Source organism: Mercurialis annua, linkage group LG3, assembly GCF_937616625.2.
Source record: "Mercurialis annua linkage group LG3, ddMerAnnu1.2, whole genome shotgun sequence".
In the NCBI taxonomy this organism is placed as follows: Eukaryota; Viridiplantae; Streptophyta; class Magnoliopsida; order Malpighiales; family Euphorbiaceae; genus Mercurialis; species Mercurialis annua.
This window is the reverse complement of record NC_065572.1, coordinates 28,540,061-28,612,149: the sequence shown is the minus strand read 5'-3', so window position 1 is coordinate 28,612,149 and position 72,089 is coordinate 28,540,061. Positions and strand designations below refer to the sequence as shown.

Genomic DNA, 72,089 nt, shown 5'->3' with positions numbered 1-72,089 from the left:
TTTCAGAAGGAAGCGAGGGTTGAGATAACGAGGTTATCCAACACGTACTTCTGAAAACCGGATTTCGCTTATATGTATAATTTCAGAAATGTGTTTGCGTTAAACGGGAAAAGTTTTAACGGTGTTTTCTGAAAACGGATCGTACGCGAGGTACGTTCCAATAACAATATTTGCGAAAAATTTCTAGAGGTTCTAGGCTTGCTACGGGTTTCGAAACAACCATTCCCATTCCCTAGCGCCGGTCGTGACTTGGATTAGGGTGGAATTCGGGTCGTGACAATTTCGTAACGTTTGTAAATGTTTGGCTTCAATCGCTAAAAAGGTGAAACGTATGGATTTGTTTCGTAACGTTTGTAAACGTTTGGCATAAATCGCTAAAAAGGTGAAATGTTTGGATTTGTTTCGTAACGTTTAAACGTTTGGCTCAAATCGCTAAAATGGGAATACAATTGGATTTGTTTCCTAACGTTTGTAAACATTTGGCATAAATCGCTAAAAAGGTTAAATGTTTGGTTTTGTTTCGTAATGTTTGTATCTGTTCGCCATAAATCGCTAAGAAGATGAAACTTTTGGATTTGTTTCGTAACGTTTGTGTATGCGTCTTTAATTGCTAAAAAGGTGAAACGCTTGGATTTGTTTCGTAATGTTTGTAAACGTTTGGCTTAAATCGCTAAAAACGTGAAACGCTTGGATTTGTTTCGGAACGTTTGTGAACGTTTGGCTAAAATTGCTAAAAAGGTCAAACGCTTGGATTTGTTTCGTAACGTTTGTAAACGTTTGGCTTAAATTGCTAAAAAGTTGAAATGCTTGGTTTTGTTTCGTAACATTTGTAAAGGTTTGGCTTAAATCGCTAAAAATGTGAAACGTTTGGATTTGTTTCGTAACGTTTTAAACTTTTGGTTTAGTTCCGTAACGTTTGTAAACGTTTGGCTTAGATCGCTAAAAAGGTGAAGCGTTTGGATTTGTTTTGTAACGTTTGTAAACGTTTGGCTTAAATTGCTAAAAAGGCAAAACGTTTGGATTTGTTTCGTAACGTTTGGCTTAAATTGCTAAAAAGGTGAAACGTTTAGATTTGTTTGGTAACGTTTGTAAATGTTTGGCTTAAATCGCTAAAAAGGTTCAACGTTTGTATTTGTTTTGTAACCTTTGTAAACGTTTAGCTTAAATCGTTAAAAAGGTAAAACGTTTGGATTTGTTTCGTAACGTTTGTAAACGTTTGGCATAAATCGCTAAAAAGTTGAAACGTTTGGTTCTGTTTTGTAACGTTTAAAACATTCGGCTTAAATCGCTAAAAAGGTGAAACGTTTAGATTTGTTTCGTAACGTTTGTAAACGTTCGGCTTAAATTACCAAAAAGGTGAAACGCTTGGATTTATTTCGTAACGTTTGTAAATGTTTGGCTTAAATTACTAAAAAGGTCAAACGCTTGGATTTGTTTCGGAACGTTTGTAAATGTTTGGCTTAAATCGCTAAAAAGGGGAAACGTTTGGATTTGTTTCGGAACGTTTGTAAACGTTTGGCTTAAATCGCTAAAAATGTGAAATGTTCGGATTTGTTTCGTAGCGTTTGTAAGCTTTTGGCTTCATTTGCTAAGAAGGTGAAACGCTTGGATTTGTTTCGTAACGTTTGTAAACGTTCTTAAATTGCTAAAAAGGTGAAACGCTTGGATTTATTTTGTAATGTTTGTAAATGTTTGGCTTAATTTGCTAAAAAGGTGAAACAGTTGGTTTTGTTTCGTAACGTTTGGCTTAATCCGCTAAAAATGTGAAACGTCTGAATTTGTTTCGTAATGTTTTAAACGTTTGGTTTTGTTTCGTAACGTTTGGTTTGGCTTAAATCGCTAAAAAGGTGAAACATTTGGATTTGTTTCGTAACGTTTGAAAACGTTTGGCTTAAATTGCTAAAAAGATAAAACGCTTGGTTTTTTTCCTAACGTTTGTAAACATTTAGCTTAAATTGTTAAATATGGGAAACGTTTGGATTTGTTTCGTAACATTATTTTGTTAAGAGGTCCATTGGAACGATCTACCTATTGGGCGGCAATAGGGTTGCGTGATCACCAACACCGATTTCTGGATGTACTTCTGTCGAGGTATAGAGGTATGCATGTCGTGTAAGTCATTGGAAAGTAAAGGCTCTGACTTCACGGGTAAACCCTGAGACGGCAGTAATACAGTTACAGTCGCGGAATAAACCGCGAAGGCATTTTCTGATTACGGTCCACGTACGAGAGATACAGAATAATACGGCAGTGATTCAGTTCATGGTCTTTATTTTGTTATCCATAAGCTCGTAAAATGAGTGTGTCTATTAGGACATTTGTGGACTAGGATTTCATATGGATCGACGTAATTGGTCATGTTTTATATATATTATGCGATGTTGGTATTTATCTGTAAACTGTTTACTCACTCAGAAATATTTATATTTCTGACCCCGTTGTTGTTTCTCCATTTGCAGGAAACGATCTTTGAGGTCAGTCGAGCTTCCACATCCCTTCTTCAGGAAAGCTCTTCTTTGGTAATGTACATAGGATTTTGTACTCTTATTATGCTGCAATAGTATAAGTGTAATGTGCCAGCAGCCGTGCCACTAGTCCTTTATTTAGATACTCTGATAGGATCTAGTGTATGTGTGTACCTTCTATGTGGCTGCTTAGTGGCATATTATATCTAGTTACCGAGTCGGCCTTGGGTGTTTTTGTGAGGGTCATAAACAGTATGTTTTATATATGCCGGCTAAGTGTAACCGGGCGGCTGTATATTTTAATATGTTTAATACCACCGTTGCGAAACGCAAAAGTGTCCGCATTATTTTATTAAACATATTAACAGTGGCGTGTGGTCTGGAATGGGGCTGCCTATGTGTTAATGTAAGCGAGATTCAAGTCCCTGGTTTTCTAGTGATCACCACGCCAGGTTTTCAAAAGGAAGCAAGGGTTGAGATAACGAGGTTATCCCACCAGTAGTTCTAAAACCATATTTCGCTTATATGTGTATTTTAAGAAATCATGTTATGTTATAAGATAAAAGTTTTAACGGTATTTTCTGAAAACGGATCGTACGCGAGGTGTGATCTTTTAATAATATGTGCGAAAAATTTCTAGACGTTCTAGGCTTGCTACGGGTTTCGGAACAACCATTCCTATTCCCTAGTGCCGGTCGTGACTTGGATTAGGGTGGAATTCGGGTCGTGACACTGCGGAATTAGGATTCATGTCTTGTCGTTTGAAACGTCATCTTTTAATTTTAAACTTTCTGCCTACACTTATAGGAATGTGTCGAGTCAGTCATTTTATATCTTGATTTGATGCTTATATTTTTGCTGTTGATGTCGTTTCACTTGGGTGATTTTTATTGCTTTCAATTTCTCGGGAAATCTTATGTTGGTAATGTGCTTTAATTCATGCCTGGGCATGATGTTATTTTTCTTATCATGTTGTTGATGGGTTTCACTGGATGATAAATTACTAGCTGTTTTATGCCTTTAATAAAATTGTGGACGTTGAATAATTTTGTGATAACTTCTAATTTTGGCCGAGAGCCTTGATTTAAAAAAAAATGATATTTTGTCAGACTTGACATTGTTTTGGGATTAAATGATTTTTAACTGAAAAATCTTTTTCACGTTTTGTGGATTACGTTGCTGACCACGTATTGTTTTAAATTTCCTTAAGAAAATTATTTTTGCCAAACTGGTGTTTTGACGCAAAAGGTCAAATGGGTAGTCTGGACACGATACCCTAAAATATTAATTTCAGTATCTTGACAGTAAAATGAAATTTTTGTATTTTAAAATTTTTCATTTGACTAAGGATTGAAAAATGGTTGTTCTTTTGAAATAAAATGAATTTCTCGTATTTTAAAAATTAAATGTTACGTCTATCTTGGTGTTTTCAAAATGATTGTTTTAAAATGATAATACTTTTTTTAGGCGATACCGATTTCATAATTTAATATTACTTTTGTAATTTTACCATATTTTAGTTTGTCAACACATTGGTGTTGTTGGTCTTATGCTCGATTTGCTAGTTTTGATTGAAGCTTGTGTCTCTGAAAAGGTTGTTAAAGAATAATTGTTTTCTTACTTGGGTGATTAGTCTGATGTTGTTATTGGGTGACGTCGAACTTCTTATTTTAAAAATATTGAGATTTATTTTTGAAATACGTTTTTCCGGATTTAAAAATGTGTTGTATACGTTTTATAAATGGTTATTGCGAGTTGACTTGGGTCACCTAAATTGGAGTTGAGTTTGGAAGTTGTAATTATTCGGCTAAATTGTTGATTTTAAATTGAGGCGTTTTGAAAATTGTAATTATTGTTTTATAAAAGAGGCTTTCCGGAAAATTAATTTTTAAAACAGTGGGGCTCGACATGAACTTGAAATCTATTTTTGTAAATTTTTTATTTTTTATTTTGAAAATTCGGTCTTAATGTGTAGTTTTTTATCAGTACCACATTTCATTGTATTCTGAATTGACGTTTTGAGCATGTTATTATATGATTTAATATTTTGAACTTTTCCGGGCTGTTTGAGTTGTTACCATGTCGGTAGGAAATCGTTGATCATAAAAGATGTTTTATGCTCAATCCTTTGAGATTTATATTATTTAACCATCCTAATGGGTAATTGTTGTACTGCGAGATGTTTAAGTGTTATTATTTTTGTCTCTCATGATTGTTTAAGTTATGCCATATAAGTTTATGTCCTCGTTGGCCTCATTGTGTGGAGTGTCACGTGAGGGTATTTCTCGCTAGTTTTCTTTGGCTTAACTCTAGCGTTGGTGTCGATGTGCGATTTGAACCTTTTGATTTGACCCTGCGATTAGTTTAGAAGTCCTAATTGGGTTAGTCGGATCTAACGCTTGAGCTCTGGAAAGTGAGGTGATTAATCTCGGTATAAGGAAGTTTGAGGAGCGATTCTTTAAAGCTGTTTGTACTTTTGAATTACGAATGAATCCTTGTCAAAGGAAGGTGTTTTGAGTTATATTACTCAGCACCGGTGGAATAATTATACTCGTTAGTGTCTGCCTGGTGCGTAGAATTTCGAGTTATGAGTTTCTAGGTCGGGCCCAATTGTGATAAATTGGAGTACCAACATTTTTTTCTCAGCTTTTGGCATTCTGGAAAAGAATGTGGAATCTGTGTTCGAGGTTGATCAGTGTAGTAATAAACTGGTGTTGTCATTAGGTAGATCGGTGAAATACCGAAATTGATAGTGGAGATGTGAAGGCGGTCTTGTTGTTTTGTTTTCCTTAGAAACTTTTCAATTTGATTTGAGGTGGAAATCCGTTGTTAGGTAGATTTTAGTTTCATTATTGATTTGGGTTATTTCGTTATGACGATTCGTTTTGGTGGACTAGGATAATGGAGATGGGCAAATATGTCAAGATGGACGAATGCACGTCTCACAGAGTGTAATGTCTAGAAAATGTTTTGAAGGAAAATTGATGTCAAACATTAACTTGTTAAAGTAATTGAAATGTTTTTATCACGTAATTGTGCCCAGATATGTCATGAACATGCATTTGAAATGCCACGAATAGGAAATTGCATTGAGCATTGAGTATGATCACTAATTAAAAGAGAAATAAGTAATTGATACATGCATTTAGTACATTTATCACGACTTTAGATGATAAGGGTTGAATGCAACTCTTTGGGGATGAGAGATGTCATCACCCTGGCGCACAATTATATAAAAATAAATTTTATCAATAAGACTTTTTAAGAAAAATGTTTTGTTATAAACTCGCGAGTTATATTGTGAAAACGGTGTTTAAAAGGTTATTAAAATTCAAACGGTTTTGAAATTTTTATTTGGTTGGAAACTAGACAAATACTATGTGATGACGGTGGTGATTTAAGAGAAATTGCAATGTAAGGTTTTGTTTTATATTGATGGAGTATCCGTATTTGATAAATAAGAGCTATGGTTATAAGGTTTCACTCGAGGTTTAGTTGTGGTAAGTGCGGGAAAAATATTGAGTTCAGATTAAAGAATTGTGTCAGCTTAGAGTATATAATCTGACGATTTTTGTTTTAAGAAAATTGGTTATACTCTGCGTGTTCATTTACACTAAAAGACTTGAAAGGAATTTTTCTTTTACAATTAGATTTTGTTTAATAAGTATTGGTACCAGTATGGGAATATTTCGTAAACCAAGGGATTCTTATTTGCAAAACTTTATTTTGTTGAGAAAGAGGTGAAATTTTGTCAGTTTTGACTAAAAGTGGATTTTAAAGATTCTATAACTGGACGATTTTATAAAATCGTGAATTTTTTTTGTGAAAGTAAGATTTCTGTATAATTTCAAATTGAGACTGTTTTATTATGTGGATGCGTTTACGAAACTAGAACAATTTTTCAACGAGTTAATTATTTTTGGTTAAAAGTGAAATCAAACTGATGACGTTAGTAATTTCAAATTAAAAGCGGATGGTATTATTATATATTTTATGGTTGCAAAAAGCATTTTCTATAATATTTTTGTATTTGATCTACATGATCTTCGGTAAGATTCGAGGTGTTAGTAATTAAAAATTGGAGGATGAAAAATTTTGTTATCAGAAGTTTGAATTATGTATTCTTTAGATTGGTCGAACCGTAACGATTTAAAAGGTGTTTAGTTTTCAGCCGTTATTTGTGAGAGCACATTTAATCAGGGTGACATTTAGATTTGCTGTTAAGTTTTCTCATATGAGGTATGTAGTGTTGTGACCACAATAAGAGATATAGGGTTTAGTAAGGAATGCAAGATTTTTTTCAGTGGAGAGTGTTTGTAGGTTTTCAGTTTGTAACATAGATGTTTGGGTTAGTAAGTTTGAATTCTGGGTTTAACTTTACACTTGTAGTGTTGGTTTTGATAGTCTTTGAGAGTTGAGTTTATTTTGTTGAATTTTTTTCTCCTCGTTTAACGTGTTGATTATTTCCCAGTTAGAAATAATTTCTAATCCGTTCGTACATGATGTTTGAGAAGTCGTTTGAGGTACCAAATTGTTGAGTTTAGAATTTTTCTCGTTTACGTGTGGTGATCTTTCGAGTTTTCATATCAGTTTTAAATTCAGGGTCGTATTTATTTAGGTTAAGGAGGATGTAACACCCCATTTATCTTTAGCGTATTTTCGGTTAAATTATGTTCGTTTTATTTGACTCTCCTAAGTCGTCATTATGGTTGGATTACACTTGGGTAAAAGTTTATTGTGATTGCGGTGATGTTTTTGCTTAGGTTGAACTAAGCAGTTTTTATTTCGTTTCCGTTGAATTGTCTCCTGATCGTAAGGTGATTTGTGGAATCGGAAATTGTTATGCGTAATTGTTCTCTTTCGTTTCGTTAAGGATGCGTTACTCCGTATTTTGAGTTACGTGTGATTTTAGGCGTGCTGTAATTGTTTTTATTTGACTTTGGTTTTATTATAAATTCGAGGACAAATTTTTAATAAGTTGGGGAGAATGTATTATCCCGTATTTTTGATTTTTTTTAATTTTTAATTTTTAATTTTTATTTTGCATTCCGTCGAGTTTAGGTAATATATTTTTACTTAATATTATTTGAATCGTTCATTAATTCAGTCGTAGTTCGATTCGTGTTCGGTTTGTATTATTAAATTTTGGCCCATGCATAATGTTTATTCAAAAATAAAAAGAAAATAGGCTAAGCCCATGCATGAAAACCCATGCAATTTCTTTATTAAGATTTCACGTATTAAATGGCACAAGGCCAAATTCATTAAGCCTTATATTAGTTTCATCAATTTAGTAGCTGTATCCTTACTCTGCAATACCTTTTTTTCCCTTATTTTGTTGGATTAAAACCGTTGTTCTACCCTAATATTTCCTCATACGTTCATCAAACCCTAGCCGTCCTTCTTACTCCAAAATCTCTGAAATTCCTTGTGTCATTCATCCTTCAAAATTCTGGTGTTATTGTTAAGTCTTTGTTCTTAACAATTTTAGTTTGCTTATAATCGACACCTCCGTATATTGAATCGTTCTCTTTCGTTTTAGCGTTATATTTGGATCCGTTTCGTCCTACTTGTAATAGACACGCGCCTCTACGATTCTCATCTTCGTTTTTGCTAATCGATACGTAAATCACTTAGCTATCGTCAGCGTTGTCTCACCGTTTTTAATTATTATTAACTACAACTATTTTGTATTATTATGCCGAATTCTTTTTTTCTTTGGCCATGATTTGTTACATAAATGATATTAGTTTCTGTTTTGGGTTGTTAATTGTTTATGCTTTCGGTTGAGATTGTCTCATCGTAAGTGGAATTCAAATTTTAGTTATGAAATTGTTATCGTTTTGAAACCTGTGTTCGGTGTTGGCTCTGCATTCTCTTTTGTTTAAATTTGTTGAAGATTGTATTGTTTATGTGTTGGCGGGCTGGGCTTAGTTCAAAGGAAAAGTCAAGTTGTTATGGGTATTTCCACCTTGGAAATAATTGTTTCAAAATAATGGTTTAATTGGACTTATTTGTTTATAACAGAAAGTGGTGACTAAAGGGCAAATGTGGTCACTTATTCTTTTTCTTTTAAACCAATTGATTCCTTAAGTTAAATATTACCTATTGATTACTGATTTTAATTTTAATTTGAGAATTTTCATTTTAAATTGAAAGTTTGACAATTTGATTATATTATTTTTTTAAATCTAAAAATAATATTTGATTCATTTATAATTAAATTAATTATTATTATCATTGTAAATGGAAAAGTGGATATTTATTATTAGTCTATAATTTATAAATTTTCGAGTGATAATTATTATTTTGAGATTTGTGCTTACCGTGCCAAATTGGCTAAATTTATAATTTAGCTTTTAATTGTTTATTTAGTTATTTTAGCGAAGTATTTTGTCCGTATTTTTCAATTACTTGGGTTTCAAGATATTGAGTTCCATTTGAATATTTGATTAATATTTTATCAAATTATAATTAGAACTATGGATTATAATTATGGATTAATGGTTGGGTCGGGTTAGACTTGGTTAGTCCGACATGTGGGTTTAGCTTGATAGTATTTTTGAAAATCGGCTAACCCACTATTTTGAGGAATTGGTTTTAATTACTATTTAAATATTATTTGAGTAATATTTTCAGATTGGATTTTAAGTGTGAACTCAATAGACTTGAATTGTTTTACAGCATTATAAATTATTTGAGAATTGTGTTTTCGTGACTCTAATATGTCTTATTTATTTTGTGCTAGTCCTATGTGGTGTCTAGTACTCTCTAGAGTTAGAGGTTGATTTTAATATTGGTTTTACTCTGTTCTTAGACTCGTCGACTATGTGTGCTTCGGAGTCAATTAAGGTTTTGTCGCTTGCAAGGTTTTCACGTGGATTAGCAAGCTGTGAGTTTTAGTGCTATTTACCGCTTTATTAATTACCGCAATTTATTTTAGTATTATAAAGTTTTCAAATTGTTTTAAGCGATTATGGATCTGGAGTGAAACGAGCTACTCGATAGGCTTGTATCAAGACTGTGTGCACCGGTAAGTACTCTGGGATTGGCAAACTAATATTTTGCTTACGCTGGTATATGACGAGGATTTTTTCCCGTACACTTTGGGTTTTTCAGTATGCTATGTCATACTTACGCTGTGATCATTTCAATACTGTTATTCCATAATCTTATATATATTAGTATAAAAGGATTTGTTTAAAGGGTTTTAAACTAAATAAATGTAAATAGTATTATGAACTCATCTCAGTATATCTAAGCCCCGTTGTTTCCCTATTTTTTAGGTTTATTATTTTGAGCGAGTCTGCTAATCTCCGAATCTTTATTCCTAGGAGGTTTATTTTCTTTTAATAAATTGTCAAACTACTTTTATTCTTAGACCGCAGTAGTAAACTAGAAGTCTATATTATTCTAGTCTGTTTGTGGGATTTGTTTGAATGACTTGATTTTATGCTTTGGGATTATTATTGTTTAACTCTGGTTATTTTATTTAATGAAAGTACTGATATTTAAACTGTTAGTTTAAGTTGGAGTCTCGGCTGCCCCCGACCATTGGATTTTCTGCAGGTTAATTTGATTGGTTGTTTTCCGCAAGGCATGCTACGGGTTTTGTTACAACCATACCCATATCCTAGCGCCGGTCGCGATCCATGAAATTGTGTCGGGACAGTAATGTTTTAAACGTTTGTTTTTGTTTCATAACGTTTAGCTTAAATTGCTAAAAGGTTGAAACATTTGGATTTTTTCGTAACGTTTGTAAACGTTTGGCATAAATTTATAAAAAGATGAAACGCTTGGTTTTGTTTCGTAATGTTTGTAAACGTTTGGCTTAAATTGCTAAATATGGGAAACGTTTGGATTTATTTCGTAACATTTGTTTGTTAACGTTTGGCTTCAATCGCAAAAAATGTGAAACGTTTAGATTTGTTTCGTAACGTTTGTAAACGTTTGGCTTAAATCACTAAAAATGTGAACCGTTTCGATTTGTTTCGTAACGTTTTAATCGTTTGGCTTAAATTGTTAAAATTGGGAAACGTTAGGATTTGATTAGTAAAGTTTGTAAATATTTGGCTTCAATCGCTAAAAAGGTGAAACGTTTGGTTTTGTTTCGTAACATTTGCCAATGTTTTGTTTAAATTGCTAAATATGTGAAACGCTTGGATTTGTTTTGTAACGTTTGTAAACGTTTAGCTTAAATTGCTAAAAAAGTGAAACGCTTGGATTTGTTTCGCAACGTTTGTAAACGTTTGGTTTTGTTTCGTAACGTTTGGATTTGTTTCGTAACGTTCGTGAAACGTTTGGATTTGTTTCGTAACGTTTTTAAAGGTTTGGCTTAAATCGCTAAAAAGGTGAAACCCTTGTATTTGTTTCGTAACGTTTATAAACTTTTGGCTTAAATTGCTAAAAAGGTGAAACGTTTGGATTTATTTCGTAACGTTTGTAAACGTTTGGCTTAAATCGATAAAAAGGCGAAACATTTGGATTAGTTTTGTAATTTTTGTAAATGTTTGGCTTAAATCGCTAGAAATGGGAAACGTTTGGTTTTTTTTCGTAACGTTTGTAAACGTTTGGCTTATATTGCTGTCACGACCCATTTTCATGAATCGCGACCGGCGCTAGGGTATGGGTAATGTAGTACCGAAACCCGTAGCTAGCCTATCATTTAACACATAAATACATAAACCTGCAGAAAACCAATGCTCGGGGGCAACCGAGACTTCAGCCTAAATCTAGCAGATATAATATTCAACAGATAGTATAACATGCTTATCCAATTCCGAGTCTAAAAATAGGCATAACATAAATAATCCGAAATAACTACATAACATGCCAGAGCAATATAACTAGTCAGATCAATCCGACAAACAACTGTAATAATAATAAAGACGTCTAGTCAACTACTGCGGTCTAAGAATAAAATAGTTTGACAGTTTATCAAAATAAATGGAACCTCCGAGGAAAAGTAAATGCGGAGATCACCAGACTCTCTCAGATCATAACCCTGGGAAAAATTGGGAAAACAATGGGGTCAGATATACTGAGATGAGTTCATACCACTATTTACATTTATTAAGTGGAAAACCTTTAAAACGTTTAAAACATTTAATAACGATATTACAGATAATAGTTGGAACCCTAATCCACAATTCTAAATAATAATCATAATCCAATAGGTCTGGTCCCGAGAGCTGAGCTACACCGAGTTACCACTGACCACACTTAAACCAGAGTCCCGAGAGCTGAGCTACACCGAGTTACTCTACCTGGTCCCGAGAGCTATGCTCACACCGAGTTACCACATTTCCATATATACCTTACCCAGATCAATACCGGTGCGCACGCAGTCCTAATGATGCCCATTAGGTAGCATGTTCCAACTAAGAGCCATAATATAAAAACAGTTCGAAATATACGTACAGTATATATATTTAATATTAAAATAACAATTTACTTAATAAAGCGGTAAATAGTAAATATAAACTCACTGCTTGCTAATCCACGTGAAATACCGGCAAGCAACTAACTCTGGTTCGCCTCTGAAGCACGAACAGTAGACGAGTCTAGACCAATAAAATAATTATTAAAATCAGACCCTAACTCTAAAGAGTACTAGACACCACATAAGACTAGCACAATTAACACGTAGTAAATAAACAATCCAAAGTAACACAAATATATCCAAAAGGTAATAAAGCTCAATTAATATAAGTCTATTGAGTTCCCGCTTAAAATCCAATATATAAATATTATTTAAAAACTTTAAATAATAAATAATTTCCAATTAGTGGGTTAGCCGAGTTATCACAAACTACCAAGCTAACCTCACTTGTCGGGTGACCCAAGTCTAACCCGATTCAAAACGTTTATCAAATATAAACCCAAGTTTATATTTATAAAATAAATTAACAAAATAATAATCCATTTTAAAAGCGGAACTCAATAACTTCAATTCTAAGTAACCCAAGTTACAATCCAAAAACTTAATAAAATAAGTCATAAAAGTTTAGGGACTAAATTGCACTTTAGCCAATTAAGGACTAAATTGTACTTTTAGCCAAATTGATATTCTTAAACAAACTAATTGCTTTTACTTATAATAAAAACCAAATATAAAGTTACTAGTCGAAAATCCATTTAATAAGGTTGTAGAATAAGTTCAGGGGCTAAATTGTAATTTAGCCAACTTTTGACAAAACGACATTTGAAGGCAAATATAATTACCCGAGTAATTATATTAAATTAATTCATAATTAATAATCATTAACAACTTATTAGTTATAAATCAAAAAGGAATCCATTCCATTAGGTATAACTAACTTAAGGTATTAAATTGATTAAGGTTTAAGTCTTTGGTGATTAAAGTGATTATTTGACCAATCATCTTCTTAAATGAAAAGAACAGAACCCGCCATGCTCAAACAACCAATTCACCATTTTTATGATTCTGAAACTAAGCTCATTCATCAATCTTATCAAGCCAAAGCAACCTAATAGCCATAAATCAATCCAAATCAACATAACACAATTTCTACACACCCATAATCATTCAACACGAAGAATCAAACCACAACGTTAACTGCCGACTCCAACTCTCAACACGAAAATGGAAAATGGTTTGATAACTCCATGAAATCATAAACTAACAAATAACCCTAGAGATCTACAAGCCAAACAATCAAATCCATGGCCAAAGGGAAACAAAATGGTTCGGCAGAAACCAAAAACCAAAACAGAAATATATAGCAAACAGAAACGATGAAACGGGATTGATTAGAACGAGATCGACGGCGTACCGTTCAGCAAAACTGAGATAGGGAGACGTAGGGAATTGAGTCCAGAACGTCTGAGATCAAGCGGAATCAATTTCGATCTAGAAACGAAAGAGAACGAACCAAATTACGTAATGTCGTTCATAAGCAAAATCTGGAAATCAAAGGAATCAGAAAACTTACCGAACAACGATCTTTGGAAGATGATAACAGCTTCGATACTCAGCAAAATGACAAGAGGAAAACGGCTAGGGTTTCAGTGATGAGTGGTGAAGATTTTCTGTTTAGAAGTCGAGCTGATATAACGAGAGGGAGTAGATCGAAAATAGGTCGGAAGTGGGCTGGGCGAAGGGGTCCAAAAGGGACATGCTGTTCTCGAACGGGAATGGCCATTTTTGGCCTGCTCCCGTTCGAGAAAGGGCCTGGTCTCGAACGAGACCAGGCCTGCAAAAGGATTCTCGTTCGAGAATCCTTGGATTCTCGAACGAGAATCAACATTTTTCTCAGGTCTCAAATGAGACCTGAGTCAAACGAAAGTGGTTCAACCACTTCGGTTGAACCACAACCCATAGAAGAAATTTTTTTTTTTAAACCGAACCAAAGATGAATCGAACCACCATTAATTTACGAAACTTAAAATACTCCTCAAAACACATCCGGAACCACGTCGGAAAATAACAAAATAAATTCAAAATTTTACGGGATATTACAATTGCTAAAAAGGTGAAACACTTGGATTTGTTTAGTAACGTTTGTTTTAAATCGCTAAAAAGGTGAAACGTTTGGATTTGTTTCCTAGCGTTTGTAAACGTTTGGCTTAAATTGCTAAAAAGGGTTTCGTAACGTTTTAAATGTTTGGATTAGTTTCGTAACGTTTGTAAACGTTTGGCTTAAATCACTAAAAAGGTGAAATATTTGGATTTCTTCGTAATTGTCACGACCCATTTTCATGAATCGTGACCGACGCTAGGGTATGGGTATGGTTGTACCAAAACCCATAGCTAACCTTGCGGATAACCAATTTATAATATTTAAATCAATATACCTGCAGAAAACCACATGCTCGGGGGCAACCGAGACTCCAACCTAGTCTAGCAGTACATTTAAGCAACATATATTCAAAGTATACTTAATTTCAAATTAAACTCCAACAACATGGAAAATCAATAAATAATACCAAAGTTACTGTAATCATGCCAAAGCTGATAAAATCATAGTTGAACTATATCAACAAACAATAGTCTAAAAAAATAAGTATAAGACTAAAACATAAATAATCCAATACTACTACTGCGGTCTAAGAGTTTAAAACAGTTCGACTCTTTTATTCTGAAAATAAATAAAGAACCTCTGGGAATGAAGAAACGGAGATTGACAAATGCTCAAATCACAAACCTGGAAAATTTGGGAAAACAACGGGGTCAGATTTACTGAGTAGAGTTTATATAACCATTTACATTTATTAAGTTAAAAACCTTTAAAAACGTTTAAATAAACATTTTCGTTATGGATTATCAATGAAACCCTAAACCACAATTCTGAATCCATTGTCGTGTCCGTGAGACGTATCTCAATAACCGATCCCCGACTATCACTTAATAAATAGTGAGCCCAGGAGACGTATCTTCCACCGGTGCCCTCACTAAGGTGAGACGTATCTCAAACCTACCTCAATACCATAATCATTACCGGTGCGCGCGCAGTCCCGATGATGCCAATCGAGTAGCACGTTCAAAATCAAATCCACAATGCCGAAAATAGTTCAAAAGCTGTTTATACATATACATATACAAAATATAATATTTGCTTAATAAAGAGGTAAATAGAGATATAAACTCACTGTTTGCTAAATCCACGTGATTCTGACAAGCACCTAACTCTGGTTCGCCTCTAAAGTACGAACAGTCGATGGGTCTAAATAAAATATTAAAATCATAATTAAAATCAGACCCTAACTCTAAAGAGTACTAGACACCACATAGAACTAGCACAACACAATATCAAGTCACATTTAATAAACACTTATATTAAATGCATTCTAAATATAATCCCAGTTATAGAGTACAAATCAAATAAGCATATTTAAATAGATTCGTAAAATAATTTAAATTAACCCAAGTTAAAATCCATATCAGTGAGTCAGTCGAGTTATTTAAAACTATCAAGCTTTTTCCCACTTGTTGGGCGACCACAGTCTCACCCAAAGCAAAACTTTATTAAATTTATAAACCCGAGTTTATAAATTAAAATAACTTAATAAAATAATTATCCATTTTAAAATAAAATTTAATATCTTGCAATTTAAGTAATCTAAGTTACAACCCAAAACTTAACCATTTTAAGTTTATAAAAATTCAGGTACTAAACTGTACTTTAGCCAATTTGATTTTTTTCGAAATCAAAATTAATTATTCGTTTTCCAATTTACTAAATTAAAGGATAAACAAAATCCAAAAAGTTATCATATAGGGAAAACTTAACTTGAATAAACTTTTAGAAACTTTAGGGGTTAAATTGTAAATTAGCCAAATTGACATTTCAATTTAAATTTAAATATAATTTCCCGAGTAATTATATTAATCTAAGTTATAAAATATTTATCGTTTACACTTAAATAGTTTATGAACCAAATTCAAAAGTTATAATATAAACCATAACATTAGATAAAACAACTTGAGGGATTATCAGGTTAAAGCGAAACAAAGATGACAACCATTATAGCCCTTTAACCATCTCTAACAATTTAAACAGCAAGTCATGTTGTTGCCATGAAACACCAACCTGCCTAACAATTTCAAGTTACAGTAGCTAATAAAATTCTCCTATCATTCATAAACTAACAATAACACCTCAAGCCATAACCTAACTACATTAACAAATCAAACCATACAACCTTAATTATAGAGGAAACAATCAAGCAACCAAGAAATACTGTCACGACAACCAAACTCAAGACCAGCGACAGTCGTGTTCGTGACGGCACAAAGCAAAGGAACTATTACACTAATCAACCCTCAAGAACAATAATATGGCAACATGAATTAAAGAGAATGGAAGCAACAGTTGGAAGGAATGGAAGCATAGAACAAGAAAATCGACAAACCATAGCGGCACTAAAAAGGATAAGATTTACGTACCAAAAACGAAACCAATGCGCAGGGATTTATGAAGTCGATGAATGAGGGTGCGAGAAGCGAATAACTTCAGTAACACGCTAGTAACACGAGACAATCCAAGTTATATACGGCGAGACGGTATCGAATATGAACAATGAAAAGAGTAATGCGTGAATACTTACCAGTTTGGTATGATGAATGGTTGATGAGGTTTCAGTATTAATAAGGGAGAGTGTGGCGGCTGAGTTTGATTTATTGTGAAAGAAATATTAGGTTTAGGAGAAATAAGAAACGTGCAGAAGTAACTATATATAAGAGGAGACGAATCCAAATCCAAGCGTTTCACCTTTTGAGCAATTTAAGGAAAATGTTTACAAACGTTTCGAAACAAATCCAAGCGTTTCACCTTTTTAGCGATTGAAGCCAAACGTTTACAAACATTACGAAACAAATCCAAACATTTCACGTTTTTAGCGATTTAAGCCAAAAGTTTACAAACATTACGAAACAAATCCAAACGTTCCCCATTTTAGCAATTTAAGCCATACGTTTAAAACGTTATGAAACAAATCCAAACATTTCACCTTTTGAGTAATTTAAGCCAAACGTTTACAAACATTACGAAACAAATCCAAACGTTACACCGTTTTAGCGATTTAAGCCAAACGTTTACAAATGTTACCAAACAAATCAAAACTTTTTTCCATTTTAGCGATTGAAGCCAAACCTTTGGGAATTAAACCAAACGTTTCCCCTTTATAGTTATTTAAGTCAAACGTTTAAAAACGTTACGGAACAAAAACAAACGTTTCACCTTTTTAGTGATTTAAGCCAAACGTTTAAAACGTTATCAAAAAAATCAAAACATTTCACCTTTTTAGCAATTTAAGCAAAATGTTTTTAAACGTTACAAAACAAATCCAAATGTTTCACCTTTTTAGCAATTTAAGCCAAACATTTACAAACGTTACGAAACAAATCCAAACGTTTCACCTTTTTAGCAATTTAAGTCAAACGTTTACAAACGTTAAGAAACAAATCAAAATGTTTCACCTTTTTATCAATTTAAGCCAAACGTTTACAAACGTTACGAAACAAATCCAAGCATTTCACCTTTTTAGAGATTGAAGCCAAACGTTTACAAACGATACGAAACAAATCCAAACATTTCACATTTTTAGCGATTTAAGCCAAAAGTTTACAAACGTTAAGAAACAAATCCAAACATTTCACCTTTTTAGCGATTTAAGCCAAACGTTTACAAAGGTTATGAAACAAATCCATACGTTTCAACTTTTTAGCAATTAAAGCCAACCGTTTTAAAGGTTAAGAAACAAATCAAAATGTTTCACCTTTTTAGCAAATTAAGCCAAATATTTACAAACGTTTCGAAACAAATCCAAGCGCTTCCCCTTTTTAGCAATTCAAGCCAAACGTTTACAAATGTTACGAAACAAATCCAAACATTTCCCTTTTTTAGCAATTCAAGCTACAAGTTAATGAACGTTACGAAACAAATCCAAACATTTCACCTTTTTAACGATTTATGCCAAATGTTCACAAAGGTTATGAAACAAATCCAAACGTTTCACGTTTTTAGCAATTTAAGCCAAACGTTTACAAAGGTTAAGAAACAAATCAAAATGTTTCACCTTTTTATCAATATAAGCCAAACGTTTACAAACGTTACGAAAAAAATCCAAGCATTTCACCTTTTTAGAGATTGAAGCCAAACGTTTACAAACGATACGAAACAAATCCAAACATTTCACGTTTTTAGCAATTTAAGCAAAACGTTTACAAACGTTACGAAACAAATCCAAACATTTCACCTTTTTAGCGATTTAAGCCAAACGTTTACAAAGGTTATGAAACAAATCCAAACGTTTCACCTTTTTAGCAATTTAAGCCAAACGTTTACAAACGTTAAGAAACAAATCAAAATGTTTCACCTTTTTATCAATATAAGCCAAACGTTTACAAACGTTACGAAACAAATCCAAGCATTTCACCTTTTTAGAGATTGAAGCCAAACGTTTACAAACGATACGAAACAAATCCAAACATTTCACATTTTTAGCGATTTAAGTCAAAAGTTTACAAACGTTACGAAACAAATCCAAACATTTCACCTTTTTAGCGATTTAAGCCAAACGTTTACAAAGGTTATGAAACAAATCCAAACGTTTCAACTTTTTAGCAATTAAAGCCAACCGTTTTAAAGGATAAGAAACAAATCAAAATGTTTCACCTTTTTAGCAAATTAAGCCAAATATTTACAAACGTTTCGAAACGAATCCAAGCGCTTCCCCTTTTTAGCGATTGAAGCCAAACGTTTACAAATGTTACGAAACAAATCCAAACATTTCACTTTTTTAGGAATTTAGGCTACAAGTTAATGAACGTCACGAAACAAATCCAAACATTTCACCTTTTTAACGATTTATGCCAAATGTTCACAAAGGTTATGAAACAAATCCAAACGTTTCACGTTTTTAGCAATTTAAGCCAAACGTTTACAAAGTTAAGAAACAAATCAAAATGTTTCACCTTTTTATCAATTTAAGCCAAACGTTTACAAACGTTACGAAAAAAATCCAAGCATTTCACCTTTTTAGAGATTGAAGCCAAACGTTTACAAACGATACGAAACAAATCCAAACATTTCACGTTTTTAGCGATTTAAGCAAAACGTTTACAAACGTTACGAAACAAATCCAAACATTTCACCTTTTTAGCGATTTAAGCCAAACGTTTACAAAGGTTATGAAACAAATCCAAGCATTTCACCTTTTTAGCAATTAAAGCCAAACGTTTATAAAGGTTAAGAAACAAATCAAAATGTTTCACCTTTTTAGCAAATTAAGCCAAATATTTACAAACATTTCGAAAAAAATCCAAGCGTTTCACCTTTTAAGCGATTGAAGCCAAACGTTTACAAATGTTACGAAACAAATCCAAACATTTCATTTTTTTAGCAATTTAAGCCACAAGTTAATGAACGTTACGAAACAAATCCAAACATTTCACCTTTTTAACGATTTAAGCCAAATGTTTACAAAGGTTATGAAACAAAACCAAAAGTTTCACCTTTTTAGCAATTTAAGCCAAACGTTTACAAAGGTTAAGAAACAAATCAAAATGTTTCACCTTTTTAGCAATTTAAGCCAAACATTTACAAAGGTTATGAAACAAATCCAAACGTTTCACCTTTTTAGCAATTTAAGCCAAACGTATACAAAGGTTAAGAAACAAATCTAAATGTTTCACCTTTTTAGCAGTTTAAGCCAAACGTTTACAAACGTTACGAAACAAATCCAAGCTTTTCACCTTTTTAGCACTTTAAGCTAAACGTTTACAAATGTTACGAAACAAATCCAAACGTTTCACCTTTTTAGTGATTTACGCCAAACGTTTACAAAGGTTATGAAACGAATCCAAACGTTTGACCTTTTTAGCAATTAAAACCAAACGTTTACAAACCTTTTTAGTGATTTATACCAAACATTTACAAACGTTACCAAAACAAATTTAAATGTTTCCCCTTTTTTAGCGATTGAAGCCAAACGTTTCACCTTTTTCGCGATTGAAGCCAAACGTTTACAAACGTTACGAAGCAAATCAAAACGTTTCACCTTTTTAGCGATTGAAGCCAAACGTTTACAAACGTTACTAAACAAATCCAAACATTTCACGTTTTTAGCGATTTAAGCCAAAAGTTTACAAACGTTACGAAACAAATCCAAACATTTCACCTTTTCAGCGATTTAAGCCAAACATTTACAAAGGTTATGAAACAAATCCAAACGTTTCACCTTTTTAGCAATTTAAGCCAAACATTTACAAAGGTTAAGAAACAAATCAAAATGTTTCACCTTTTGAGCAATTTAAGCCAAATGTTTATAAACGTTTCGAAACAAATCCAAGCGTTTCACCTTTTTAGCGATTGAAGACAAAAGTTTATAAACGTTACGAAACAAATCCAAACATTTCACGTTTTTAGCGATTTAAGCCAAAAGTTTACAAACCTTACGAAACAAATCCAAACGTTTCCCCATTTTAAAAATTTAAGTCATACGTTTAAAACGTTATGAAACAAATCCAAACGTTTCACCATTTGAGCAATTTAAGCCAAACGTTTACAAACGTTACGAAACAAATCCAAACGTTACACCTTTTCCGCGATTTAAGCCAAACGTTTACAAACGTTACCAAACAAATCCAAACTTTTTTCCATTTCAGCGATTGAAGCCAAACCTTTGGAAATTAAACCAAACGTTTCCCCTTTATAGTGATTTAAGTCAAACGTTTACAAACGTTACAGAACAAAAACAAACGTTTCACCTTTTTAGTGATTTAAGCCAAACGTTTAAAACGTTATGAAACAAATCAAAGCATTTCACCATTTTAGCAATTTAAGCCAAACATTTTTAAACGTTACAAAACAAATCCAACCGTTTCACCTTTTTAGCGATTTAAGCCAAACATTTACAAACGTTACGAAACAAATCCAAACGTTTCACCTTTTTAGCGATTTAAGCCAAACGTTTACAAAGGTTAAGAAAGAAATCAAAATGTTTCACCTTTTTATCAATTTAAGCCAAACGTTTACAAACGTTGTGAAACAAATCCAAGCATTTTACCTTTTTAGAATTGAAGCCAAACGTTTACAAACGATACGAAACAAATCCAAACATTTAACGTTTTTAGCGATTTAAGCCAAAAGTTTACAAACGTTACGAAACAAATCCAAACATTTCACCTTTTTAGCGATTTAAGCCAAACGTTTACAGAGGTTATGAAGCAAATCTAAACGTTTCAACTTTTTAGCAATAAAAGCCAAATGTTTATAAAGTTTAAGAAACAAATCAAAATTTTTCACCTTTTTATCAAATTAACCCAAATATTTACAAACGTTTAGAAACAAATCCAAGCATTTCCCCTTTTTAGCGATTGAAGCCAAACGTTTACAAATGTTACGAAACAAATCCAAACATTTCACATTTTTAGCAATTTAAGCCACAAGTTAATGAACGTTACGAAACAAATCCAAACATTTCACCTTTTTAACGATATAAGCCAAATGTTTACAAAGGTTATGAAACAAATCCAAACGTTTCACCTTTTTAGCAATTTAAGCCAAACGTTTACAATGGTTAAGAAACAAATCTAAATGTTTCACCTTTTTATAAATTTAAGCCAAACGTTTACAAACGTTACGAAACAAATCCAAGCATTTCACCTTTTTAGAGATTGAAGCCAAACGTTTACAAACGATACCAAACAAATCCAAACATTTCAGGTTTTTAGCGATTTAAGCCAAAAGTTTACAAACGTTACGAAATAAATCCAAACATTTCACCTTTTTAGCGATTTAAGCCTAACGTTTACAAAGGTTATGAAACAAATCTAAACGTTTCAACTTTTTAGCAATCTAAGCCAAACGTTTATAAAGGTTAAGAAACAAATCAAAATGTTTCACCTTTTTAGCAAATTAAGCCAAATATTTACAAAGGTTTCGAAACAAATCCAAGCGTTTCCGCTTTTTAGCGATTGAAGCCAAACGTTTAGAAATGTTACAAAACAAATCCAAACATTTCACATTTTTAGCAATTTAAGCCACAAGTTAATGAACGTTACGAAACAAATCCAAACATTTCACCTTTTTAACGATTTAAGCCAAATGTTTACAAAGGTTATGAAACAAATCCAAACGTTTCCCCTTTTTAGCAATTTAAGCCAAACGTTTACAAAGGTTAAGAAACAAATTAAAATGTTTCACCTTTTTAGCAATTTAAGCCAAACGTTTACAAACGTTACGAAACAAATCCAAACATTTCACCTTTTTAGCGAATTTAAACCAAAAGTTTACAAACGTTACTTAACGTTTGCAAACATTTCACCTTTTTAGCGATTTCAGCCAAACGTTTACAAAGGTTATGAAACAAATCCAAACGTTTCACCTTTTTAGCAATTTAAGCCAAACATATACAAACGTTACGAAACAAATCCAAGCGTTTCACCTTTTTAGCACTTTAAGCCAAACGTTTACGAAACAAATACAAACGTTTCACCTTTTTAGTGATTTACGCCAAACGTTTACAAAGGTTATGAAACGAATCCAAACGTGTTACCTTTTTAGCAATTAAAGCCTAACGTTTACAAACCTTTTTAGTGATTTATGCCAAAGGTTTACAAACGTTACGAAAACAAATTTAAACGTTTCCCCTTTTTTAGCGATTGAAGCCAAACGTTTCACCTTTTTAGCGATTTAAGCCAAAAGTTTACAAACGTTACGAAACAAATCCAAATAGTGCACCTTTTCAGCAATTTAAGCCAAACGTTTACAAAGGTTATGAAACAAATCCAAACGTTTCACCTTTTTAGCAATTCAAGCCAAGCATTTACAAAGGTTAAGAAACAAGTCAAAATGTTTCACCTTTTGAGCAATTTAAGCCAAATGTTTACAAACGTTTCGCAACAAATCCAAGCGTTTCACCTTTTTAGCGATTGAAGCCAAACGTTTATAAACGTTACGAAACAAATCCAAACATTTCACGTTTTTAGAGATTTAAGCCAAAAGTTTACAAACCTTACGAAATAAATCCAAACGTTTCCCCATTTTAGCAATTTAAGTCACACGTTTAAAACGTTATGAAACAAATCCAAACGTTTCACCTTTTGAGCAATTAAAGCCAAACGTTTACAAACGTTACGAAACAAATCCAAACGTTACACCTTTTTAGTGATATAAGCCAAACGTTTACAAACGTTACCAAACAAATCCAAACGTTTTTCCATTTTAGCGATTGAAGCCAAACCTTTGGAAATTAAACCAAACGTTTCCCCTTTATAGTGATTTAAGTCAAACGTTTACAAACGTTACGGAACAAAAACAAACGTTTCACGATTTAAGCCAAACGTTTACAAAGGTTAAGAAACAAATCAGAATGTTTCACCTTTTTAGCTATTCAAGCCAAACGTTTACAAACGTTACGAAACAAATCCAAGCATTTCACCTTTTTAGAGATTGAAGCCAAACGTTTACGAACGATACGAAACAAATGCAAACATTTCCCGTTTTTAGCGATTTAAGCCAAAAGTTTACAAACGTTACGAAACAAATCCAAACATTTCACCTTTTGAGCGATTTAAGCCAAACGTTTACAAAGGTTATGCAACAAATCCAAACGTTTTAACTTTTTAGCAATTAAAGCCAAACGTATATAAAGGTTAAGAAACAAATCAAAATGTTTCACCTTTTTAGAAAATTAAGCCAAATGTTTACAAACGTTTCGAAACAAATCCAAGCGTTTCACCTTTTTAGCGATTGAAGCTAAACGTTTACAAACGCTACGAAACAAATCCAAACATTTCACATTTTTAGCGATTTAAGGCAAAAGTTTACGAACGTTACGAAACAAATCCAAACATTTCACATTTTTAGCGATTTAAGCCAAACGTTTACAAAGGTTATGAAACAAATCCAAGCATTTCACCTTTTTAGCAATTAAAGCCAAACGTTTATAAAGGTTAAGAAAGAAATCAAAATGTTTCACCTTTTTAGCAAATTAAGCCAAATATTTACAAACGTTTCGAAAAAAATCCAAGCGTTTCACCTTTTTAGCGATTGAAGCCAAACGTTTACAAATGTTACGAAACAAATCCAAAAGTTTCACCTTTTTAGCAATTTAAGCCAAACGTTTACAAAGGTTAAGAAACAAATCAAAATGTTTCACCTTTTTAGCAATTTAAGCCAAACATTTACAAACGTTACGAAACAAATCCAAACATTTCACCTTTTTAGCTATTTAAACCAAAAGTTTACAAACGTTACTTAACATTTGCAAACATTTCACCTTTTTAGCAATTTAAGCCAAACCTTTTCAAAGGTTATGAAACAAATCCAAACGTTCTACCTTTTTAGCAATTTAAGCCAAACGTATACAAAGGTTAAGAAACAAATCTAAATTTTTCACCTTTTTAGCAGTTTAAGCCAAACGTTTACAAACGTTACGAAACAAATCCAAGCGTTTCACCTTTTTAGCACTTTAAGCCAAACGTTTACAAATGTTACGAAACAAATCCAAACGTTTCACCTTTTTAGTGATTTACGCCAAACGTTTACAAAGGTTATGAAACGAATCCAAACGTTTTACCTTTTTAGCAATTAAAGCCAAATGTTTACAAACCTTTTTAGTGATTTATGCCAAACGTTTACAAACGTTACGAAAACAAATTTAAACGTTTCCCCTTTTTTAGCGATTGAAGCCAAACGTTTACAAACGTTACGAAGCAAATCCAAACGTTTCACCTTTTTAGCGATTGAAGCCAAACGTTTACAAACGTTACTAAACAAATCCAAACATTTCACGTTTTTAGCAATTTAAGCCAAACGTTTACAAATGTTACGAAACAAATCCAAACATTTCACCTTTTCAGCGATTTAAGCCAAACATTTACAAAGGTTATGAAACAAATCCAAATGTTTCACCTTTTTAGCAATTTAAGCCAAACATTTACAAAGGTTAAGAAACAAATCAAAATGTTTCACCTTTTGAGCAATTTAAGCCAAATGTTTACAAACGTTTCGAAACAAATCCAAGCGTTTCACCTTTTTAGCGATTTAAGCCAAAAGTTTATAAACGTTACGAAACAAATCCAAACATTTCACGTTTTTAGCGATTTAAGCCAAAAGTCTACAAATCTTACGAAACAAATCCAAACGTTTCCCCATTTTAGCAATTTAATTCATACGTTTAAAACGTTATGAAACAAATCCAAACATTTCACCTTTTGAGCAATTTAAGCCAAACGTTTACAAACGTTACGAAACAAATCCGAACGTTACACCTTTTCAGCGATTTAAGCTTAACGTTTTCAAACGTTACCAAACAAATCCAAACTTTTTTCCATTTCAGCGATTGAAGCCAAACCTTTGGAAACTAAACCAAACGTTTCCCCTTTATAGTGATTTAAGTCAAACGTTTGCAAACGTTACGGAACAAAAACAAACGTTTCACCTTTTTAGTGATTTAAGCCAAACGTTTAAAACGTTATGAAACAAATCAAAGCATTTCACCATTTTAGCAATTTAAGCCAAACGTTTTTAAATGTTACAAAACAAATCCAACCGTTTCACCTTTTTAGAGATTTAAGCCAAACGTTTACAAACGTTATGAAACAAATCCAAACGTTTCGCCTTTTTAGCAATTTAAGCTAAACGTTTACAAAGGTTAAGAAACAAATCAAAATGTTTCACGTTTTTAGCTATTCAAGCCAAACGTTTACAAACGTTACGAAACAAATCCAAGCATTTCACCTTTTTAGAGATTGAAGCCAAACGTTTACAAACGATGCGAAACAAATGCAAACATTTCACGTTTTTAGCAATTTAAGCGAAAAGTTTACAAACGTTACGAAACAAATCCAAACATTCCACCTTTTCAGCAATTTAAGCCAAACGTTTACAAAGGTTATGAAACAAATCCAAACGTTTCACCTTTTTAGAAATTTAAGCCAAACGTTTACAAAGGTTAAGAAACAAATCAAAATGTTTCACCTTTTTATCAATTTAAGCCAAACGTTTACAAAAGTTACGAAACAAATCCAAGCATTTCACCTTTTTAGAATTGAAGCCAAACGTTTACAAACGATACGAAACAAATCCAAACATTTCACGTTTTTAGCGATTTAAGCCAAAAGTTTACAAACGTTACGAAACAAATCCAAACATTTCACCTTTTTAGCGATTTAAGCCAAAAGTTTACGAACGTTACGAAACAAATCCAAACATTTCACCTTTTTAACGAGTTAAGCCAAACGTTTACAAAGGTTATGAAACAAATCCAAACGTTTCACCTTTTTATCAATTTAAGTCAAACGTTTACAAAGGTTAAGAAACAAATCAAAATGTTTCACCTTTTTAGCAATTTAAGCCAAACGTTTACAAACGTTACGAAACAAATCCAAACATTTCACCTTTTTAGCGATTTAAGCCAAATGTTTACAAACCTTACTTAACGTTTGCAAACATTTCACCTTTTTAGCGATTTAAGCTAAACGTTTACAAAGGTTGTGAAACAAATCCAAACGTTTCACCTTTTTAGCAATTTAAGCCAAACGTATACAAAGGTTAAGAAACAAATCCAAATGTTTCACCTTTCTAGCAGTTTATGCCAAACGTTTACAAATGTTATGAAACAAATCCAAGCGTTTTACCTTTTTAGAAATTTAAGCCAAACGTTTACAAACGTTACGAATCAAATCCAAACGTTTTACCTTTTTAGCAATTTACGGCAAACGTTTACAAAGGTTATGAAACGAATCCAAACGTTTCACCTTTTTAGCAATTAATGCCAAACGTTTACAAACCTTTTTAGCGATTTATGCCAAACGTTTACAAACGTTGCGAAAACAAATTTAAGCGGTTCCCCTTTTTTTAGCGTAACGTTTCACCTTTTTCGCGATTGAAGCCAAACGTTTATAAATGTTACGAAGCAAATCCAAACATTTCACCTTTTTAGCGATTGAAGCCAAACGTTTACAAACGTTAGGAAACAAATCCAAACATTTCACGTTTTAAGCGATTTAAGCCAAAAGATTACAAACATTACGAAACAAATCCAAACATTTCACCTTTTCAGCGATTTAAGCCAAACGTTTACAAAGGTTATTAAACAAATCAAAACGTTTCATCTTTTTAGCAATTTAAGCCAAACGTTTACAAAGGGTAAGAAACAAATCAAAATGTTTCACCTTTAGAGCAATTTAAGCCAAATGTTTAAAAACGTTTTGAAACAAGTCCAAGCGTTTCACCTTTTTAGCAATTGAATCCAAACGTTTACAAATGTTACGAAACAAATCCAAATATTTCCCGTTTTTAGCGATTTAAGCCAAAAGTTTACAAACCTTATGAAACAAATCCAAATGTTTCCCCATTTTCGCAATTTAAGCCATACGTTTAAAACGTTACGAAACAAATCCAAATGTTTCACTTTTTGAGCTATTTAAGCCAAACGTTTACAAACAATAGGAAACAAATCCAAACGTTACACCTTTTTAGCGATTTAAGCCAAATGTTTACAAATGTTACCAAACAAATCCAAACTCTTTTCCATTTTAGCGATTGAAGCCAAACCTTTGGAAATGAAACTAAATGTTTCACCTTTTTAGTGATTTAAGTCAAATGTTTACAAGCGTTACGGAACAAAAACAAACGTTTCACCTTTTTAGTGATTTAAGCCAAACGTTTATAATGCTATGAAACAAATCAAAGCATTTCACCTTTTTAGCAATTTAAGACAAATGTTTTGAAACGTTACAAAACAAATGCAACCGTTTCACCTTTTTAGCAATTTAAACCAAACGTTTACAAACGTTACGAAACAAATCCAAACGTTTCACCTTTTTAGCAATTTAAGCCAAACGTTTACAAAGGTTAAGAAACAAATCAAAATATTTCACCATTTTAGCAATTTAAGCCAAACGTTTACAAACGATACGAAACAAATCCAAGCATTTCACCTTTTTAGCGATTGAAGCCAAACGTTTACAAATGATACGAAACAAACCCAAACATTTCACGTTTTTAGCGATTTAAGCTAAAAGTTTACAAACGTTACAAAACAAATCCAAACATTTCACATTTTTAGCGATTTAAGCCAAACATTTACAAAGGTTATGAAACAAATCCAAACGTTTCAACTTTTTAGCAATTAAAGCCAAAGGTTTAGAAAGGTTAAGAAACAAATCAAAATGTTTCACCTTTTTAGCAATTTAAGCCAAATGTTTACAAACGTTTCGAAATAAATCCAAGCGTTTCACCTTTTTAGCGATTGAAGCCAAACGTTTACAAACGTTACGAAATAAATCCAAATATTTCACATTTTTAGCGATTTAAGCCAAAGGTTTACGAACGTTATGAAACAAATCCAAACATTTCACCTTTCTAACGATTTAAGCCAAACGTTTACAAAGGTTATGAATCAAATCCAAACGTTTCATCTTTTTAGCAATTTAAGCCAAACGTTAAAGGTTAAGAAACAAATCAATATGTTTCACCTTTTTAGCAATTTAAGCCAAACGTTTACAAACGTTACAAAACAAATCCAAACATTTCACCTTTTTAGCGATTTAAGCCAAAAGTTTACAAACGTTACTTAACGTTTGCAAACATTTCACCTTTTTAGCGATTTAAGCCAAACGTTTACAAAGGTTATGAAACAAATCCAAACGTTTCACCTTTTTAAAAATTTAAGCCAAACGTATACAAAGGTTAAGAAACAAATCCAAATGTTTCACCTTTTTAGCAGTTTAAGCCAAACGTTATGAAACAAATGCAAACGTTTCACCTTTTTAGCGATTTAAGCCAAACGTTTACAAAGGTTATGAAACGAATCCAAACGTTTCCCTTTTAAGCAATAAAGCCAAACTTTTACAAACTTTTTTAGCGATTTATGCCAAACGTATACAAACGTTATGAAACAAATTTAAACGTTTACCCTTTTTTAGCGATTTAAGCCAAACGTTTCATCTTTTTCGCGATTGAAGCCAAACGTTTACAAACGTTACGAAGCAAATCCAAACATTTCACCTTTTTAGCGATTGAAGCCAAACGTTTACAAACGTTACGAAACAAATCCAAACATTTCACGTTTTTAGCGATTTAAGCCAAATGTTTACAAACGTTATGAAACAAATCCAAACATTTCACCTTTTTAGCAATTTAAGCCAAACGTTTACAAAGGTTAAGAAACAAATCAAAATGTTTCACCTTTTGAGCAATTTAAGCCAAATGTTTACAAATGTTTCGAAACAAATCAAGGCGTTTCACCTTTTTAGCGATTGGAGCCAAACGTTTACAAACGTTACGAAACAAATCCAAACATTTTACGTTTTTAGCGATTTAAGCCAAAAGTTTACAAACCTTACGAAATAAATATAAACGTTTCCTCATTTTAGCAATTTAAGCCATACGTCTAAAACGTTACGAAACAAATCCAAACGTTTCACCTTTTGAGCAATTTAAGCCAAACGTTTACAAACGTTACGAAACAAATCCAAACATTTCACGTTTTTAGCGATTTAAGCCAAAAGTTTACAAACCTTACGAAACAAATCCAAACGTTTCCCCATTTTAGAAATTTAAGTCATACGTTTAAAACGTTATGAAACAAATCCAAACGTTTCACCTTTTGAGCAATTTAAGCCAAACGTTTACAAACGTTACGAAACAAATCCAAACGCTACACCTTTTCAGCGATTTAAGCCAAACGTTTACAAACGTTACCAAACAAATCCAAACTTTTTTCCATTTCAGCGATTGAAGCCAAACCTTTGGAAATTAAACCAAACGTTTCCCCTTTATAGTGATTTAAGTCAAACGTTTACAAACGTTACAGAACAAAAACAAACGTTTCACCTTTTTAGTGATTTAAGACAAACGTTTAAAACGTTATGAAACAAATCAAAGCATTTCACCATTTTAGCAATTTAAGCCAAACGTTTTTAAACATTACAAAACAAATCCAATTGTTTCACCTTTTTAGCGATTTAAGCCAAACATTTACAAACGTTACGAAAAAAATCTAAACGTTTCACCTTTTTAGCGATTTAAGCCAAATGTTTACAAAGGTTAAGAAAGAAATCAAAATGTTTCACCTTTTTATCAATTTAAGCCAAACGTTTATAAAGTTTAAGAAACAAATCAAAATGTTTCACCTTTTTATCAAATTAACCCAAATATTTACAAACATTTCGAAACAAATCCAAGCATTTCCCCTTTTTAGCGATTGAAGCCAAACGTTTACAAATGTTACAAAACAAATCCAAACATTTCCCATTTTTAGAAATTTAAGCCACAAGTTAATGAACGTTACGAAACATATCCAAACATTTCACCTTTTTAACGATATAAGCCAAATGTTTACAAACGATACGAAACAAATGCAAACGTTTCACCTTTTTAGCAATTTAAGCCAAACGTTTCTAAAGGTTAAGAAACAAATCCAAATGTTTCACCTTTTTATCAATTTAAGCCAAATGTTTACAAACGTTACGAAACAAATCCAAACGTTTCACCTTTTTAGAGATTGAAGCCAAACGTTTATAAAGGTTAAGAAACAAATCCAAACATTTCAGGTTTTTAGCGATTTAAGCCAAAAGTTTACAAACGTTACGAAATAAATCCAAACATTTCACCTTTTTAGCGATTTAAGCCTAACGTTTACAAAGGTTATGAAACAAATCCAAACGTTTCAACTTTTTAGCAATCAAAGCCAAACGTTTATAAAGGTTAAGAAACAAATCAAAATGTTTCACCTTTTTAGCAAATTAAGCCAAATATTTACAAACGTTTCGAAACAAATCCAAGCGTTTCCCCTTTTTAGCGATTGAAGCCAAACGTTTAGAAATGTTACGAAACAAATCCAAACATTTCACATTTTTAGCAATTTAAGCCACAAATTAATGAACGTTACGAAACAAATCCAAACATTTCACCTTTTTAACGATTTAAGCCAAATGTTAACAAAGGTTATGAAACAAATCCAAACGTTTCACCTTTTTAGCAATTTAAGAAAAACGTTTACAAAGGTTAAGAAACAAATTAAAATGTTTCACCTTTTTAGCAATTTAAGCCAAACATTTACAAACGTTACGAAACAAATCCAAATATTTCACCTTTTTAGCGAATTTAAACCAAACGTTTACAAACGTTACTTAACGTTTGCAAACATTTCACCTTTTTAGCGATTTCACCCAAACGTTTACAAAGGTTATGAAACAAATACAAACGTTTCACCTTTTTAGCAATTTAAGCCAAACGTATACAAACGTTACGAAACAAATCCAACCGTTTCACCTTTTTAGCACTTTAAGCCAAACGTTTTACGAAACAAATACAAACGTTTCACCTTTTTAGTGATTTACGCCAAACGTTTACAAAGGTTATGAAACGAATCCAAACGTGTTAGCTTTTTAGCAATTAAAGCCAAACGTTTACAAACCTTTTTAGTGATTTATGCCAAACGTTTACAAACGTTACGAAAACAAATTTAAACGTTTCCCCCTTTTTAGCGATTGAAGCCAAACGTTTCACCTTTTTCGCGATTGATGCCAAACGATTACAAACGTTACGAAGCAAATCCAAACGTTTCACCTTTTTAGCGATTGAAGCCAAACGTTTACAAACGTTACGAAAGAAATCCAAACATTTCACGTTTTCAGCGATTTAAGCCAAAAGTTTACAAACGTTACGAAACAAATCCAAACATTTCACCTTTTCAGCAATTTAAGCCAAACGTTTACAAAGGTTATGAAACAAATCCAAACGTTTCCCCTTTTTAGCAATTCAAGCCAAGCATTTGCAAAGGTTAAGAAACAAGTCAAAATGTTTCACCTTTTGAGCAATTTAAGCCAAATGTTTACAAATGTTTCGAAACCAATCCAAGCGTTTCACCTTTTTAGCGATTGAAGCCAAACGTTTATAAACGTTACGAAACAAATCCAAACATTTCACGTTTTTAGAGATTTAAGCCAAAAGTTTACAAACCTTACGAAACAAATCCAAACGTTTCCCCATTTTAGCAATTTAAGTCACACGTTTAAAACGTTATGAAACAAATCCAAACGTTTCACCTTTTGAGAAATTTAAGCCAAACGTTTACAAACGTTACGAAACAAATCCAAACGTTACACCTTTTTAGCGATTTAAGCCAAAAGTTTACAAACGTTACCAAACAAATCCAAACGTTTTTCCATTTTAGCGATTGAAGCCAAACCTTTGGAAATTAAACCAAACGTTTCCCCTTTATAGTGATTTAAGTCAAACGTTTACAAACGTTACGGAACAAAAACAAACGTTTCACGATTTAAGCCAAACGTTTACAAAGGTTAAGAAACAAATCTAAATGTTTCACCTTTTTAGCTATTTAAGCAAAACGTTTACAAACGTTACGAAACAAATCCAAGCATTTCACCTTTTTAGAGATTGAAGCCAAACGTTTACGAACGATACAAACTAAATGCAAACATTTCACGTTTTTAGCGATTTAAGCCAAAAGTTTACAAACGTTACGAAACAAATCCAAACATTTCACCTTTTGAGCGATTTAAGCCAAACGTTTACAAAGGTTATGCAACAAATCCAAACGTTTCAACTTTTTAGCAATTAAAGCCAAACGTTTATAAAGGTTAAGAAACAAATCAAAATGTTTCACCTTTTTAGAAAATTAAGCCAAATGTTTACAAACGTTTCAAAACAAATCCAAGCGTTTCACCTTTTTAGCGATTGAAGCTAAACGTTTACAAACGCTACGAAACAAATCCAAACATTTCACATTTTTAGCGATTTAAGGCAAAAGTTTACGAACGTTACGAAACAAATCCAAACATTTCACATTTTTAGCGATTTAAGCCAAACGTTTACAAAGGTTATGAAACAAATCCAAGCATTTCACCTTTTTAGCAATTAAAGCCAAACGTTTATAAAGGTTAAGAAACAAATCAAAATATTTCACCTTTTTAGCAAATTAAGCCAAATATTTACAAACGTTTCGAAAAAAATCCAAGCGTTTCACATTTTTAGCGATTGAAGCCAAACGTTTACAAATGTTACGAAACAAATTCAAAAGTTTCACCTTTTTAGCAATTTAAGCCAAACGTTTACAAAGGTTAAGAAACAAATCAAAATGTTTCACCTTTTTAGCAATTTAAGCCAAGCATTTAAAAAACGTTACGAACAAATCCAAACATTTCACCTTTTTAGCTATTTAAACCAAACGTTTACAAACGTTACTTAACATTTGCAAACATTTCACCTTTTTAGCAATTTAAGCAAAACCTTTTCAAAGGTTATGAAACAAAGCCAAACGTTTCACCTTTTTAGCAATTTAAGCCAAACGTATACAAAGGTTAAGAAACAAACCTAAATTTTTCACCTTTTTAGCAGTTTAAGCCAAACGTTTACAAACGCTACGAAACAAATCCAAGCGTTTCACCTTTTTAGCACTTTAAGACAAACGTTTACAAATGTTACGAAACAAATCCAAACGTTTCACCTTTCTAGTGATTTACGCCAAACGTCTACAAAGGTTATGAAATGAATCCAAACGTTTTACCTTTTTAGCAATTAAAGCCAAATGTTTACAAACCTTTTTAGTGATTTATGCCAAATGTTTACAAACGTTACGAAAACAAATTTAAACGTTTCCCCTTTTTTAGCGATTGAAGCCAAACGTTTACAAACGTTACGAAGCAAATCCAAACGTTTCACCTTTTTAGCGATTGAAGCCAAACGTTTACAAACGTTACTAAACAAATCCAAACATTTCACGTTTTTAGCAATTTAAGCCAAACGTTTACAAACGTTACAAAACAAATCCAAACATTTCACCTTTTCAGCGATATAAGCCAAACATTTACAAAGGTTATGAAACAAATCCAAACGTTTCACCTTTTTAGCAATTTAAGCCAAACATTTACAAAGGTTACGAAACAAATAAAAATGTTTCACCTTTTGAGCAATTTAAGCCAAATGTTTACAAACGTTTCGAAACAAATCCAAGCGTTTCACCTTTTTAGCGATTTAAGCCAAAAGTTTACAAACGTTGCGAAACAAATCCAAACATTTCACGTTTTTAGTGATTTAAGCTAAAAGTTTACAAATCTTACGAAACAAATCCAAACGTTTCCCCATTTTAGCAATTTAAGTCATACGTTTAAAACGTTATGAAACAAATCCAAACGTTTCACCTTTTGAGAAATTTAAGCCAAACGTTTACAAACGTTACGAAACAAATCCAAACGTTACACCTTTTCAGCGATTTAAGCTTAACGTTTTCAAACGTTACCAAACAAATCCAAACTTTTTTCCATTTTAGCGATTGAAGCCAAACCTTTGGAAATTAAACCAAACGTTTCCCCTTTATAGTGATTTAAGTCAAACGTTTGCAAACGTTACGGAACAAAAACAAACGTTTCTACTTTTTAGTGATTTAAGCCAAACGTTTAAAACATTATGAAACAAATCAATGCATTTCACCATTTTAGCAATTTAAGTCAAACGTTTTTAAATATTACAAAACAAATCCAACCGTTTCACCTTTTTAGAGATTTAAGCCAAACGTTTACAAACGTTACGAAACAAATCCAAACGTTTCGCCTTTTTAGCAATTTAAGCCAAACGTTTACAAAGGTTAAGAAGTTTTGAATGTTTGAAACATCAATGTGCATTTTGAATATGGGGAATCTTGCCACAGTTTGACTTTTACGAGAAAAGTATAAACTATTTAAAAAGTGTTTTAAAAAGTTTGAATTAAAGAGAATATAAATTTTGTCAGTTGAACTGATTTACAGATTTGCAAATGTATTAGAAAATAAGAAGAAATTTCGGATTTAAAATGTGAATATTTTGAAAATTTTCAAGGGTTTGCAAAACCGATGGTTTTTCAACGTAAAGGTATTTCGATTTTGAATGAAAAAGGAGGTGTAAGACGTAGACTCTTTTAAACATGGTGGAAAATTTTGTATATAAAATATTTTATACCCACAGGGGTTGGTTTTGAGCATAGCTGACAATCCGGTCGTAGTAAAATGGTCGTATTGATCTTTCGTTGTATACGAGATTATAGTCAATTGATTGAATAATTCTGAGAGTTTGAGTTCGATTTGGTTATGTGACATAATTGATTCAGAATCGGGAATCGCGGTTAATAGATTTCGACAACCATGATCGGTTGATCGATTTTGTTAATTAATGGTATTATTGTAATGTTTGTATATTGTTTTGAGCATGGTTGAACACTTGTTGTAAGAGACAAATTTTTTTTAAGTTGTCTGATGCAGTCAATGTTCAGTGTAGTCATGGCGTTATGTTTTTGAGTGATTGGGAGAATCATTTTGATGGATATTGTTTGTCACTAATATAGAAATTTTTGTTATCACAAAAGAGGTCCGCTTTTCTTTGAATTGCGATATGAGTTATTATGTTTTATGATTCACAAGTTAATTGCATTATCGACTTGGTACTAAATCGTTTGGATTAAAGGATTATTATAATGTTGATTTTGGAACTGAAACATTATCAGAAGTTTATTGGGTTTTGTAATCGATAATTTTGATGTAGAGATGCTATAAGTGGAAGTAAGTAAGTGTTTTTAGAACGATAGATTTTATCAGCTATGTTTACAGTGTTATTGTTTTGTCCGAGGCAAAAGATTTTGGAATTATAGAATTAGAGTTGAGCTTAGCACTTAATCTTGTATTTGACATTGAGGATTTTATAATAGATGAGTTTCGAGGTGGTTCTGGAAGCCACTTTGGTATAGAGTAATTGTGACTCTCAGTTGAATAATTGTTTATTATTCACATTGTGTTGATCGAGTGATTGTTGAAGCACTGAGTTGATAGAATAGAAATTTGTGCATATGTGTGTTGTGACCATTTGAGTTGTTGATTTATATGAGTGGTGGTTTTGAGTTATCATTCGAGGAGCAACCTGTTAAGTTTGTGGTTACGCAAGTGCGTCGGTTGATGAATAACAGAATTCCTATGATTACAGTTTCAATTGGTTACTTGGTGGAGGAATGTTCTTGAGAGATAAAGTTTGTTATGCAAATTTGTTATTATGCTTTCCTTAATTCCTTTGGGTATCATGATTATGTGATCTTACGTTGGTCATGTACGTTTTGTATGGCTTGCTATGTAGTTTTATGTTATGTTTTACGTCGGTTGTTTTTGTGTTAAAATCGAGGACGATTTTGTTTTTAAGTTGGGGAGAATGTAATAACCCGTATTTTTTTATAACTTGTTTTGGTGGTTGGTTGTCCGTTTAAAGTTTGGTTTGTGATGGACTTTGGTTGTGTTTTAACTTCGACTTGTTCTCGTTGTGCTTCCGACTTGTTTTCGGATTGATTTATGTGCGAATTAGCATATGTGGTACCTTTGTTGTGTCATGTTGAATGACTTATGTGTACCCCTTGAACCTTTAAGTATTTGATGTTGAATTGATTTATTTCCGGATTGTTATCGAAACAATGTTTGCATGTTTTCCAAATCTGCTATGCTCTAGTAAAACGTCCATATTTTCCAATTTAACCGTCGGATCGGGCTGCCCTTTGGATATGTTGTAACTAAGAGGATTATCTTTCATTCGACCGTTCGGATCGTCGTTTTGACCTCTTTTCGGGTCAACCGGACCTATAACCGGACCTGCTGGGTTGAACCGGTCGTAGGTCCGGTCCACTCTGATTTCTGCATTGGCAGTGAGTCAACCGGTTCAATAACCAGTTCTGCTGGACAGAACCGGCCGTAGAACCGGTTCATTACGGGTTTGCTTATAAAAACTTCGTTTCTCGACCAAATCAGCCCCCACTTGTTCCCACAAACCCTAAACTGATTTCTGAACATTTATAGACAATTCCCAATCACATTTTGGTGCCTCAAGACACTTGGTAAGTGTTCTAACATCCTTTCTATCATTCAATTCATAGTTTACGTAATCGAATTGTTTGGGTATTCATTGGTCCTTCGGTTTTTCATTGTTGTAGCCATTATTCCACTATTTTTCTGAGTTTTCCTTGCTCTTTTGGATTGCTAAGGTAATTAATCCTTCCTTTACCCTTTTAATTCGAATCGTTGGTGTGATGGTTGTTAGATTTCAATTTTAAATGTTAGTTTTGTGGCATGTAATTGTATGCGCTGTTTTGATTTGGTTTTCTTTATTATTGTATCAAATTCATTGTCAGTACTTGTTGGGCATTTGTTGTAGTCGTTTATGCTCTCTAGAATTCGGTTCGTTCATGCGTTGTATGGATTTCTTAAAAGGGGAATGTTAGGGCTGTCCGTAATTTCATTGCCATGATGTTGTTGTTTAAAGAATTAGATTGCTATAAATTGTTTTAGTTTGATTTTGTTATAGGGCTGTAAATAATTGAATTAACCTGTGTTTGGTGATTAAAAATCAAATTGACAGAGTTGGATTAGTTTGGTTTGAGCATATCAAATTGTTTGTTATTTGGCTTGATAATCATGATCAATTGATATGTTTTGGTTAGAGGTTTTGAAACTGAAAATGTAATTGGTTTAAGCTTTTGAGATGAATTGGATTCATTAAAGTGTCATGGCATGGTTGTTTTGAGGTTGGCTTGTTTTGCCGATTTTGGCTAAATGTTGAATTTGTTGTCATGTAATGTTTTAATTGTTTAAATAAGTTAGTTGGGTTGTTTAACATTATTGATTAATATTGGATTGTTGTTAACATGTTAGTATGATGTATAAATTATTGTAAATCTTGATTGGGCATGTTTAATGTTAGAGGGCATGCTAAGGTGATTGTATATTTTATGTTGGCCGTTTGAACATGTTTTCCCATTGAGGACTTTTGTCGAGAACCTTATGAGCGTTATGATATTTTGGTTATTGAGTTCTTATTGAGTTCCTTGTTTTCAAAATGGATTTCATAGTTTATCAAAAGATGACCTAAATATTAAACTCTGGTTTTACTCTGGTTGGATTTTGGTTCGGGTTAGACTTGGGTCGCCCGATTTGTGAGAAGACGCCTTGCAATTGTTGTAACTTGGCTGACTCACCATGTTGGTTTTAAACTTGGTTTATGGATTTAACTAAGTTATCTGAAATGGATTTTCGGATCATGTTTTCAAAGTGGGAACTCAATTTGACTTAACTGATTGTATGACTTTGGTGACAGTCCGAGTAAGTATGATTATTCCACGTTAGTTTATGCTTTGGCATTTTGACTATATATGTATAATGGCGTTATGATGGTTTATACGTTGGCTTGATTGATATATGTGCTAGTCGTATGTGGTGTCTAGTACTCTCTAGAGTTAGGAGATGATATTAATTATTATATATATTTTCTTAGACCCGTCGACTGCTCGTGCTTCGGAGTCGGATCAGGTTTAGTTGCTTGTCAAGTTTTCACGTGGATTTGCAAGCAGTGAGTTTGTACTTACTATTTACCGCTTTATTAAGTAAATTGTTATTTTAATAATAAATATATATACTGTACGTATATTTCGAACTGGTTTTATATTATGGCTTCTAGTTGGAACATGCTACCTAATGGGCATCATTAGGACTGCGTGCGCACCGGTAATGATCTGGGAAAGGTATTTATGGTAATGTGGTAACTCGGTGTGAGCATAGCTCTCGGGACCAAGTAGAGTAACTCGGTGTAGCTCAGCTCTCGGGACTCTGGTATAAGTGTGGTCAGTGGTAACTCGGTGTAGCTCAGCTCTCGGGACCAGACCTATTGGATTATGTTTATTATTTAGAATTGTGGATTAGGGTTCCAACTATTATCCGTAATATCGTTATTAAATGTTTTAAACGGTTTTAAAAGGTTTTCCACTTAATAAATGTAGATAGTGGTATAAACTCATCTCAGTATATCTGACCCCGTTGTTTTCCCAATTTTCCCAGGGTTATGATCTGAGAGAGTCTGGTGATCTCCGCATTTACTTTTCTTCGGAGGTTCCATTTATTTTTGATAAACTGTAAAACTGTTTTATTCTTAGACCGCAGTAGTAACTAGACGTCTTTATTATTACTGTATATTTTGTCGGATTGGTTCGACTGGTTATATTGCTTTGGCATGATTATAATACTTACATTGATTTATGATAAATCTATATTAGTCTCGGAATTGGCTAAGCATGTTATTTTAATTGTGGAATATTATAACTGCTAGATTTAGGTTGAAGTCTCGGTTGCCCCCGAGCATTGGTTTTCTGCAGGTTTATGTGTTTATATGTTAATTGAAAGGCTAGCTACGGGTTTTGGTACTACATTACCCATACCCTAGCGCCGGTTGCGATTCATGAAAATGGGTCGTGACAAACTTGGTATCAGAGCTTTGGTTTCAAACCAAGGCCTTATGCATGTTATGTATTATGTGTTTTGGCATGATAAGTTGATGTCGTGTCATAGGAACTACTGCGGAATTAGGATTCGTGTCTTGTCTTTTAAAATGTCATCTTTTATTTTCAAACTTTCAGCCTACATCCTATAGGTGATGTCTGTCAGTCTTTATTTGGTGTTGATGTTATGATTGACAATTAATTTCACTTGGATGTTACTTGCTGTGTTTTATCATGTTGAGATTATTTAACTTGGGTAATTATAATTGCTTTCAATTTCTCGGGAAATCATAGGCTGGTAAATTTTTCTAAACTCATACTTGGGTATGATGTTGTTTGATAAATTTTGGCGTTTATGCCTGATGCGATTTAAAAAAAAATGGTACGGATACGTTTATTTTGCATGATGTGTTGCACTGCTTTTGCCTTATTAATAAAGTACATCTTTTCTTTGGCCTCGATTGTTAATTTTAAATGTGATCGTATGTTGGGCGTTAGCCTTGTTTTTTTTTTCTATTAAAGAGATAAAACGTGTTTGATGGTCATGCATTGTTTGACCACATGTTGATTTAAAGATTTTTATTGACAATATTGTTTTATCCAATTTGTGTTTCAACACAAAATCATAAGAGAAGTTTGATTTTAAATTCTTAAAAAGTTTGATTTTTGGTTGAGCTACCAGTAAAAAGAAATTCCTGTATTTTAAAATATTATGTTTGGTTTGGTGTTAATAAGGGATGATTTCAAAAATGATATTTTATGAGATGAACCATTGTTTTAAGAATTTAACGTTGAAGTTATTTTATCATGTTGTAGTATGTCAACATTCTAATTTTTTTTTTTGGATTTACGGAATAGATGTTTGAAATCAAAGATTTCTCATTTGAGTTTTAAATTACCGTTTAGCGGTTGGTTTAAGTTGAGCTCCCAAATTTGAAAGGATGGAAATTTTATTAATATATTTTTCCGGATTTACAAATATTTTAAATACGTCTTATAAACGATTGTTTTGGGTTCGACTTGGGTCACCCTAATTTAGGAGTTGAGCTCGGCAGTTGTAATGACTCGGCCAACTCGATGATTTTATTGTTTGAGATACTTGGGTATCCATTTTAAAGCAACTGATTAATAAGAAGAGACTTTTACAAATTGTGATTCTGTTCTAACCTTGGGGCTCAGCAAAATTTGGAAGTTTTCGTATTTGATTTTAATTTCAAAACGAATTTTGGAACGTACTATTAAAGGATGATATAATTACATGGTAATGAGATTTCAAAAAAAAATGTGTTGTGGCATGTCCTGATTTGTCTTTTAAGTATGTTTAGGGTTAATTGTGTTCAATGGCATGCTTGGGTGAATTACGGTTCATAGAATTTGTAATATGTTGGTAATAAAAATTAGTTGTATAACTCGCTTGTCTGTTGGACTAAGTTGATCGTGTTTGTTGTCTCTACGAGTGGAGTAGCACGTGAGATGATTTACTCACGTGGTCAAGGTTGGTTTACCTTGATGTATGATTCTAAGATCGAAATCTTTGGGTTTCGATATCGAGGAAGACCAGGGAAATACTCCCTTGGATTGGCTGATGATTTCTGGTTATCCTAGAACGGATATTGGAAACTCTGAACCGAGAAGATAGACCATTGTATTAATACACTGGTGTTTCCATCAAGTCTGAAGATGCGATGCAGGAGCTGGCGGTAAATTTTATAGGAACGTATTTTATGTGCTATTTTCTTTGGATATGCTCAGTCATGATTGAGATTAGTTAGATACTTTTTCTAGTAGAGGTGTAATGAAGTTATGAGGAGGAGTTGTTGTATGGCATCGAATTTTGGTAGGTTGCAAGTACGGAGTTTAAGAAATATTTTGAGGTTATCAAAGTGCACATCTCACAGAGTGTAACGTCTAGCAAATGTTTTATTGTGAAATGAATTTCACAGGTTTATTTTTTAAAATATTTGAAATATTTTTAACACGTAATTGTGCCCAGACATATCATGAACGTGCATTTTAAAGGTCACGAACAGGATTGCATTAAGCATTGAGTATGTTCACTAAATAAAAGATAAATTAATAATTGATACATGCATAATAGTACATGCATCACGTGCATAGAAATGATTAGGGTTGGATGCAACTCTTTGGGGATGAGAGATGTCATCACCCTGGCGCACAGTTATGTAAAATGGATTTTGTCAATAAAGTGTTTTGAGGAAAGTATTTTGAATCAAACTCGCGAGTCCCTTTGGGGTAAATGTATCTTATAAAGTTATGGAATTTCAAATGATTTTGAACTGTTGCCGAGAGAAAGCTAGGCAAATACTCTGTGATGATGGTGTTAAATTATGGACGATTACATTGTTAGGGATCGGTCGGTGTTTTCAGAATCTTGTGCTTCATAGAAAGTAAGAATGATTTTGAGGTTGCGCTCGAGATATAGTTATGCTAAGTGCGGTATAGTGTAGTTTAGAATAGAAAGCTTTCGTGATAATTAAGGATTTTTGGATTAAGGATGTTGGTTATGCTCCATGTGTGCGTATACACTATATTTTTGTTTTAAACGAAACTTTATTTTTCCAGATTTGAATTGTCCAAAGTATTTTGGTGTATTGATATAAAGGTATGTTTATAAACAAGAGATTTACATTGCTGATTTTACCTTTCTGAGGAAAGGAAGAAATTTTGTTAAATTGATTGAAAAGGGATAATAAATTTTTCGCTTGAGCGATTTCTTCAAATTGTGTTTTTGTTTGAGAAAATATAAAAGCGACTTAAATTTTGAATGTTTGAAACATCAATGTGCATTTTGAATATGGGGAATCTTGCCACAGTTTGACTTTTACGAGAAAAGTATAAACTATTTAAAAAGTGTTTTAAAAAGTTTGAATTAAAGAGAATATAAATTTTGTCAGTTGAACTGATTTACAGATTTGCAAATGTATTAGAAAATAAGAAGAAATTTCGGATTTAAAATGTGAATATTTTGAAAATTTTCAAGGGTTTGCAAAACCGATGGTTTTTCAACGTAAAGGTATTTCGATTTTGAATGAAAAAGGAGGTGTAAGACGTAGACTCTTTTAAACATGGTGGAAAATTTTGTATATAAAATATTTTATACCCACAGGGGTTGGTTTTGAGCATAGCTGACAATCCGGTCGTAGTAAAATGGTCGTATTGATCTTTCGTTGTATACGAGATTATAGTCAATTGATTGAATAATTCTGAGAGTTTGAGTTCGATTTGGTTATGTGACATAATTGATTCAGAATCGGGAATCGCGGTTAATAGATTTCGACAACCATGATCGGTTGATCGATTTTGTTAATTAATGGTATTATTGTAATGTTTGTATATTGTTTTGAGCATGGTTGAACACTTGTTGTAAGAGACAAATTTTTTTTAAATTGTCTGATGCAGTCAATGTTCAGTGTAGTCATGGCGTTATGTTTTTGAGTGATTGGGAGAATCATTTTGATGGATATTGTTTGTCACTAATATAGAAATTTTTGTTATCACAAAAGAGGTCCGCTTTTCTTTGAATTGCGATATGAGTTATTATGTTTTATGATTCACAAGTTAATTGCATTATCGACTTGGTACTAAATCGTTTGGATTAAAGGATTATTATAATGTTGATTTTGGAACTGAAACATTATCAGAAGTTTATTGGGTTTTGTAATCGATAATTTTGATGTAGAGATGCTATAAGTGGAAGTAAGTAAGTGTTTTTAGAACGATAGATTTTATCAGCTATGTTTACAGTGTTATTGTTTTGTCCGAGGCAAAAGATTTTGGAATTATAGAATTAGAGTTGAGCTTAGCACTTAATCTTGTATTTGACATTGAGGATTTTATAATAGATGAGTTTCGAGGTGGTTCTGGAAGCCACTTTGGTATAGAGTAATTGTGACTCTCAGTTGAATAATTGTTTATTATTCACATTGTGTTGATCGAGTGATTGTTGAAGCACTGAGTTGATAGAATAGAAATTTGTGCATATGTGTGTTGTGACCATTTGAGTTGTTGATTTATATGAGTGGTGGTTTTGAGTTATCATTCGAGGAGCAACCTGTTAAGTTTGTGGTTACGCAAGTGCGTCGGTTGATGAATAACAGAATTCCTATGATTACAGTTTCAATTGGTTACTTGGTGGAGGAATGTTCTTGAGAGATAAAGTTTGTTATGCAAATTTGTTATTATGCTTTCCTTAATTCCTTTGGGTATCATGATTATGTGATCTTACGTTGGTCATGTACGTTTTGTATGGCTTGCTATGTAGTTTTATGTTATGTTTTACGTCGGTTGTTTTTGTGTTAAAATCGAGGACGATTTTGTTTTTAAGTTGGGGAGAATGTAATAACCCGTATTTTTTTATAACTTGTTTTGGTGGTTGGTTGTCCGTTTAAAGTTTGGTTTGTGATGGACTTTGGTTGTGTTTTAACTTCGACTTGTTCTCGTTGTGCTTCCGACTTGTTTTCGGATTGATTTATGTGCGAATTAGCATATGTGGTACCTTTGTTGTGTCATGTTGAATGACTTATGTGTACCCCTTGAACCTTTAAGTATTTGATGTTGAATTGATTTATTTCCGGATTGTTATCGAAACAATGTTTGCATGTTTTCCAAATCTGCTATGCTCTAGTAAAACGTCCATATTTTCCAATTTAACCGTCGGATCGGGCTGCCCTTTGGATATGTTGTAACTAAGAGGATTATCTTTCATTCGACCGTTCGGATCGTCGTTTTGACCTCTTTTCGGGTCAACCGGACCTATAACCGGACCTGCTGGGTTGAACCGGTCGTAGGTCCGGTCCACTCTGATTTCTGCATTGGCAGTGAGTCAACCGGTTCAATAACCAGTTCTGCTGGACAGAACCGGCCGTAGAACCGGTTCATTACGGGTTTGCTTATAAAAACTTCGTTTCTCGACCAAATCAGCCCCCACTTGTTCCCACAAACCCTAAACTGATTTCTGAACATTTATAGACAATTCCCAATCACATTTTGGTGCCTCAAGACACTTGGTAAGTGTTCTAACATCCTTTCTATCATTCAATTCATAGTTTACGTAATCGAATTGTTTGGGTATTCATTGGTCCTTCGGTTTTTCATTGTTGTAGCCATTATTCCACTATTTTTCTGAGTTTTCCTTGCTCTTTTGGATTGCTAAGGTAATTAATCCTTCCTTTACCCTTTTAATTCGAATCGTTGGTGTGATGGTTGTTAGATTTCAATTTTAAATGTTAGTTTTGTGGCATGTAATTGTATGCGCTGTTTTGATTTGGTTTTCTTTATTATTGTATCAAATTCATTGTCAGTACTTGTTGGGCATTTGTTGTAGTCGTTTATGCTCTCTAGAATTCGGTTCGTTCATGCGTTGTATGGATTTCTTAAAAGGGGAATGTTAGGGCTGTCCGTAATTTCATTGCCATGATGTTGTTGTTTAAAGAATTAGATTGCTATAAATTGTTTTAGTTTGATTTTGTTATAGGGCTGTAAATAATTGAATTAACCTGTGTTTGGTGATTAAAAATCAAATTGACAGAGTTGGATTAGTTTGGTTTGAGCATATCAAATTGTTTGTTATTTGGCTTGATAATCATGATCAATTGATATGTTTTGGTTAGAGGTTTTGAAACTGAAAATGTAATTGGTTTAAGCTTTTGAGATGAATTGGATTCATTAAAGTGTCATGGCATGGTTGTTTTGAGGTTGGCTTGTTTTGCCGATTTTGGCTAAATGTTGAATTTGTTGTCATGTAATGTTTTAATTGTTTAAATAAGTTAGTTGGGTTGTTTAACATTATTGATTAATATTGGATTGTTGTTAACATGTTAGTATGATGTATAAATTATTGTAAATCTTGATTGGGCATGTTTAATGTTAGAGGGCATGCTAAGGTGATTGTATATTTTATGTTGGCCGTTTGAACATGTTTTCCCATTGAGGACTTTTGTCGAGAACCTTATGAGCGTTATGATATTTTGGTTATTGAGTTCTTATTGAGTTCCTTGTTTTCAAAATGGATTTCATAGTTTATCAAAAGATGACCTAAATATTAAACTCTGGTTTTACTCTGGTTGGATTTTGGTTCGGGTTAGACTTGGGTCGCCCGATTTGTGAGAAGACGCCTTGCAATTGTTGTAACTTGGCTGACTCACCATGTTGGTTTTAAACTTGGTTTATGGATTTAACTAAGTTATCTGAAATGGATTTTCGGATCATGTTTTCAAAGTGGGAACTCAATTTGACTTAACTGATTGTATGACTTTGGTGACAGTCCGAGTAAGTATGATTATTCCACGTTAGTTTATGCTTTGGCATTTTGACTATATATGTATAATGGCGTTATGATGGTTTATACGTTGGCTTGATTGATATATGTGCTAGTCGTATGTGGTGTCTAGTACTCTCTAGAGTTAGGAGATGATATTAATTATTATATATATTTTCTTAGACCCGTCGACTGCTCGTGCTTCGGAGTCGGATCAGGTTTAGTTGCTTGTCAAGTTTTCACGTGGATTTGCAAGCAGTGAGTTTGTACTTACTATTTACCGCTTTATTAAGTAAATTGTTATTTTAATAATAAATATATATACTGTACGTATATTTCGAACTGGTTTTATATTATGGCTTCTAGTTGGAACATGCTACCTAATGGGCATCATTAGGACTGCGTGCGCACCGGTAATGATCTGGGAAAGGTATTTATGGTAATGTGGTAACTCGGTGTGAGCATAGCTCTCGGGACCAAGTAGAGTAACTCGGTGTAGCTCAGCTCTCGGGACTCTGGTATAAGTGTGGTCAGTGGTAACTCGGTGTAGCTCAGCTCTCGGGACCAGACCTATTGGATTATGTTTATTATTTAGAATTGTGGATTAGGGTTCCAACTATTATCCGTAATATCGTTATTAAATGTTTTAAACGGTTTTAAAAGGTTTTCCACTTAATAAATGTAGATAGTGGTATAAACTCATCTCAGTATATCTGACCCCGTTGTTTTCCCAATTTTCCCAGGGTTATGATCTGAGAGAGTCTGGTGATCTCCGCATTTACTTTTCTTCGGAGGTTCCATTTATTTTTGATAAACTGTAAAACTGTTTTATTCTTAGACCGCAGTAGTAACTAGACGTCTTTATTATTACTGTATATTTTGTCGGATTGGTTCGACTGATTATATTGCTTTGGCATGATTATAATACTTACATTGATTTATGATAAATCTATATTAGTCTCGGAATTGGCTAAGCATGTTATCTTAATTGTGGAATATTATAACTGCTAGATTTAGGTTGAAGTCTCGGTTGCCCCCGAGCATTGGTTTTCTGCAGGTTTATGTGTTTATATGTTAATTGAAAGGCTAGCTACGGGTTTTGGTACTACATTACCCATACCATAGCGCCGGTCGCGATTCATGAAAATGGGTCGTGACAGTTAAGAAACAAATCAAAATGTTTCACCTTTTGAGCAATTTAAGCCAAATGTTTACAAATGTTTCGAAACAAATCCAAGCGTTTCACCTTTTTAGCGATTGAAGCCAAAAGTTTATACACGTTACGAAACAAATCCAAACTTTTCACGTTTTTAGCGATTTAAGCCAAAAGTTTACAAACCTTACGAAACAAATCCAAACGTTTTCCCATTTTAGCAATTTAAGTCATACATTTAAAACGTTATGAAACAAATCCAAACGTTTCACCTTTTGAGCAATTTAAGGCAAACGTTTACAAACGTTACGAAACAAATGCAAACGTTACACCTTTTCAGCGATTTAAGCCAAACGTTTACAAACGTTACCAAACAAATACAAACTTTTTTCCATTTCAGCGATTGAAGCCAAACTTTTGGAAATTAAACCAAACGTTTCCCCTTTATAGGGATTTAAGTCAAACGTTTACAAACGCTACAGAACAAAAACAAACATTTCACCTTTTTAGTGATTTAAGCCAAACGTTTAAAACATTATGAAAAAAATCAATGCATTTCACCTTTTTAGCAATTTAAGCCAAACGTTTTTAAACGTTACAAAAAAAATCCAACCGTTTCACCTTTTTAGCGATATAAGCCAAACATTTACAAACGTTACGAAACAAATTCAAACGTTTCACCTTTTTAGCAATTTAAGCCAAACGTTTACAAAGGTTAAGAAACAAATCAAAATGTTTCACCGTTTTATCAATTTAAGCCAAACGTTTACAAACGTTACGAAACAAATCCAAGCATTTTACCTTTTTAGAATTGAAGCCAAACGTTTACAAACGATACGAAACAAATCCAAACATTTCACGTTTTTAGCGATTTAAGCCAAAAGTTTACAAACGTTACGAAACAAATCCAAACATTTCACCTTTTTAGCGATTTAAGCCAAAAGTTTACGAACGTTACGAAACAAATCCAAAAATTTCACCTTTTTAACGAGTTAAGCCAAACGTTTACAAAGGTTATGAAACAAATCCAAACGTTTCACCTTTTTATCAATTTAAGCAAAACGTTTAAAAAGATTAAGAAAAAAATCAAAATGTTTCACCTTTTTAGCAATTTAAGCCAAACGTTTACAAACGTTACGAAACAAATCCAAACATTTCACCTTTTTAGTGATTTAAGCCAAAAGTTTACAAACCTTACTTAACGTTTGCAAACATTTCACCTTTTTAGCGATTTAAGCTAAACGTTTACAAAGGTTGTGAAACACATCCAAACGTTTCACCTTTTTAGCAATTTAAGCCAAACGTATACAAAGGTTAAGAAACAAATCCAAATGTTTCACCTTTCTAGCAGTTTAAGCCAAACGTTTACAAATGTTATGAAACAAATCCAAGCGTTTTACCTTTTTAGAAATTTGAGCCAAACGTTTACAAACGCTACGAATCAAATCCAAACGTTTTACCTTTTTAGCAATTTACGGCAAACGTTTACAAAGGTTATGAAACGAATCCAAACGTTTCACCTTTTTAACAATTAAAGCCAAACGTTTACAAACCTTTTTAGCGATTTATGTGAAACGTTTACAAACGTTACGAAAACAAATTTAAGCGGTTCCCCTTTTTTTAGCGATTGAAGCCAAACGTTTACAAACGTTATGAAGCAAATCCAAACGTTTCACCTTTTTAGCGATTGAAGCCAAACGTTTACAAACGTTACTAAACAAATCCAAACATTTCACGTTTTTACCGATTTAAGCCAAAAGTTTACAAACGTTACGAAACAAATCCAAACATTTCACCTTTTCAGCTATTTAAGCCAAACATTTACAAAGGTTATGAAACAAATCCAAACGTTTCACCTTTTTAGCAATTTAAGCCAAACATTTACAAAGGTTACGAAACAAATAAAAATGTTTCACCTTTTGAGCAATTTAAGCCAAATGTTTACAAACGTTTCGAAACAAATCCAAGCGTTTCACCTTTTTAGCGATTTAAGCCAAAAGTTTACAAACGTTGCGAAACAAATCCAAACATTTCACGTTTTTAGCAATTTAAGCTAAAAGTTTACAAATCTTACGAAACAAATCCAAACGTTTCCCCATTTTAGCAATTTAAGTCATACGTTTAAAACGTTATGAAACAAATCCAAACGTTTCACCTTTTGAGCAATTTAAGCCAAACGTTTACAAACGTTACGAAACAAATCCAAACGTTACACCTTTTCAGCGATTTAAGCTTAACGTTTTCAAACGTTACCAAACAAATCCAAACTTTTTTCCATTTTAGCGATTGAAGCCAAACCTTTGGAAATTAAACCAAACGTTTCCCCTTTATAGTGATTTAAGTCAAACGTTTGCAAACGTTACGAAACAAAAACAAACGTTTCTACTTTTTAGTGATTTAAGCCAAACGTTTAAAACGTTATGAAACAAATCAATGCATTTCACCATTTTAGCAATTTAAGTCAAACGTTTTTAAATGTTACAAAACAAATCCAACCGTTTCACCTTTTTAGAGATTTAAGCCAAACGTTTACAAACGTTACGAAACAAATCCAAACGTTTCGCCTTTTTAGCAATTTAAGCCAAACGTTTACAAAGGTTAAGAAACAAATCAAAATGTTTCACGTTTTTAGCTATTCAAGCCAAACGTTTACAAACGTTACGAAACAAATCCAAGCATTTCACCTTTTTAGAGATTGAAGACAAACGTTTACAAACGATACGAAACAAATGCAAACATTTCACGTTTTTAGCAATTTAAGCGAAAAGTTTACAAACGTTACGAAACAAATCCAAACATTCCACCTTTTCAGCAATTTAAGCCAAACGTTTACAAAGGTTATGAAACAAATCCAAACGTTTCACCTTTTTAGAAATTTAAGCCAAACGTTTACAAAGGTTAAGAAGCAAATCAAAATGTTTCACCTTTTGAGCAATTTAAGGCAAATGTTTACAAACGTTTCGAAACAAATCCAAGCGTTTCACCTTTTTAGCGATTTACGCCAAACGTTTACAAAGGTTATGAAACGAATCCAAACGTTTTACCTTTTTAGCAATTAAAGCCAAATGTTTACAAACCTTTTTAGTGATTTATGCCAAACGTTTACAAATGTTACGAAAACAAATTTAAACGTTTCCCCTTTTTTAGCGATTAAAGCCAAAAGTTTACAAACGTTACGAAGCAAATCCAAACGTTTCACCTTTTTAGCGATTGAAGCCAAATGTTTACAAACGTTACTAATCAAATCCAAACATTTCACGTTTTTACCGATTTAAGCCAAAAGTTTACAAACGTTACGAAACAAATCCAAACATTTCACCTTTTCAGCTATTTAAGCCAAACATTTACAAAGGTTATGAAACAAATCCAAACGTTTCACCTTTTTAGCAATTTAAGCCAAACATTTACAAAGGTTAAGAAACAAATCAAAATGTTTCACCTTTTGAGCAATTTAAGCCAAATGTTTACAAATGTTTCGAAACAAATCCAAGCGTTTCACCTTTTTAGCGATTGAAGCCAAAAGTATATACACGTTACGAAACAAATCCAAACGTTTCACGTTTTTAGCGATTTAAGCCAAAAGTTTACAAACCTTACGAAACAAATCCAAACGTTTTCCCATTTTAGCAATTTAAGTCATACATTTAAAACGTTATGAAACAAATCCAAACGTTTCACCTTTTGAGCAATTTAAGGCAAACGTTTACAAACGTTACGAAACAAATGCAAACGTTACACCTTTTCAGCGATTTAAGCCAAACGTTTACAAACGTTACCAAACAAATACAAACTTTTTTCCATTTCAGCGACTGAAGCCAAACCTTTGGAAATTAAACCAAACGTTTCCCCTTTATAGGGATTTAAGTCAAACGTTTACAAACGCTACAGAACAAAAACAAACATTTCACCTTTTTAGTGATTTAAGCCAAACGTTTAAAACATTATGAAAAAAATCAATGCATTTCACCTTTTTAGCAATTTAAGCCAAACGTTTTTAAACATTACAAAAAAAATCCAACCGTTTCACCTTTTTAGCGATTTAAGCCAAACATTTACAAACGTTACGAAACAAATTCAAATGTTTCACCTTTTTAGCAATTTAAGCCAAACGTTTACAAAGGTTAAGAAACAAATCAAAATGTTTCACCGTTTTATCAATTTAAGCCAAACGTTTACAAACGTTACGAAACAAATCCAAGCATTTTACCTTTTTGGAATTGAAGCCAAACGTTTACAAACGATACGAAACAAATCCAAACATTTCACGTTTTTAGCGATTTAAGCCAAAAGTTTACAAACGTTACGAAACAAATCCAAACATTTCACATTTTTAGCGATTTAAGCCAAAAGTTTACGAACGTTACGAAACAAATCCAAAAATTTCACCTTTTTAACGAGTTAAGCCAAACGTTTACAAAGGTTATGAAACAAATCCAAACGTTTCACCTTTTTATCAATATCAGCAAAACGTTTAAAAAGATTAAGAAAAAAATCAAAATGTTTCACCTTTTTAGCAATTTAAGCCAAACGTTTACAAACGTTACGAAACAAATCCAAACATTTCACCTTTTTAGTGATTTAAGCCAAAAGTTTACAAACCTTACTTAACGTTTGCAAACATTTCACCTTTTTAGCGATTTAAGCTAAACGTTTACAAAGGTTGTGAAACACATCCAAACGTTTCACCTTTTTAGCAATTTAAGCCAAACGTATACAAAGGTTAAGAAACAAATCCAAATGTTTCACCTTTCTAGCAGTTTAAGCCAAACGTTTACAAATGTTATGAAACAAATCCAAGCGTTTTACCTTTTTAGAAATTTGAGCCAAACGTTTACAAACGTTACGAATCAAATCCAAACGTTTTACCTTTTTAGCAATTTACGGCAAACGTTTACAAAGGTTATGAAACGAATCCAAACGTTTCACCTTTTTAACAATTAAAGCCAAACGTTTACAAACCTTTTTAGCGATTTATGTGAAACGTTTACAAACGTTACGAAAACAAATTTAGTCGGTTCCCCTTTTTTTAGCGATTGAAGCCAAACGTTTACAAACGTTACGAAGCAAATCCAAACGTTTCACCTTTTTAGCGATTGAAGCCAAACGTTTACAAACGTTACTAAACAAATCCAAACATTTCACGTTTTTAGCAATTTAAGCCAAACGTTTACAAACGTTACAAAACAAATCCAAACATTTCACCTTTTCAGCGATATAAGCCAAACATTTACAAAGGTTATGAAACAAATCCAAACGTTTCACCTTTTTAGCAATTTAAGCCAAACATTTACAAAGGTTACGAAACAAATAAAAATGTTTCACCTTTTGAGCAATTTAAGCCAAATGTTTACAAACGTTTCGAAACAAATCCAAGCGTTTCACCTTTTTAGCGATTTAAGCCAAAAGTTTACAAACGTTGCGAAACAAATCCAAACATTTCACGTTTTTAGCAATTTAAGCTAAAAGTTTACAAATCTTACGAAACAAATCCAAACGTTTCCCCATTTTAGCAATTTAAGTCATACGTTTAAAACGTTATGAAACAAATCCAAATGTTTCACCTTTTGAGCAATTTAAGCCAAACGTTTACAAACGTTACGAAACAAATCCAAACGTTACACCTTTTCAGCGATTTAAGCTTAACGTTTTCAAACGTTACCAAACAAATCCAAACTTTTTTCCATTTTAGCGATTGAAGCCAAACCTTTGGAAATTAAACCAAACGTTTCCCCTTTATAGTGATTTAAGTCAAACGTTTGCAAACGTTACGAAACAAAAACAAACGTTTCTACTTTTTAGTGATTTAAGCCAAACGTTTAAAACGTTATGAAACAAATCAATGCATTTCACCATTTTAGCAATTTAAGTCAAACGTTTTTAAATGTTACAAAACAAATCCAACCGTTTCACCTTTTTAGAGATTTAAGCCAAACGTTTACAAACGTTACGAAACAAATCCAAACGTTTCGCCTTTTTAGCAATTTAAGCCAAACGTTTACAAAGGTTAAGAAACAAATCAAAATGTTTCACGTTTTTAGCTATTCAAGCCAAACGTTTACAAACGTTACGAAACAAATCCAAGCATTTCACCTTTTTAGAGATTGAAGACAAACGTTTACAAACGATACGAAACAAATGCAAACATTTCACGTTTTTAGCAATTTAAGCGAAAAGTTTACAAACGTTACGAAACAAATTCAAACATTCCACCTTTTCAGCAATTTAAGCCAAACGTTTACAAAGGTTATGAAACAAATCCAAACGTTTCACCTTTTTAGAAATTTAAGCCAAACGTTTACAAAGGTTAAGAAGCAAATCAAAATGTTTCACCTTTTGAGCAATTTAAGGCAAATGTTTACAAACGTTTCGAAACAAATCCAAGCGTTTCACCTTTTTAGCGATTTACGCCAAACGTTTACAAAGGTTATGAAACGAATCCAAACGTTTTACCTTTTTAGCAATTAAAGCCAAATGTTTACAAACCTTTTTAGTGATTTATGCCAAACGTTTACAAATGTTACGAAAACAAATTTAAACGTTTCCCCTTTTTTAGCGATTAAAGCCAAAAGTTTACAAACGTTACGAAGCAAATCCAAACGTTTCACCTTTTTAGCGATTGAAGCCAAATGTTTACAAACGTTACTAATCAAATCCAAACATTTCACGTTTTTACCGATTTAAGCCAAAAGTTTACAAACGTTACGAAACAAATCCAAACATTTCACCTTTTCAGCGATTTAAGCCAAACATTTACAAAGGTTATGAAACAAATCCAAACGTTTCACCTTTTTAGCAATTTAAGCCAAACATTTACAAAGGTTAAGAAACAAATCAAAATGTTTCACCTTTTGAGCAATTTAAGCCAAATGTTTACAAATGTTTCGAAACAAATCCAAGCGTTTCACCTTTTTAGCGATTGAAGCCAAAAGTATATACACGTTACGAAACAAATCCAAACGTTTCACGTTTTTAGCGATTTAAGCCAAAAGTTTACAAACCTTACGAAACAAATCCAAACGTTTTCCCATTTTAGCAATTTAAGTCATACATTTAAAATGTTATGAAACAAATCCAAACGTTTCACCTTTTGAGCAATTTAAGGCAAACGTTTACAAACGTTACGAAACAAATGCAAACGTTACACCTTTTCAGCGATTTAAGCCAAACGTTTACAAACGTTACCAAACAAATACAAACTTTTTTCCATTTCAGCGATTGAAGCCAAACCTTTGGAAATTAAACCAAACGTTTCCCCTTTATAGGGATTTAAGTCAAACGTTTACAAACGCTACAGAACAAAAACAAACATTTCACCTTTTTAGTGATTTAAGCCAAACGTTTAAAACATTATGAAAAAAATCAATGCATTTCACCTTTTTAGCAATTTAAGCCAAACGTTTTTAAACGTTACAAAAAAAATCCAACCGTTTCACCTTTTTAGCGATTTAAGCCAAACATTTACAAACGTTACGAAACAAATTCAAATGTTTCACCTTTTTAGCAATTTAAGCCAAACGTTTACAAAGGTTAAGAAACAAATCAAAATGTTTCACCGTTTTATCAATTTAAGCCAAACGTTTACAAACGTTACGAAACAAATCCAAGCATTTTACCTTTTTAGAATTGAAGCCAAACGTTTACAAACGATACGAAACAAATCCAAACATTTCACGTTTTTAGCGATTTAAGCCAAAAGTTTACAAACGTTACGAAACAAATCCAAACATTTCACCTTTTTAGCGATTTAAGCCAAATGTTTACGAACGTTACGAAACAAATCCAAAAATTTCACCTTTTTAACGAGTTAAGCCAAACGTTTACAAAGGTTATGAAACAAATCCAAACGTTTCACCTTTTTATCAATTTCAGCAAAACGTTTAAAAAGATTAAGAAAAAAATCAAAATGTTTCACCTTTTTAGCAATTTAAGCCAAACGTTTACAAACGTTACGAAACAAATCCAAACATTTCACCTTTTTAGTGATTTAAGCCAAAAGTTTACAAACCTTACTTAACGTTTGCAAACATTTCCCCTTTTTAGCGATTTAAGCTAAACGTTTACAAAGGTTGTGAAACACATCCAAACGTTTCACCTTTTTAGCAATTTAAGCCAAACGTATACAAAGGTTATGAAACAAATCCAAATGTTTCACCTTTCTAGCAGTTTAAGCCAAACGTTTACAAATGTTATGAAACAAATCCAAGCGTTTTACCTTTTTAGAAATTTGAGCCAAACGTTTACAAACGTTACGAATCAAATCCAAACGTTTTACCTTTTTAGCAATTTACGGCAAACGTTTACAAAGGTTATGAAACGAATCCAAACGTTTCACCTTTTTAACAATTAAAGCCAAACGTTTACAAACCTTTTTAGCGATTTATGTGAAACGTTTACAAACGTTACGAAAACAAATTTAAGCGGTTCCCCTTTTTTTAGCGATTGAAGCCAAACGTTTACAAACGTTACGAAGCAAATCCAAACGTTTCACCTTTTTAGCGATTGAAGCCAAACGTTTACAAACGTTACTAAACAAATCCAAACATTTCACGTTTTTAGCAATTTAAGCCAAACGTTTACAAACGTTACAAAACAAATCCAAACATTTCACCTTTTCAGCGATATAAGCCAAACATTTACAAAGGTTATGAAACAAATCCAAACGTTTCACCTTTTTAGCAATTTAAGCCAAACATTTACAAAGGTTACGAAACAAATAAAAATGTTTCACCTTTTGAGCAATTTAAGCCAAATGTTTACAAACGTTTCGAAACAAATCCAAGCGTTTCACCTTTTTAGCGATTTAAGCCAAAAGTTTACAAACGTTGCGAAACAAATCCAAACATTTCACGTTTTTAGCAATTTAAGCTAAAAGTTTACAAATCTTACGAAACAAATCCAAACGTTTCCCCATTTTAGCAATTTAAGTCATACGTTTAAAACGTTATGAAACAAATCCAAATGTTTCACCTTTTGAGCAATTTAAGCCAAACGTTTACAAACGTTACGAAACAAATCCAAACGTTACACCTTTTCAGCGATTTAAGCTTAACGTTTTCAAACGTTACCAAACAAATCCAAACTTTTTTCCATTTTAGCGATTGAAGCCAAACCTTTGGAAATTAAACCAAACGTTTCCCCTTTATAGTGATTTAAGTCAAACGTTTGCAAACGTTACGAAACAAAAACAAACGTTTCTACTTTTTAGTGATTTAAGCCAAACGTTTAAAACGTTATGAAACAAATCAATGCATTTCACCATTTTAGCAATTTAAGTCAAACGTTTTTAAATGTTACAAAACAAATCCAACCGTTTCACCTTTTTAGAGATTTAAGCCAAACGTTTACAAACGTTACGAAACAAATCCAAACGTTTCGCCTTTTTAGCAATTTAAGCCAAACGTTTACAAAGGTTAAGAAACAAATCAAAATGTTTCACGTTTTTAGCTATTCAAGCCAAACGTTTACAAACGTTACGAAACAAATCCAAGCATTTCACCTTTTTAGAGATTGAAGACAAACGTTTACAAACGATACGAAACAAATGCAAACATTTCACGTTTTTAGCAATTTAAGCGAAAAGTTTACAAACGTTACGAAACAAATTCAAACATTCCACCTTTTCAGCAATTTAAGCCAAACGTTTACAAAGGTTATGAAACAAATCCAAACGTTTCACCTTTTTAGAAATTTAAGCCAAACGTTTACAAAGGTTAAGAAGCAAATCAAAATGTTTCACCTTTTGAGCAATTTAAGGCAAATGTTTACAAACGTTTCGAAACAAATCCAAGCGTTTCACCTTTTTAGCGATTTACGCCAAACGTTTACAAAGGTTATGAAACGAATCCAAACGTTTTACCTTTTTAGCAATTAAAGCCAAATGTTTACAAACCTTTTTAGTGATTTATGCCAAAAGTTTACAAATGTTACGAAAACAAATTTAAACGTTTCCCCTTTTTTAGCGATTAAAGCCAAAAGTTTACAAACGTTACGAAGCAAATCCAAACGTTTCACCTTTTTAGCGATTGAAGCCAAATGTTTACAAACGTTACTAATCAAATCCAAACATTTCACGTTTTTACCGATTTAAGCCAAAAGTTTACAAACGTTACGAAACAAATCCAAACATTTCACCTTTTCAGCGATTTAAGCCAAACATTTACAAAGGTTATGAAACAAATCCAAACGTTTCACCTTTTTAGCAATTTAAGCCAAACATTTACAAAGGTTAAGAAACAAATCAAAATGTTTCACCTTTTGAGCAATTTAAGCCAAATGTTTACAAATGTTTCGAAACAAATCCAAGCGTTTCACCTTTTTAGCGATTGAAGCCAAAAGTATATACACGTTACGAAACAAATCCAAACGTTTCACGTTTTTAGCGATTTAAGCCAAAAGTTTACAAACCTTACGAAACAAATCCAAACGTTTTCCCATTTTAGCAATTTAAGTCATACATTTAAAATGTTATGAAACAAATCCAAACGTTTCACCTTTTGAGCAATTTAAGGCAAACGTTTACAAACGTTACGAAACAAATGCAAACGTTACACCTTTTCAGCGATTTAAGCCAAACGTTTACAAACGTTACCAAACAAATACAAACTTTTTTCCATTTCAGCGATTGAAGCCAAACCTTTGGAAATTAAACCAAACGTTTCCCCTTTATAGGGATTTAAGTCAAACGTTTACAAACGCTACAGAACAAAAACAAACATTTCACCTTTTTAGTGATTTAAGCCAAACGTTTAAAACATTATGAAAAAAATCAATGCATTTCACCTTTTTAGCAATTTAAGCCAAACGTTTTTAAACGTTACAAAAAAAATCCAACCGTTTCACCTTTTTAGCGATTTAAGCCAAACATTTACAAACGTTACGAAACAAATTCAAATGTTTCACCTTTTTAGCAATTTAAGCCAAACGTTTACAAAGGTTAAGAAACAAATCAAAATGTTTCACCGTTTTATCAATTTAAGCCAAACGTTTACAAACGTTACGAAACAAATCCAAGCATTTTACCTTTTTAGAATTGAAGCCAAACGTTTACAAACGATACGAAACAAATCCAAACATTTCACGTTTTTAGCGATTTAAGCCAAAAGTTTACAAACGTTACGAAACAAATCCAAACATTTCACCTTTTTAGCGATTTAAGCCAAATGTTTACGAACGTTACGAAACAAATCCAAAAATTTCACCTTTTTAACGAGTTAAGCCAAACGTTTACAAAGGTTATGAAACAAATCCAAACGTTTCACCTTTTTATCAATTTCAGCAAAACGTTTAAAAAGATTAAGAAAAAAATCAAAATGTTTCACCTTTTTAGCAATTTAAGCCAAACGTTTACAAACGTTACGAAACAAATCCAAACATTTCACCTTTTTAGTGATTTAAGCCAAAAGTTTACAAACCTTACTTAACGTTTGCAAACATTTCCCCTTTTTAGCGATTTAAGCTAAACGTTTACAAAGGTTGTGAAACACATCCAAACGTTTCACCTTTTTAGCAATTTAAGCCAAACGTATACAAAGGTTATGAAACAAATCCAAATGTTTCACCTTTCTAGCAGTTTAAGCCAAACGTTTACAAATGTTATGAAACAAATCCAAGCGTTTTACCTTTTTAGAAATTTGAGCCAAACGTTTACAAACGTTACGAATCAAATCCAAACGTTTTACCTTTTTAGCAATTTACGGCAAACGTTTACAAAGGTTATGAAACGAATCCAAACGTTTCACCTTTTTAACAATTAAAGCCAAACGTTTACAAACCTTTTTAGCGATTTATGTGAAACGTTTACAAACGTTACGAAAACAAATTTAAGCGGTTCCCCTTTTTTTAGCGATTGAAGCCAAACGTTTCACCTTTTTCGCGATTCAAGCCAAACGTTTACAAACGTTACGAAGCAAATCCAAACGTTTCCCCTTTTTAGCGATTGAAGCCAAACGTTTACAAACGTTAGGAAACAAATCCAAAAATTTCACGTTTTAGCGATTTAGGCCAAAAGATTACAAACGTTACGAAACAAATCCAAACATTTCACCTTTTCAGCGATTTAAGCCAAACGTTTACAAAGGTTATTAAACAAATCAAAACGTTTCACCTTTTTAGCAATTTAAGCCAAACGTTTACAAAGGGTAAGCAACAAATCAAAATGTTTCACCTTTTGAGCAATTTAAGTCAAATGTTTACAAACGTTTCGAAACAAGTCCAAGCGTTTCACCTTTTTAGCGATTGAAGGCAAACGTTTACAAATGTTACGAAACAAATCCAAATATTTCCCGTTTTTAGCGATTTAAGCCAAAAGTTTACAAACCTTATGAAACAAATTCAAATGTTTCCCCATTTTAGCAATTTAAGCCATACGTTTAAAACGTTACAAAACAAATCCAAACGTTTCACCTTTTGAGCAATTTAAGCCAAACGTTTACAAACAATACGAAACAAATCCAAACGTTACACCTTTTTAGCGATTTAAGCCAAACGTTTACAAATGTTACCAAACAAATCCAAACTCTTTTCCATTTTAGCGATTGAAGCCAAACCTTTGGAAATTAAACTAAATGTTTCACCTTTTTAGTGATTTAAGTCAAACGTTTACAAGCGTTACGGAACAAAAACAAACGTTTCACCTTTTTAGTGATTTAAGCCAAACGTTTATAATGCTATGAAACAAATCAAAGCATTTCACCTTTTTAGCAATTTAAGACAAATGTTTTTAAACGTTACAAAACAAATGCAACCTTTTCACCTTTTTAGCGATTTAAACCAAACGTTTACAAACGTTACGAAACAAATCCAAACGTTTCACCTTTTTAGCAATTTAAGCCAAACGTTTACAAAGGTTAAGAAACAAATCAAAATATTTCACCATTTTAGCAATTTAAGCCAAACGTTTACAAACGTTACGAAACAAATCCAAGCATTTCACCTTTTTAGCGATTGAAGCCAAACGTTTACAAATGATACGAAACAAACCCAAACATTTCACGTTTTTAGTGATTTAAGCTAAAAGTTTACAAACGTTACAAAACAAATCCAAACATTTCACCTTTTTAGCGATTTAAGCCAAACGTTTACAAAGGTTATGAAACAAATCCAAACGTTTCAACTTTTTAGCAATTAAAGCCAAAGGTTTAGAAAGGTTAAGAAACAAATCAAAATGTTTCACCTTTTTAGCAATTTAAGCCAAATGTTTACAAACGTTTCGAAACAAATCCAAGCGTTTCACCTTTTTAGCGATTGAAGCCAAACGTTTACAAACGTTACGAAATAAATCCAAACATTTCACATTTTTAGCGATTTAAGCCAAAGCTTTACGAACGTTATGAAACAAATCCAAACATTTCACCTTTCTAACGATTTAAGCCAAACGTTTACAAAGGTTATGAATCAAATCCAAACGTTTCACCTTTTTAGCAATTTAAGCCAAACGTTAAAGGTTAAGAAACAAATCAAAATGTTTCACCTTTTTAGCAATTTAAGCCAAACGTTTACAAACGTTACAAAACAAATCCAAATATTTCACCTTTTTAGCGATTTAAGCCAAAAGTTTGCAAACGTTACTTAACGTTTGCAAACATTTCACCTTTTTAGCGATTTAAGCCAAACGTTTACAAAGGTTATGATACAAATCCAAATGTTTCACCTTTTTAACAATTTAAGCCAAACGTATACAAAGGTTAAGAAACAAATCCAAATGTTTGACCTTTTTAAAAATTTAAGCCAAACGTATACAAAGGTTAAGAAACAAATTCAAATGTTTCACCTTTTTAGCAGTTTAAGCCAAACGTTATGAAACAAATCCAAACGTTTCACCTTTTTAGTGATTTAAGCCAAACGTTTACAAAGGTTATGAAATGAATCCAAACGTTTCATCCTTTAAGCAATAAAGCCAAACTTTTACAAACTTTTTTAACGATTTATGCCAAATGTATACAAACGTTATGAAACAAATTTAAACGTTTACCCTTTTTTAGCGATTTAAGCCAAACGTTTCATCTTTTTCGCGATTGAAGCCAAACGTTTACAAACGTTACGAAGCAAATCCAAACGTTTCACCTTTTTAGCGATTGAAGCCAAACGTTTACAAACGTTACGAAACAAATCCAAACATTTCACGTTTTTAGCGATTTAAGCCAAAAGTTTACAAACGTTACGAAACAAATCCAAACGTTTTCCCTTTTCAGCGATTTAAGCAAAACGTTTACAAAGGTTATGAAACAAATCCAAACATTCCACCTTTTTAGCAATTTAAGCCAAACGTTTACAAAGGTTAAGAAACAAATCAAAATGTTTCACCTTTTGAGCAATTTAAGCCAAATGTTTACAAATGTTTCGAAACAAATCAAGGCATTTCACCTTTTTAGCGATTGAAGCCAAACGTTTACAAACGTTACGAAACAAATCTAAACATTTCACGTTTATAGCGATTTAAGCCAAAAGTTTACAAACCTTACGAAACAAATACAAACGTTTCCCCATTTTAGCAATTTAAGCCATACGTTTAAAACGTTACGAAACAAATCCAAACGTTTCACCTTTTGAGCAATTTAAGCCAAACGTTTACAAACGTTACGAAACAAATCCAAACATTTCACGTTTTTAGCTATTTAACCCAAAAGTTTACAAACGTTACGAAACAAATCCAAACATTTCACCTTTTCAGCGATTTAAGCCAAACGTTTACAAAGGTTATGAAACAAATCAAAACGTTTCACCTTTTTAGCAATTTAAGCCAAAAGTTTATAAAGGTTAAGAAACAAATCAAAATGTTTCACATTTTGAGCAATTTAAGCCAAATGTTTACAAACGTTTCGAAACAAGTCCAAGCGTTTCACCTTTTTAGCGATCGAAGCCAAACGTTTACAAACGTTACGAAACAAATCCAAATATTTCCCGTTTTTAGCGATTTAAGCCAAAAGTTTACAAACCTTATGAAACAAATCCAAATGTTTCCCCATTTTAGCAATTTAAGCCATACGTTTAAAACGTTACGAAACAAATCCAAACGTTTCACCTTTTGAGCAATTTAAGTCAAACATTTACAAACATTACGAAACAAATCCAAACGTTACACCTTTTTAGCAATTTAAGCCAAACGTTTACAAACGTTACCAAACAAATCCAAACTCTTTTCCATTTTAGCGATTGAACCCAAACCTTTGGAAATTAAACTAAACGTTTCACCTTTTTAGTTATTTAAGTCAAACGTTTACAAGCGTTATGGAACAAAAACAAACGTTTCACCTTTTTAGTGATTTAAGCCAAACGTTTATAACGTTATGAAATAAATCAAAGCATTTCACCTTTTTAGCAATTTAAGCCAAATGTTTTAAAACGTTACAAAACAAATCCAACAGTTTCACCTTTTTAGTGATTTAAACCAAATGTTTACAAACGTTACGAAACAAATCCAAACGTTTCACCTTTTTAGCAATTTAAGCCAAACGTTTACAAAGGTTAAGAAACAAATCAAAATATTTCACCATTTTAGCAATTTAAGCCAAACGTTTACAAACGTTACGAAACAAATCCAAGCATTTCACCTTTTTAGCGATTGAAGCCAAACCTTTACAAATGTTACGAAACAAATCCAAACATTTCACGTTTTTAGCGATTCAAGCCAAAAGTTTACAAACTTTACAAAACAAATCCAAACATTTCACCTTTTTAGTGATTTAAGCCAAACGTTTACAAAGGTTATGAAACAAATCCACACGTTTCAACTTTTTAGCAATTAAAGCCAAACGTTTACAAAGGTTCAGAAACAAATCAAATATTTTACCTTTTTAGCAATTTAAGCCAAATGTTTACAAATGTTTCGAAACAAATCCAAGCGTTTCCCCTTTTTTGCGATTGAAGCCAAACGTTTACAAACGTTACGAAATAAATGCAAACATTTCACATTTTTAGCGATTTAAGCCAAAGGTTTACGAACGTTATGAAACAAATCCAAACATTTCACCTTTTTAACGATTTAAGCCAAACGTTTACAAAGGTTATGAAACAAATCCAAATGTTTCACCTTTTTAGCAATTTAAGCCAAACGTTTACAAAGGTTATGAAACAAATCAAAACGTTTCACCTTTTTAGCAATTTAAGCCAAACGTTACAAAACAAATCCAAACATTTCACCTTTTTAGCGATTTAAGCCAAAAGATTACAAAACTTACTTAACGTTTGCAAACATTTCACGTTTTTAGCGATTTGAGCCAAACGTTTACAAAGGTTATGAAACAAATCCAAACGTTTCACCTTTTTAACAATTTAAGCCAAACAGATACAAAGGTTAAGAAACAAATCCAAATGTTTCACCTTTTTAAAAATTTAAGCCAAACGTATGCAAAGGTTAAGAAACAAATCCAAATGTTTCACCTTTTTAGCAGTTTAAGCCAAACGTTATGAAACAAATCCAAACGTTTCACCTTTTTAGCGATTTAAGGCAAACGTTTACAAAGGTTATGAAACGAATCCAAACGTTTCACCTTTTTAGCAATTAAAGCCAAACTTTTACAAACCTTTTTAGCGATTTATGCCAAACGTTCGCAAACGTTCCGAAATAAATTTAAACGTTTCCCCTTTTTTAGCGATTTAAGTCAAACGTTTAATCTTTTTCGCGATTGAAGCCAAACGTTTACAAACGTTACGAAGCAAATCCAAACGTTTCACCTTTTTAGCGATTGAAGCCAAACGTTTATAAACGTTACGAAACAAATCCAAACATTTCACGTTTTTAGCGATTTAAGCCAAAAGTTTACAAACGTTACGAAACAAATCCAAACGTTTCCCCTTTTCAGCGATTTAAGCAAAACGTTTACAAAGGTTATGAAACAAATCCAAACATTTCACCTTTTTAGCAATTTAAGCCAAACGTTTACAAAGGTTAAGAAACAAATCAAAATGTTTCACCTTTTGAGCAATTTAAGCCAAATGTTTACAAACGTTTCGAAACAAATCAAGGCGTTTCACCTTTTTAGCGATTGAAGCCAAACGTTTACAAACGTTACGAAACAAATCCAAACATTTCACGTTTTTAGCGATTTAAGCCAAAAGTTTACAAATCTTACAAAACAAATACAAACGTTTCCCCATTTTAGCAATTTAAGCCATACGTTTAAAACGTTACGAAACAAATCCAAACGTTTCACCTTTTGAGCAATTTAAGCCAAACATTTACAAACGTTACGATACAAATCCAAATGTTACACCTTTTTAGCGATTTAAGCCAAACGTTTACAAATGTTACCAAACAATTCCAAACTTTTTTCCATTTTAGCAATTAAAGCCAAACCTTTGGAAATTAAACCAAACGTTTCACCTTTTTAGTGATTTAAGCCAAAAGTTTAAAACGTTGAAACAAATCAATGCATTTTACCTTTTTAGCAATTTAAGCCAAACGTTTTTAAACGTTACAAAACAAATCCAATCGTTTCACCTTTTTAGCGATTTAAGACAAACGTTTACAAACGCTACGAAACAAATCCAAACGTTTCACCTTTTTAGTAATTTAGGCCAAACGTTTACAAAGGTTAAGAAACAAATCAAAATGTTTCACCTTTATAGCAATTTAAGCCAAACGTTTAAAAACGTTACGAAACAAATCCAAGCATTTCACCTTTTTAGCGATTAAAGCCAAACGTTTACAAACGACACGAAACAAATCCAACCATTTCACGTTTTTAGCGATTTAAGCCAAAAGTTTACAAACGTTACGAAACAAATCCAAACATTTCACCTTTTTAGCGATTTAAGCCAAACGTTTACAAAGGTTATGAAACGAATCCAAACGTTTCAACTTTTTAGCAATTAAAGCCAAACGTTTACAAAGGTTAAGAAACAAATCAAAATGTTTAACCTTTTTAGCAATTTAAGCCAAATGTTTTCAAACGTTTCGAAACAAATCCAAGCGTTTCACCTTTTTAGCGATTGGAGCCAAATGTTTACAAATGTTAACAAACAAATCCAAACATTTCACAATTTTAGCGATTTAAGCCAAATGTTTAGGAACGTTTCGAAATAAATCGAAACATTTCACCTTTTTAACGATTTAAGCCAAACGTTTACAAAGGTTATGAAACAAATCCAAACGTTTCACCTTTTTAGCAATATAAGCCAAACGTTTACAAAGGTTAAGAAACAAATCAAAATGTTTCACCTTTTTAGCAATTTAAGCTAAACGTTTACAGACGTTACGAAATAAATCCAAGCGTTACACCTTTTTAGCAATTTAAGCCAAACGTTTACCAACGTTACGAAACAAATCCAAACGTTTCACCTTTCGAGCAATTTAAGCCAAACGTTTACAAACCTTACGAAACAAATCCAAAAGTTTAACCTTTTTAGCGATTTAAGCCAAACGTTTCCAAACGTGAAACAAATCCAAATGTTTCACCTTTTTAGCGATTTAAGCCAAACGTTTACAAACGCTACAAAACAAATCCAACTGTTTTACCTTTTTAGTATTTTAATGAAAATGTTTACAAATGTTGCGAAACAAACCCAAACATTTCATCTTTTTAGTGATTTAAGCCAAATGTTTACAAACGTTACGTAACAAATTCAAACGTTTTTCCTTTTTAGCAATTTAAGCCAAACGCTTAGAAACATTACGAAACAAATCCAAACATTTCCCCTTTTAGCGATTTAAGCAAAACGTTTTCAAACGATATGAAGCAAAACAAAACGATTAAAATGTTACGAATCAAATCCAAACATTTCACATTTTTAGCGATTTAAGCCAAACGTTACGGAACAAAACCAAAGGTTTAACATTTTTAGCAATTTAAACCAAATGTTTACAAAAGTTACGAAGCAAATCCAAGAGTTTCACCTTCGTAGCAATTTAAGCCAAACGTTTACAAGCGTTACGAAACAAATTTAAACGTTTCCCCTTTTTAGTGATTTAAGCCAAACGTTTACGAACATTATGAAATAAAACCAAACATTTAACCATTTTTTTGATTTAAGCCAAATCTTTAAAACGTTATGAAATAAATCCGAACGTTTACAAACATTACGGAACAAAAACAAACGTTTCACATTTTTAGCAATTTAACCCAAACGTTTACAAACGTTACGAAACAAATCCAAACGTTTCACCGTTTTAGCGATTGAAGCCAAACGTTTACGAACGTTACGAAACAAATCCAAACGTTTCCCTATTTTAGCAATTTAACACAAACGTTAAGAAACAAAACCAAACGTTTACAAACGTTACAAAAAAATCCAAACGTTTTCCCATTTTAGTGATTTAAGCCAAACATTTACAAACGTTTACAAACGTTACTAAACAAATCCAAACGTTTCACCTTTTTAGCGATTTAAGCCAAACGTTTGCAAACGTTTACAAACGTTACGAAACAAATCCGAATGTTTACAAACATTACGGAACAAAAACAAACTTTTCACATTTTTAGCAATTTAAGCCAAACGTTTACAAACTTTACGAAACAAATCCAAATGTTTCCCCATTTTAGCGATTTAAGCCAAACATTTAAAACCTTACGTAACAAATGCAAACATTTCACCTTTTTAGTGATTTATGCCAAACGTTTACAAACGTTACGAAACAAATCCAAACGTTTCACCTTTTTCGCGATTGAAGCCAAACGTTTACAAACGTTAAGAAAGAAATCAAAACGTTTCCCGATTTTAGTAAATTAAGCCAAACGTTTATAAACATTACGAAACAAAACAAAACGTTTACAAATGTTACGAAACAAATCCAAATGTTTACAAACGTTACGAAACATTTCCAAACGTTTCCCCATTATAGCAATTTAAGCCAAACGTTTACAAACGTTATGAAACAAATTGAAACGTTTCCCCTTTTTAAAGATTTAAGCCAAACGTTTACAAACGTTACCAAACAAATCCAAACGTTTCCTCATTTTATCGATTTAAGCAAAACGTATACAAACGTTACGAAACAAATCCAAACGTTTCCCCTTTTTTGCGGTTGAAGGCAAACGTTTACAAACATTACAAAACAAATCCAAATGTTTCGCCTTTTTAGCGATTTAAGCCAAACGTTTACAAACTTTACGAAACAAATCCAAGCGTTTCACCTTTTTAGCAATATAAGCCAAACGTTTACAAACCTTACGAAACAAATCCAAACGTTTAACCTTTTTAGCGATTTAAGCCAAACGTTTCCAAACGTTACGAAACAAATCCAAATGTTTCACCTTTTTAGCGATTTAAGCCAAACGTTTACAAACGTTACAAAACAAATCCAAATGTTTTACCTTTTTAGTATTTTAATGAAAATGTTTACAAACGTTGCGAAACAAACCCAAACATTTCATCTTTTTAGTGATTTAAGCCAAATGTTTACAAACGTTACGTAACAAATTCAAACGTTTTTCCTTTTTAGCAATTTAAGCCAAACGCTTAGAAACGTTACGAAACAAATCCAAACATTTCCCCTTTTAGCGATTTAAGCCAAACGTTTTCAAACGATATGAAGCAAAACAAAACGATTAAAATGTTACGAATCAAATCCAAACATTTCACATTTTTAGCGATTTAAGCCCAACGTTACGGAACAAAACCAAAGGTTTAACATTTTTAGCAATTTAAACCAAATGTTTACAAAAGTTACGAAGCAAATCCAAGAGTTTCACCTTCGTAGCAATTTAAGCCAAACGTTTACAAGCGTTACAAAACAAATTTAAACGTTTCCCCTTTTTAGTGATTTAAGCCAAACGTTTACGAACATTATGATATAAAACCAAACATTTAACCATTTTTGTGATTTAAGCCAAATCTTTAAAACGTTATGAAATAAATCCAAACGTTTACAAACATTACGGAACAAAAACAAACGTTTCACATTTTTAGCAACTTAACCCAAACGTTTACAAACGTTACGAAACAAATCCAAACGTTTCACCTTTTTAGCGATTGAAGCCAAACGTTTACTAACGTTACGAAACAAATCCAAACGTTTCCCTATTTTAGCAATTTAAGCCAAACGTTAAGAAACAAAACCAAACGTTTACAAAAGTTACAAAAAAATCCAAACGTTTTCCCATTTTAGTGATTTAAGCCAAACATTTACAAACGTTTACAATCGTTACTAAACAAATCCAAACGTTTCACCTTTTTAGCGATTTAAGCCAAACGTTTACAAACGTTACGAAACAAATCCGAATGTTTACAAACATTACGGAACAAAAACAAACTTTTCACATTTTTAGCAATTTAAGCCAAACGTTTACAAACTTTACGAAACAAATCCAAACGTTTCCCCATTTTAGCGATTTAAGCCAAACATTTAAAACCTTACGTAACAAATGCAAACATTTCACCTTTTTAGTGATTTATGCCAAACGTTTACAAACGTTACGAAACAAATCCAAATGTTTCCCCTTTTTCGCGATTGAAGCCAAACGTTTACAAACGTTAAGAAAGAAATCAAAACGTTTCCCCATTTTAGCAAATTAAGCCAAACGTTTATAAACATTACGAAACAAAACAAAACGTTTACAAATGTTACAAAACAAATCCAAATGTTTACAAACGTTACGAAACATTTCCAAACGTTTCCCCATTATAGCAATTTAAGCCAAACGTTTACAAACGTTACGAAAAAAATCGAAACGTTTCCCCTTTTTAAAGATTTAAGCCAAACGTTTACAAACGTTACCAAACAAATCCAAACGTTTCCTCATTTTATCGATTTAAGCAAAACGTATATAAACGTTACGAAACAAATCCAAACGTTTCCCCTTTTTTGCGGTTGAAGGCAAACGTTTACAAACATTCCAAAACAAATCCAAATGTTTCGCCTTTTTAGCGATTTAAGCCAAACGTTTACAAACGTTACGAAACAAATCCAAGTGTTTCACCTTTTTAGCAATATAAGCCAAACGTTTACAAACGCTACGAAACAAATCCAAACGTTTCCCCATTTTATCAATTTAAGCCATACCTTTAAAACGTTACGAAACAAATCCAAACGTTTCACCTTTTGAGCAATTTAAGCCAAACGTTTACAAACGTTACGAAAAAAATCCAAACGTTACTCTTTTTTAGCGAATTAAGCCAAACATTTACAAACGTTACCAAACCAATCCAAACGTTTTCCCTTTTTAGCGATTTCAGCCAAACAAATCCAAATATTTTTTTCATTTTAGCGATTGAAGCAAACCTTTGGAAATTAAACTAAACGTTTCACCTTTTTAGTGATTTAAGTCAAACATTTACAAATGTTACGGAACAAAAACAAACATTTCACCTTTTTAGTAACTTAAGCCAAATCTTTAAAACGTTATGAAACAAATGAAAGCATTTCACCTTTTTAGCAATTTAAGTCAAACGTTTTTAAACATTACGAAACAAATCCAGCCGTTTCACCTTTTTAGGGATTTCATCCAAACGTTTACAAAAGTTGCGAAACAAATCCAAACGTTTTCCCATTTTAGCGATTTAAGTCAAACGTTTACAAACGCTACAAAACAAATCCAAACGATTCACCTTTTAGCGATTTAAGCTAAATTTTTACAAACGATACGAAACAAAACCAAACGTTTAAAATGTTTAAACGTTTCACATTTTTATCAATTTAAGCCAAACGTTTACAAACGTTATGAAACAAATCCAAGCGTTTCACCTTTTTAGAAATTTATGCGAACCTTTTACAAACGTTACGAAAAGAATCCAAACATTTTCCCTTTTTTAGAAATTTAACCCAAACGTATACAAACGTCTCGAAACAAATTCAAACGTTTCACCATTTTAGCAATTTAAGCCAAACGTTTACATACATTCGAAACAAATCCAAGCGTTTCACCTTTTTAGCATTTTGAGCCAAACATTTACAAATGTTACGAAACAAATCCAAGTGTTTCACCTTTTTAATAATATAATCCAAATGTTTACAAACATTTATATTCGTTAATTACACGTAAAGACTTACGAGTTTCGACATTTTAACTTCGAGGTTTTATCCAAAACATTAAACTCTCCATTTAGAGTGGTATATTGATATATTAATTATCAATATATCAATTATACGACCCTTAAGAGTATTCTCAAATTTATTAGTCCCGTTCACACTCGTTTATTAAAATTTAAATTCCCAATCTAAATTTTTAAAGTCATATTATTACGATATTCTTTTACAGATACGTCTAAATTAAATTTACGATTAAATTTAATTTACATATTACGAATTTATTAAATCACTTCCCGTGATTTAATTTATTAAACTTAAATAGTCAAACCTGATTATTATCCTTTGACTATTAAACTTTAATCTTTCCGAATTTTTTTTTTATATATTCGAAACCTCAAAATATTAGTTTTAATATTTTGATTACTCCAATTTGACCTCGTGTCATATTCTAATTACTTAAAATTACAGGGTATTACATTCTCCCCTTCTTACAAAAATTCATCCTCGAATTTAAAATCTAAAGCCACGTACTCAAATGACTTTATTCAAACCTTTTATACGTTAATTCTTATGCTTTACGTAGCATAAGCTTAACTTCAGATATAGGTAGGCTCTAAGCCTTATCCTTACAGTAGTCGTGTATGAAGCACAAATTACTTATCACGACACTAGCTTGTCGGTTGCATGTTCATGCAATATTCTTATATGTCATGATTTATCATGACTTGGAGTTAACACTCCACATTTCATTATAACCTAGGTTATATTCTTTATCGTATTCCTCTCAACTTCTCAATTACGTTTCCTCCTTGGATCATTGTCCTTCACTGAATGTTCTTCGTCTGTCAACAAAGTGTAAGTCCTTACACTGTTGAATTGTATATACTTACACGATCTCTATCTCTTTCCATTTTCCTTTCTCTCACTTTTCTTAACACAAAGAAGATCTACTTCTTTGATCGCCAAATGCTTCTTATAGCATTAGTTAGTATTTAAACGATTTCTGCAAACCAGTTGAGTATTTCTAACTTATACGTTTTTTGAGTTAATCACTTCATATTGGTCTCATACTTGGTTGAGCCAATAGAATTCTAAGGTTTGAGACCATACGTCTTATACTTGATCATACTTTGAATGATCGTTAGCACAATAGTGTAGTATGCATATAATTTCTGCAAACCTCCACACTTTCACTGCGCTACTCTGATTCACAATTGACAAATTATTCTTTTACAGTTAGGTTGTAGGATCCTTATATGATATTCTTCTTATATCATAAATCTAACTTTCATTGACTTTTGATCCGTAAGCAACTTACTCCCTGTATAATACAAGTATTGTCTCTTAACTTCTATCACAATATTTTTTATTGTCTTAAATAGTTTGCACGTCGTATTTACACTACTAGTGTCTTCCGACTTTTAGTGCAACTATAACTATTGTCAATTCCTAATCATGTATTGACAATTGACCTCGTGCTTTCTCAGTCATCGAGGAATATTTTCTATAACCCGATTATGTTATATCATAACATAGCTCTACTTGACTCTTTCAACCTTTTGTGAATAGTGCTAGTGCTTGCACTATACTCAATCACTCCTTTTTAAATCCTCACATTCAATCTTATGTTGATTTTCCCAATCAACTTTCCCACTTTCTTGGTTGATTCTTGTTTCTAGCGCAAAGATTTTTAAAAATCTTGCAGTAACATTCGCAATATTCTGCGACATCCAAGAAATCACAATTTCTTATCCATACTGGTTACTTCTACTCGTTAACCACTTTAATCTTTCTCAGATCAACTAGATATCATCTACGACTTCTAGTGTTCCCAAATTGTTACTTATATTTGGAAATCTTAACTTAATTCTGACGTTCCCTTAGAATTTATAACACTGCTCGCACTTATTGTTCGTGTCCTTCCTCAATTAGTCACACATATCAATTGTCCATTAACACTACTTCCAGAAATAATCTAGAAATAAATTGACTACCTATTCTTATATATCTCATAAGAACAATTGAAGTGTTTTCTCACTCCATGTTCACATTAGAACTAGCATTACTCATGCTACGTTATGCAAATCTACTTATCAGATTTGACTTATGCTACCTTCATAGTAGGCTTTAGTTAAACTTCTTTCTTAATCACGTTTGGCAAAAGTGTGAGACGTATTCTTATTATACTCTTGTATCCCCTTTCGTGCAATACTTTTTTGCACCCTTATGTCTTTATCTACTACTGGCATCTTTACTGTCAGCGTACCTTATTTCAATCTCAATTGATTTTACATTAGTGACTTTACTTATCTCACACTTAGGTAAAGTCAAACTCATGGTTTCTCTTATTAATAAAACATTTCCGTGTTATCCTTAATATCGATACACACTAATCGCAACTTATGTTTTCTCTTTCCATTTAATAAGCGATTTACCTTACACTAGTACGCTTATTTCATCGTAACTCGTTTCGTACGATGTTACTATCTATATCACTTCCTTATCTCCTCATATATCTTT

At 32.4% G+C, this 72,089-nt stretch overlaps 2 long non-coding RNA genes across 2 annotated transcripts; both read left to right on the top strand.

Annotated features, from left to right (window-relative positions):
- The first annotated feature begins 36,895 nt into the window (after positions 1–36,895).
- On the top strand, positions 36,896–39,022 carry LOC126671871 (uncharacterized). The gene is made up of 3 exons (XR_007639164.2): positions 36,896–36,953; positions 38,240–38,314; positions 38,800–39,022. It is a non-coding gene; the product is annotated as an uncharacterized LOC126671871 (long non-coding RNA).
- Positions 39,023–44,352: 5,330 nt separating this feature from the next.
- Positions 44,353–46,404, top strand: LOC130014665 (uncharacterized). The gene is made up of 3 exons (XR_007639168.2): positions 44,353–44,410; positions 45,697–45,771; positions 46,257–46,404. It is a non-coding gene; the product is annotated as an uncharacterized LOC130014665 (long non-coding RNA).
- The last annotated feature ends 25,685 nt before the right edge of the window (positions 46,405–72,089 follow it).